The sequence below is a fragment of the Neomonachus schauinslandi genome, chromosome 16 (genome assembly GCF_002201575.2).
Source record: "Neomonachus schauinslandi chromosome 16, ASM220157v2, whole genome shotgun sequence".
Lineage (NCBI taxonomy): Eukaryota > Metazoa > Chordata > Mammalia > Carnivora > Phocidae > Neomonachus > Neomonachus schauinslandi.
In genome coordinates this window covers 27,332,716-27,403,930 of record NC_058418.1, presented here as the reverse complement: position 1 = coordinate 27,403,930, position 71,215 = coordinate 27,332,716, and the positions used below count along the sequence as shown (strand labels likewise).

The following is a 71,215-nucleotide window of genomic DNA, read 5'->3' as shown; positions in this document are numbered from 1 at the left end:
TTTTAAGAAAACTATGGGGATCTCTTTTTCTATTAAAAAGACACATAAGTTGCAGGAGGGCTGCAGTGTAGGGGAGAATGGGGGAATTCAGGGAGGCACCAGCGCAGGTTCTGGTGAGGGCATGGTTCTGCAGGCGCCGCTCTGGTTAAGTGGCGCAGCTGGTCTGATGGGATTTGGCAAACTCAAGCCCTGTCTCACTGCTAGTCATTTCTACCTGCTGCATTTGCATATACATATGATATCCGTTATCCTAATTATATCTATTTTCCCAGGTACGGATAGACATACCCCAGAGTTGGGGTGCCCATTAGCAGATCACACGGGCCTCTGCAGCTGTGTTTTGATTAGCAGAAAAGGTTCCCTGGCATCGGAGAACCGAAATCACCTTTTAGAGTATGACAAGCGCAGTCAAGCGTCTCGCAAGTGAAAATCAGAGTTTTCTCTAAGGAAGGAGTGAGAACAACCACAAAGAATTAAAAGGAGAATAACCTTTAATGGTTTCGACTGTGAAAGCTCAGTCACGCTTAAGGGCTGCCATCCATCAGGCGGCATGGCATGGGAGTGCTCCTGAAGCCTGGAGTCGCCCCCATACAGGTTTCTGGAAGGAGGGGATGGCAGTGGGAGCCCCCAGGGGAAGCCCCACCCACCATTTTTCCAGGCTGGGCTCCAGCAGGGAGGACACGGGAAGGTGGAGAGGCCAGGGATGGCGGCAGGAGGGAGTGCAAGGGTATTCCCGGTCCTGATGCATTCCCATCTGCCTGGAATGACTTGCAAAGGATATGCAAATCCTTATGCAAATCCACAAAGCCTTCTTTTAGACCCCGAGGCTCAGGGACTCCTTTCTGAGGACACATAGTGTTTTCATGTTTGTATGCTCCCAGGTGTGCACGCCCAGGCTCTGGAGACTTCCTTGCAGGGCTTGTGTCTCTATGGGTCAACAGCTTAGGTGTTAAGCTTGCGAGTCCTTCCTAATATGTGGTCTGTTCATAAGATCTATCCTATTTCGCTCTTGGCAACTCTGTAAGCAGGTTTTATGACCCCAATCGCACTGAGCCTAATGGTACTCGCGCCTTGCCCAAGGTCAAATGGCCAGGCCAGGCCGCCTTAAACTCTGTCTTTAACCCTTGTGCCCTAACTTCAAGTCTGGTGTTACACCCTCTACATTTCCCTGATTAAAATATTGCACCTGCAGAGTGGTGGTGGGCTGGAGAGGCCAGGAATCAGGAGAAGGGTTTCTCAATATCATCCCCAAAAGGGCCACACTGGAGAGGGAAGCAGAGTTTTGTGGATTGAAGATGCTCCCCAGGTGATGATGTGTTCCCAGGTACGTCTGGTTGAAAGGTATTCCATTAATTCATTCTGTCCTCCAACAAATATTTACGGAAGACTTGCTATATGCCTGGCACGGTTCTATATGACTTAGATTCAACCGGGGGCAGACAAGTGTCCATTGTGCTAAGGGCTCTGACAAAAAGGAAACAAACCCCCTGAGACCAATTTAGAGAGGGCAGTCTCTTTGAGGAAGAGCATCTGAAGCCCAGGCTCCTTATGGAGCCCGAGCCAGCCCTGCAAGAATTGAGGGGAGAGGCTTCTGGCAAGGGTGCAACATGGTGGAGGTTCAGGAGCTTCTAGAAAGGGCTGTTTGAGAACCGAAAAGGAGATGGGCTGGTTGGAGCTGGCTAGAGCAAGGTGGTCAAGGGCAGATGGTATGAGATGAGTTTGGAAACAGAAGCAGATGGGAGCCCATGCAGAGCCCCAGAGATTTTGGGGGGTTTTTTTTGTTTGTTTTGTTTTGCTTTTTTTAGGTAGCCTTTAAGCTACTGCCAAACTTGTGGCTTAAAAATAAGGGTTTTTTTAATTAATAGATTAGAATAGCATAGTATAAAGCATGCAATGGTTCTCAAACTTTAGAAAGTATCAGAATTACTTGGAAGTCTTGGTAAAACTCCAAGGACTTTTTTTTTTTTTTTTGAGAGAGAGAGAGGAGATGGAGATGGAGAGACAGAGGGAGAGAGAGAATCTTAAGCAGGCTCCATGACCAGTGAGGAGCTCGACAAGGGGCTCGATCCCACAACCCTGAGATCATGACCTGAGCCAAAATCAAGAATCAGATGCTTAACCCACTGAGCGACCCAGTTGCCCCCAAGAACTTCTGATAGAGCATATCTGGGGTGGGGCCTGAGAGTCTGCATCTCCAACTAGTTCCCAAGTGAGGCTGATGTTGCTGGTTCAGGACCACGCTCAGAGAAACACTGTGTTAAGAATGTACCATCTATATTATGGGAAAGTTTTGTTTTTTGAAACTTGTTTCAGGGATATGTATGCTCATGGGTACTAGATCCTGATATTTAAAAAAAAAAAAAGAGTGGGTCATATTTTAAGAAGTTGGAAAACCCTTAACTTAGAAATTTAGGACCTTTCTTTAGAAGAGAAGTCATCATCCTTCAAGGTTCAAATGAACTCTGCTGGAAATCTTGTGACATCCCCCAAAAAGAAATAAACCAGCAAATACCTGAATGAAAAACAAAATAAATGAAGGAAAATCTATCTGGAATCAAGAATAGGGTTTATTCGTAGCCTCACCTTGGCCTTGATTCATCCGACCAAACCTTCGAAAATACTGTGTCGCGCTTGGGCACAGAGCCTGGGATCATGCTGCCCCTTGTCTCCCTGGCTTCCGTGCCCAGGAGCACTCTGGCTGTGGAGACCCCGTTTTCCTGTGCTGGGACCATCTCCGCAGTGCTGCTATCCTGCACAGGGTCAACCAGCATTCGGTCCGTAAGACGTAAACACACTTGCCTGGCCTGTTGAGTGGTTCCTCTGTCATTTGTCCCTTCTCCTATTAGAACTTCCAGATCTCCATGGGAAATCGGGGTAAGTCTCTACTTCTCGCTCCTGGCCAGTTCCGACATCAGTTACAAAAGCATGTCTAATCCCCACTCAGGGACGGACCAGCCTGGTGGGGAACGTGAGGGCTTCTCTGTGGAAGCTCAACAGAAAGGCTGCAGCCTCTGGAAACTGCACGGTCTTGGTCGGTTCAGCCTACTTTGACCAAGTACGGTAGACCGGTAGTCACCGCAAAGATGAGTAAGACTGTCTAGTTGGAAATCCACAGAGCGCCTGGAAGGACAGCAGGCAGTGCTGAATTTTAGGGACAAGTCAGGTTCAATCGCTATGACTTAGATTGTGTTCCAGGGAGTACGCTGGGTTGTCAGAGCCCAGGCCAGGGACAGAAGGCCCGAGAAGCCTGCAAAGCCATTCAGAGGGAGCTGACCTCCCACTCTTCCTCCTCTCATCTAACTTTCTTCCCATCTCCTGGCCCCTTGAGGCACAGCTCGGTGGCGCAGGCCACATGGGCGGTGCCTTCCCCAGCCTGCTGGCTCCGCTCTCTTTGGCACTTCTCCGATTCTGCCTGGAATGCAGGAGGGGTTCTTTCCCTCACTCACCTGCCACCACCATGCAGTGCCAGGTCCGGAGCACGGCAGAGATTCTGCAGACGCCCATGTGTAGGAAACTGCCATGATGTATGGTGAACGTGCCAGGTTTAGTCCTCAGGAGTCCCCGGGAAGGCTTCGAGGCTGTGTGTGCACCTGTCTCCCCGGCCAGTCTGTAGTCCTCTTGAGGGCAGGGACTCTGCTGTATCCATGTGTCCAGCTCTGTTTAACCACCATTTCCTGAAAGATCCAGCAGCTTCCAGAGAGTCCTCAAGAGGAAGAGATGAAATCACAGAGACTTTGAGTCTCCTTGGAAAACTCCCGGCACAGCCAAGTCCCCAGACTCACAAGGGAAATTCTCTTCCCTCTCTCCTGCCACCCTCCCCTCAACAGCACTAGATGCTTATGATGGAATCCATGGGACCATCCTCCCAGGACTTCCCTTCTACGAACTGACCCCCTCCCCATAGGGAGTCCCTCTGTAATTACAACGTGACTCCTGACCCCGGGTGACTGGCTGGGGCTTGGCACCTGAGCCACACCGAACCAATGAGAGGCCTTTCGGGGTTCCTTGGAATGAAAACTGAAAAAGCGCATCTGATATCTTGGAGCGAGGCATGCACTGTTCTAGGGAGCCCCATTTCTCTCCAGAAGTGTCTCAGAAGTGGAAGAAGCCAGTCAGCAAGTAGATATGATGGAGCACATACTCTGAGAAGCAGAACTGAGAAATGGAATGTTCTGAGGTCATGTGAGCCCCTCATTTCATTGGTTCCTGAAGTCCTGTTGCATCTTTTCTGAAATACTCCAGGATCTAGTTGGTACCCCTTCTTCCTTTATACAGGGGCAGCTTGAGTTTCTGTTGCTCACAACCCATAGCATCCTGGCTAATGGTACAAGGCTGCTCTGAGGAGTCTCTCCCCTTGGGAAATGTCATGCTTTTGGTGAATTCTCTTCTCTGCCCTCCCCTCACCCTTACCCCAAACCAAGAGTCACCCATGGATGGTACCAGTAACTCTATTAGGGAGCAAGCTATGTTTTTAAAACAACCTTGAAAGATGAAATGAACCTGTAAAGGTAATGGGAGGTGGGTTAGCAAAGCTCCAGGGCAGAATGTCTGTAAGAGATGTGTTTCTGCCATAGATTGGTCAGATTCTAAAGTCCAGTTTGGTAAGACCAACAAACAAATAATGTATCTTCATTCTTTTTATACAGCTGCTATGTAGTAAAAGCACTTATTAACTGGATAAAGAGATAAACTGGATCATAGGTTATCAGTATGGGAAACATATTCACTAGCCTGGGTCCTTGTTATACATAAAAGGTCAGTTAAACGTATACATATTTCTGGATATTTAAGTGCATTATAATTCCCTTTAGTGGACCATGGTCAACTCCCTAATATCTGTATCCCCACTCTGTCATCTTGGAAAGGCCATCATGGAGTTTGGGGTTTGACTCTCCCTCTAGGGACAGCTCTGAGGTTAATCACACCGAAGCATGTGGTTTAATAATGATCACGTGACCCACTTCTGGTCAATTAGAGTCCAGGAGAGGTTGGCCAGAAGCTTCTAGAGAGTTTTTTTATGTCCTCTAGAGAGTATGCTCACTTTCCCCAATGGGGACCTAACAAATTTCCTTACCATTAGATCAGTCTGAGTAGAGTATCGTGCTAACAGTCAGCACTGAGCTCATCCCAACCGATGAAAGGAAGTCCCTCAGGAAGGGCAGAGCCACGGGGTGGTTAGAAGCTTAGCGTCTGGAGTATGAGAATTCTGAGTGCAAATCCCAGCTCTGCCAACTGATGTCTGTATAAACTGGGCAATTGGCCCACCCCTTGGAGCCTCAGTCTATACATCTGTACCATGGGACCATTAAGGTTTCTGTGGTGGCTCCTTGCCACCTTGGGCTACGCACAATCCAGCCCCCACCCAACATCCAAAACTCCTTCTGGGGATCCCCCAGTGGTGTGTCATATTGGTGGAAGATGGAGCTTACCTAGCCTTACTCTTGCTTAAAAGATAAGATCTTTTGTTCCTGCCCTGACCCAGCCAAATGGAAGGTTTGGGGCTTTTTTTAAGTAAACTCTGTGCCCAATGTGGGGCCAGAACTCATGACCCCAAGATCGAGAGTCGCATACTCTCCTGACTGAGCCAGCTGGGCAGCTCACATGGCAGGTCTTGGTGTAAGCAGGTCAGATTCAGTGACTCTGGGGCACGGAGGGGGCTGGAAGTTATGTTGATTGGTCAGCAGAGTTGGCACCCGGAATAGCCCTCCCCTGCTGCCTGACCCTCTGGGGCTCCCTGGGTCCCGGCCCCTTTCCACAACCCCGCGTTCCAGCCTCCCAACCACTCTGGAAGCCCCAGTCCCCTTCCCATAAACTCCGTCCTTCTGGAATAGCAAGTTGGCCTTGGTTGCTTGCAGCCAAGAGCACGGCCATATAAAAGGGCCTTCTTTGTAAGTCCGCTGTGAAGCCTATAACTGAGATTTGCACTTGTAAAGCATTTCAGTGAATGCCTGGCTCAGCGCATGTAGCTATTGAGATTATTACGAACTCAGATGGCCCCAGGAAGGGATGATCTGAGTTAAACACAAGGTTTTAATTGACCAAAAAGGGTACACAGAGTCCTAGTTGCCGAATTGGCACCTTTCCCTCCACACGGAGTCTCTGGCTGCTTGGGGTCTCCCGCTTGCCATATTCACCATGAATTGGCAACGCTCGATGAACACAACGGAACGAAGGCCCAGACCCTCCAAAGGCCAACACCAAGCAAACAAGAGTGTTGAGTAACGATTTTGGCATCACATTCTCCTTCACCAGGGTTTGCTGGCCGTCATGTGGAAGCCAACAAACAGCGTGAGGAAGTCAGGGCAGTGAAGGGACGGGGCTCGAGGGCAGAGGTCCAGACCGGATCTGGAGTTCAAACAGTCATCCCACGGCCACGTTCCGTGGTTGCCCTGCCTGGCTCTTCACCAGCAAGCACGCTTTGAAGTGGTTGAACCGGCTTCTTACCTGGCGGGGGTTTGAGTCAGATGCAGGCATATGACTTCCTTTGTAATTTGGTACATTCCAGACACCCAGTGAATATGGCCATCAAGATCACCACCACCGAGGGCATCTTCTTCCTCCTGCTAACACTTACGGTGCCATCAGGAAACCCCGGGGACTGGCTATACATTTTACAGGCATTAGTCCATTGGCTCCTTCCAACAGCCTATGAGGCTAGGTGCTATCACTGTGGTTAACAGACTGAGGCTTATGGAGATTGAGTGACTTGGCCTAGCCCTTCACCACTCAGCTGTGCCTCAGCCAGCTCGCCAGGAAAGCCCCTCTCCCCCCACCAACATGCACACTCACAAGTTCTGACTCATTTCAGCCGGCCTTATTCTCAACAGACCTTTCTCTGCAGGCTAAACAGCCACAGATAGAACTTTTGCTAAAGCGCCTTCGTGTTCTTACTCCGAAGATGGCTTTTATGCCCTGGTCGGTGGCATAGTCTGTCTCTTCCACATTATAAACTCTTATGTACATGCCATAAAAATGCCCCCTCCATGCTTATGGCAATATATTGATCACAGATGTTCAGTCCCACATGCAACGTCAGAAGCTTGGGCCCACACTCCTCTCTGTGAGTTTGGCCTGCAGGATTCAGGCGTGCAAATGTCCCCTCACACCCCAGCGCTGGGGGGCCCCGAGAAAGGATGATTTATGAATGGGATTCTCAGGTGCTCTGCCCCAGATTAATTGCTTTCAGGCCCTATGTGTCAATGGTAGAAAAATGAATCACAGCCACACCACTTTGCTGAAGAAAATGAATCCGAAGAGGCGGGCGTCCTTCTGAAAGGTCACTGTGCACGCGGATCCGGCTGGTCTCTGCAGGGGCGCGGAATGGCGATGGGAGGGGAGACGCCGTAAGGACTGTCAGGTATGCTGTCACCACGGGGGCAACTGCAGCCCCCAGTACCACAGCCCCCCCCCCACTTTCTCACTTCTCTTCCCTCGCTCCAGGGAGGTGGGACCCAGCCGATCGATACCCTGTGTGGCCGGAGGTGCCTGCCACGTGGTCATTTCTCAAGCGAGGCCCTGATGGCACCTACCACTAGCAGTCAAAGGCGGCCAGAGACAGAATCAAGGCCTGTCCCATTGTGGGACCTGTCTCTGCCTCTTTGATAAACATCCCCTGCACAAGCTTGCAGCAAAGAAACCATTTCCAGAATGCAACATGCCACGCGCCTAGCACCTGCCCTCCCACTTCCCAACTGACATTTCCTTGTGCTCCACAGCAGCTTTTCCTGGGTTCCCTGGCAAGTTGGCCCGGCCAGCCCCAAGCATCCCCACCCCCATTTTCTTCCTGTGTGTTGTGTCAGGAGAGCGGAGCCCCCCAGGGACGGCTGCTGGAAGGTGGGGGGCAGCTCCTGGCTGGAGGGAGGGTGTTGCGGAGACCCACGCGTGCTGATGAGCAGCATTCCAAATTCAATTACTCCAGGGAAGCCACACCTCATTAGGCGTTCCTGATTTTTCTGGAGAGGAAAAGGCATTATTCTGCCAAACGAGTTGTCTAGCATGCTTTTTTTCATCCTCTTCTTCTTCTGTCTTTGGGGAGGTGGGGGGAAGCCAAGTCTGGATGTTGCAGCCAAGGTGGCTCGAAGCATTCTGCTTCCTCCCCCGACCAGGCTTCTCTTGCTGATCTCGGCCAGAGAGAGGCGGGCAGTGGCCAAAGAGCTCGAGGGTCTAGTTCCGAAGTGGATGGCACCGGGGCCCTTTGCTCTCTTCCTCGCTCCACGTGAATGGGAAAACCACATCACCTGACCCACAACACCCTTCCTGGACAAGGCAGGGGGGCAGGGTGTGGGTTGGCAGGGAAGCTGACTCTGGTAGGCACAGCACTAAGAGGCTATCGGCCTTGAACGTTTGGGAAAAAACAAGAGATTTTTTTTTTCCACTCCACAATCAGCTTAGAAACCTACAGAATAGTCACAGGTGGAGGAGGCACCTTTTGAACTGGGGTTTGCTCAACCTCAGCACTATGACAGCTCGGCCCCTGTAACTATTTATCCCGGGGACTGTCCTGTGCATCCGTCTAGCAGCATCTGTGTCTCTGCCCCCTAGGTGCCAGGAACATACATCATGACAACCAAAAATGTCTCCAGCCATTGCCAAATGTCCCTGAGGGTGAAAACTGCCCCCAGAAGGAGACACTGCTTCTAGCAAAGATGTAGAGGCAGCAATAAGCCCGGACGCTGGATGTCTCCAGGATCTGGAGGTGAACATTCCAGAACCCACACAACCAATACCCATGTCATCGAGCTGCAAGAGAACTTGCAGGGGATGCGAAAGGATTTCATAAAACCATCATCATCATCATCATCATCATCATCATCACCAGCTACCTTTTCTGGAGTGCCTGTGATGGGCCAGGCATGTACCAGCTGCTCAGCCCACACCATGTCTAACAAGAATTAGTGGTTATTAATGCTAGTGCCACGCGCTGGTGACTCAGAGCCACATTTTCCCCAAATACGGCAAGCATGAGATACCATGGCCAGGCCACACCCATCGCTTGCAGGAGCAGAATGGCATGAGTTTCTAGTTCCTTCACAGGCACGGTGCCTGACCGGGGACATTTCGGGACACAGGAGGAGTTGGGGAACTGAGCCATGCTCCTATCGGAAGATGACTGGCCCCCACCTTGCAGGACTTTCATATTTGCTGAGCCCTCCTTGACACCCTCACTACACAGAGCGGTCCATGCCCGCAGCATCTGCATCGCCTGGGAGCTTGGGAGAAATCTGGAATCTCGGGCCCCACCCCTGACCTTCCAATTCAGAATCCGCATGCTCACGAGATCCCCGAGTTATTTCTCAGGGCACTAAAGTTTGAGACCCTACTCTGGCACACCAGTACCAGCCTGCTGGCATCTGTCAGCATTTTATTTTTTTTGAGATTTCATTTATTTATTTGAGAGTGAGAGAGAGAGCACACAAGCAAGGGGGAGGGGCAGAGGGCTGAGCAGGGAGAAGCAGGCTCCCCGCTGAGCAGGGAGCCCGATGCGGGGCTCGATCCCAGGACCCTGAGATCATGACCTGAGCCGAAGGCAGACGCTTAACCATCTGAGCCACCCAGGCGCCCCAGATTTTATTTTTTTATTTGAGAGAGAGAGAAGGGGAAAGAGAGCATGAGCAGGGGAGAGGGGCAAGGAGAGGGAGAAGCAGACTCCGCATTGAGCAGGGATCCTGATGCGGGGCTGGTTTCCCAGGACCCTGAGATCATGACCTGAGCCGAAGGCAGACGCTTAACCGACTGAGCCTCCCAGGCGCCCTGCATCTGTCTGCATTTTAGAGGGTGCACAGATGCATGGCAACAGCCTGGCTCTCCCTAGATCCATTCGTTCAACAAATATTTACTGAACACCTACCATGTGTCCTGCCCTTATGGAGCCAACAGTCAGGGCCTCTCACCAACCCCCCTCCTCACCAGACAGGTGACTATACAGAGGAAGTCACTTGATTTACATAGAAAGATCATGAAGCCCCACCAGCTTAAGAACCTGGGGGAAAATCCTGCTACTAATAATCAAGGCAAGGGTTTTAATTCCAACATCCTTTTCCTCAATCCTGGCTCTTTCTTCTACACCCGTACTTCTTTTCAACTATAATCATCAGGGCAAAAAGAAGAAACAGAAGTTTCTGCCTGTCTTAACTACTGAATCATACTAAAGGCAGGATTGGGTGCTGGGGGCGGTGGTCACTATGCCCGACTGCCGGCTTCCGTCATGAACTCATCTAGAATCAGAGACAGTTTCGTTCACGGGGGTGAATTTTTTGCTCAAAGCTCTCCATCAGCAACATCAGTTCTAAATCAAAGGCCTTTAAAGACCATCCATAAAAAAATACAAAGCAACCACAGCTCTGGAGGTTTTAACGAATCTGCACCCTCAAACTGTCTCTTCCTGTCATCTGAAATCGAAACAGAAGTCCAGATTGCTTCCATGCAGCGGACTCCAAACTCCTGCCCCAAGTACCCTCCTCACCTGGCCTTCCTAAAACTAAAAAACTTGTTTTTGTTATCACTTACTTCCATTTGGTTTAATTTTGTCTTCTCATAAAGCTATCACGAGACCTGGTTATAGGCCCCCAGCAGCCCCAAACCTCCGTGATTCCAGGGAAATTACTCCAGAGCCTCAATTTTCTCATCTGTAAAATGGGAAACGTAGAAACTGTTTTACAGAGTTCTTGGGGGACTTCGTGAGGCTAATGAATGTAGATCCTGTGCTCAGCCCCAAGCCTGAGTCCTGGCAAGTATGCAACACATGGCAGCTCTCTTCTCCCTCCCTTTGCTCTGAGAACATTCCAGGCGGGTGGCTGAGGGCTGATGGTGACTGATGATGAGTCTTCTTAGGGATTCTCCAACACATTGGGTTGAGTTGCTAGGCGAATGAAGGAGGCAGAGCCCCATTCAAATGCAGAGGATGGAGCTCAGCAGAAGGGCAGTTACCGCCCCGGATGCTTGAAGTAAGCTTGCTGCTATCCTTGGCATGTATTCTGTGGGTCTTCTGTGATGCTCAGAGAAATCAAAAGATCGCCATGAACGTCTCAGATCGGCGGGGGGGGGGGGGGGGGGGGGGGGGGGGGGGGGGGGGCTGTACAGGTCACAGAGACACCTGACATCCTTCTGGTTCTCCCAGCTCAAGGAACTCCCCACCACATGAGCCTTAGACTTCTCGAGACAGAAGCTAAAAATGCCAGACATGTATGTGCCCAGCCTCACTTGCCACTATGAAGCAGCCACCAAATGTCCCGCTGAAGACGCTGACTCAGGAGCCAGGGCCTGTGAAGAATCCAGACTGCTGAAGATGTCACAGGAGTGAGATGGTGCCCAGCATCCGCGGGGTCCGCAGTGGGACGGCTTCCAGTGGCGATAGTCATGTCTCCTCAGGAGCTACCCTGGAGACCAAACCTAGACAGGCTGAGCCTGATTCGCCTGCCCTCCGAAGGAATCTATGAGCACCCCAAGTCCTTTAAAAGGTTATTTCTTTGTCGAAATTAAAGTGTCTCTTGCTGACGCTAAGAACCCTGATGGAAGCATCTCTCAGCTTAATTTCTGGTCCTCGATTTAGCTCGTAGAGAGACGTGAGTATGTGCTGAGAGAGAAATCCCCACCACTGACCCACCTCCACTGTGTCTGCAAGAGCACTTCTCAAAATGAGATCTCTGGAACACACCTATCAAAGTCGACTACAGCGTAACTAGGGTATTGATAAAAACGCAGATTCCCAGCCCTCACTGTGCAGATACTGAATCAGAATCTTTGGAGCTGCAGTTCATGAGTGTGGATTTTTTTCATAGACCCTTGCCCCCCGAATTGTTTTGCTCCCTGAAGTGTGAGAACTCCTGGTCTACGGTACTTCCTAGCTTTTTCCACATAGACAACTGTGACATCTGTGTGTCCCCATGTGATAAAACGAAGAAGCTCCATGTGACCAGAAGCAACTGGCCCTGGGGAGCTCTGGCAGCCCTGGGTCCCATCTAGCTTCCCTCAGCACTGAGAGGAACAAATATGTCATATGCCATTATCTGTCTTGAGGCTGCAAGATTCTGAGGTACCCCAAACCTACTCAAACTGTGGTCCGCGGGCCAGGGCTTGGTCTGGTTTGCTGGCAGTCTGCAACACCATAACTAGAGAAATGGAGAGCAAGCACTTAGAAGCTACTTTGATGGGGCGCCTGGGTAGCTCAATCAGTTGAGCATCCGACTCTTGATTTCTGCTCAGGTCATGATCTCAGGGTGCTGGGATCAAGCCCCGTGTTAGGCTCCATGCTCAGCAGGGAGTGTGCTTCTCCCTCTCTCTCTGCCCCTCACCCTGCTTGTGCTCTCTCTCTCTCTCTCAAATCTTTAAAAAACAAAAACAAAAACAAAAAACAAAAAAAGAAACTACTTTGACAGTTTGCCAGAATAATTTATGTTTGCTGAATCTGCAATACAATTTTGGAGCTTATATTTTGTGCAATTCTCTTTTCTATTCCATTTTTTTCTCAGAATTTTTTCTAGTAATATATTTTCATATTTTCTAGTACTATATTTTTAAAGCATTGGTCCATGGCAGATTGGGAAAAAAACCTTGTTCTTCCCTAGATGGTCCTTCAGATGACAACTGGTCGATGGCATTTCAAGCTAATCCTCCAGCCAGTAAACTGTAAGTCAATGTGAACAGTGTTGGTCCAGCTTCAGACCCTGAACTCCATCTGGATGCACTGGCTGCTGGGGGCGAACCTTCTCTCTCAACACCTGTAGGGCCTCTAATTCTAAGACTAGATTAGCACCTGGCATTCAGAGGACTTTTTGCTTCAGGGTAGAATAATAGAAAAAGTCATTACTACTCAAAAACACAGGGAAAACTTGTGTTTTCCAGAAGAATCCAGGGTCAAGGTAGATGGCTCAGTGCCAACCCTAGTCCCATACCCACCCAAGCCAATATTTATTCCCAGATCAAATGCGACCAAGTCCCGAAGAACTTTTAGGGTTCAAGTGTTTAAACAGGACAGTGGCAACTTCCATTTTCTCTTTAAATTCCTTATCTCTAACATCCATTTCCAATGTTTTCCAAAGTGAGGTACCCAATTTTTCAACGTTGTGGAGCAATGATTAAAGTGTATTGAACCACACACATGTGAAGTGTACAACTGGATCCGTGAAACCATCATTACAATCGAGATAACAAACATATCTATTGCCCCCACGAATTTCTCTGGACCCCTCAACAGCCTCTCCTTCCCTCCCCTTCTGTCCCCAGGCAACCATTAAACCACGAATTTGTCACCATAGATTGGTTTGTGTTTTCTAGAATGCGATATAAATGGAATGATGTCATCTGTGTGCTTTTATTTCTGCTTTCTTTCACTTAGCATAATACTTTTGAAATTCATCCATATTACCGCAAGTATCAGCATTTAATTCCTTTTCATGGCTGAGTAGTATTCCATACTGTATGGACATCCCACAATTTGTTTTATCCATTCAACTAAAAAAACAATTTAAAAAAAAAAAGTATATTTAATTTCTCAACTCCTCCTGAAAGTAGAATAACAAGGAGGAGAGGAAAAAGAAGAAAAAGGAGCACATTTTTCTGAGTCCACTCCCTTCACAGGATCTTTGCAATTGCTCTTTCCTTGGCCCAGAATGCTTGTGTCCCCAAATTATGGCATGGCTGACATCCCCCCCTCATTCTCATCTCAGTGCAAAGGTCACTTCCCTGGGGGCCTTCCTGATCCCCCTCCACTCCCTCCCCGTGCCTCCACCCAGTCATTCTCCATCACATCACGCAGTATTATATTCTCTAAAGGACGTACCATTCTCTGCATTTATTGAGTCTTTTCTTTTTTAATGCCTATCCCCTTCATTAGAATGTAGACTCCAGAAAACCAAAGAGACCCTCTCCATCTTTTCACAATTACATCATTCGTGCCTAAAACACCAACTTGCATATGGTAGGTGATCAATAAATGTTGGTTAACTGAATGAATGAATGAATGAATGAATGAATGAGCAGGCAAAGGGTCATACTATAGACTGAGTTGTATTTTTTAAAGTTTTAAGACCTTTCGTTTTGAAAAGTCTCAGATCTCCTTGATATAGTAATGACATTCGGGAGGCCACCCACCAACACCTCGAAGAGAATGGAAGGAGCAGCTGAGACTTGGAAACGTATTTAATGCACTGGTGAGAAAACCAGCCCGGGATATCCCCACTGCTGGCTGGCTCCAACCCTCCTACAAATCATCTGAAATGCTAAATCACGTTTAAATCCCTGATTGTGACCACTGGGAACTATGAAGGACACTCACGCATAATTTACATACTGCCAAGCTCCTGAGAGCCTCTAAATAAAGCCCCTGAGGGCCCCCAGGCACTATTTTTGAGGAGAAGGACATCAAGTGACAGATTAAATCGAGTCTGTTCCCTCCACGCCAGAGAAAAAAGAAACCTCGCCCTCCGCTCTCTGACATCTGTGACTATCCTCAGCTCCATTTGCCGTCAGACGCTTGCTTCCCAAAGCCACGGTCAGGATCCTGAAAAGGTATATACGCGTGACTGTCTCCCATTTTGCAGAACGCCACCGCCGCTCAGGGGAATTTTTTTGCTCAGACTTTCGTTCTTTCTCTAGATCTTAACCATGCAAAGTGTTTTCAGCTCAAAGCAGAGGGGAGGGGTGTTCACAAGAGTACTCCGCATTCTGACGGTAAATGCGACATTACCTTTGATCACAACGTGGTCATAATACCAATCACAAGGTGGGCATAGCATCTTCTAGAGGGTTTGCATCCCGACCCCAACAGACACGCACCTGGGAGGGCAGGACAGGCTGATAGCATTTCCCACCCCAACCATTAGATTTTGGCTACAGAGGGCTCTGTTATTACGACCGCGCTCAATTTTTATAATCTGACAAAAATGGAAAGCAAAAAAGCCAGCAACAGGAGGCCTAAGTAAACACGGCGAGAAAACCAGCCCAGGCTATCCCCACTGCAGAGGACTTTTTGCTTCGGGGTAGAATAATAGAAAAAGTGGTTTATACCTTTCAAGGGGCCCAAAGAAAAACAGCACCTGTTTTATTGTTGTGTTTTGTTTTCTGCTCAATTCAGAGGAGTCCATACAAGCAAAACACACATACATGAGCCAAATAAAACAACGAAGTGAATACAGTCTGGCACCTAAGCAACAGGCTACTTGCACGTCACCAGTGCTCAGGAGCTTTCTAGAAGCAGGCCAATGATCTGTCCCTGGCCCACATGCACAATTAGGCTTGGGCTCAGGCATAACCTGCTCTAGTTTCAATTTTCTGTAGGAGTCGGAAAAAATGTTAGGGAAAAAAATAAAAACTAAAAAAAATGTTAGAAATGCCCCGAAATCAAGCAGTGTTTGTACCCTTGCTCCTATGCTGTTCCACTCACCCCCAACACTGAGCCAGGCAATAACAAATGCCCAGGAAATAAACTCTTTGATCAACTACCCGTCAGCAAGGAAAGGAATCACAGTGTTTCTGTGGTCTTCCCCACGCCTAGCATGTTACTCTGCAGGGTGAATGAGTAAATGAATAAGGGATGGATGAGTGAATGGGGAACGATATTTCAACCATCCTGCAGCATTTGATCCTAACAACTTGTGGGGTGGTAACAATAATAGTTAGCACTTATATTACGCTAATTATATGCCAGTCACTATTCTAAACTCCTCATACATATTAACTCTTTTAACCCTCAAGAGCTCTATGAAATAAGGACTATTATTATCTCCCTGGAACAGACGAAGGAGCTGCTGGAGGTATATGGAGGTCAGGCTGCTCGGAGCAGCCAGAACTGACTCCTTGCTGGATGCTCTGAAGCACTGAGCTTCCTCTCCATGAGCTACCTTTCATGCAGCAGGAAACGGGAGTGTAGTGATATTAATTTGACCAAGGTTACTACCCACTCCATGGGTGTACACCTGGGACCATGTTCCCAGGATGCGCGCGGTTCAGTGACAACGAGAATGTAAATTCCCGTAGCCTGACTCCAATGCCCAGGTAGGGCATGTGAATAAAGCTAGCCAGGGACAGTCATTTGAGATCAGCAGAAGAGAGGGTTTGCATCCTCTCAAGGAGGCTGGGATAAAAGGCCAGCTTTCTCAGCACTATTCTCCCAAACAGGAGGTTCTGCGGGTCCAGGAAAGAAAGAGAAAATAAAAACAAACCTGGAAAATGAGGGCTTCACCCCATCTCTCCCAGAAGGAGACAGATTCGCTACCATCTTCCTATCTTCGGTCCCTGGGCGAAGTCCGCAGCAAGTCCGGGGCCAAGTTCTAAGCAAAAGTTGCATCTGTAAGGGCCTGAGCAAAGGTTCTGAGCAAGGCTTCTCAGGCACTGGGGTTTACTACAAAATAGGTCAGAGAGTCTGGGGTGGGGAGGGAACTCGGGATGAGACAGCGGAGGCCAGGACAGAATGAGAATTATAAATGGGAAGGGGGAGAAAGAGTTGGAGCTAGTTCCTGATCCTAGTGTGCTTTCCAGCGTGATGGTTTCGGGGATTATCATTTGAGAGTTAATTGCTCCTGTTTGGGGAAGGCACAAGAAAGCAGGGAGACACGGGGTTTGGAATTGGGAAACGGGAGTCTCTTAAATTTAAAACCCCACCTTACACCAGGGCTTAATTCGTCGGAGAGAACCACGTTGTTGCTGTGGCCAGAGAGAGGAGGATGAAAACCCAGAGAAAGAAATTATAGTACAGTAATTCAGAAACTTCATCGAGCTGGAAAAGGAGAAAGAAGAAGAGCTGGGTGGGCTCTCCACTTGCCTCCTCCGCCCCACCCCTTTTTACTCATCACACAGATGGCGCCAAAAACACGGCCCTAGATTGAGGATTTGAAGTTGGTTGTGGGGACGAGGTAAAGCTACCACTCTGACTCAAACTGCAAACTCGGAGAAGAAACACCTCTCTCCCTCACAGCGAAACCCAGAGAAATATACCCTGTGCGAGTCAGAGCTCAGCTGACATTTGTGGGGTTTGTAAATTCCCAGTAATTCCTTGCTCACAAGGCCGCTAGGCAGACGAGCAGAGTTGGCTATGGATGTCTACGGAACAGAAACCAAAAGGTGCTTTCCTCCATGAACTCGAGCCATCCTCAGGCCAGGTCTCCAGGCACATAAGCTTTTCATAAAACCAAGATGCACATCTCTTTGGAAACTGTTGCTCCTTTGAGGAGAGACATTGTGCTACAGAATGTGGCAGAGTATATAAATTGTTTTAAGTTGGTTATAAGAGATTTGCTCAATGAGTTGATCTAGGAGTTTCCACTGGGAGGTCATTTGAGAGGATCTCCTATATGAATGAAAATGAGTTTCCTGGCTGACCCTCCCCAGGCACACCCCCAAATGCACACACAGCCCAGGGCTCCACCGATCTCACACCCATTCCCAGCAGACGACGTAAGAACTCATCATTTTTGCACTGGATCCAAAGGTCCTACTCTTGAGCTCAAAGATGAGAATCTGTGAGCCCTGCTGGGCTTTCTGAACATCCTGCTACTAGGTTCCAGGAATTAGCTACACTCTATTGCATGATGGTAATTTTTTTTTCTCACGCTGAGAAAACCGCAGTGGGATTTTAACCAAAAGAAAGCAAAGGTTTTCTTTTTATAAATTCGATTAGTCTTTTCCACTTTCTGTACCTCGAGACATTTCCTTTGGGAGGAATTTTATACCCAGAGACCCCTTAGCGAGGCACTGTTGCATGCGGGGCGCAGTGAATTTAAGTGCAAGACGCTTCATGTGGACGGAAAGCAAAAATCGCAGGCACTTGCAGTCGCCAGCGAAGTCAGTTTCTAAATGCTGCCCTGGGGATGGCCCTGCAGGAGAAGGAAGATGAAGTTGGCCGCGGGCAAGCCGCACGGGACCTCTGGCTGGGAGGCGTGCGGGTGGTTACCAAGCCCGCCCTTCGCTCGCCACGGCCGACTTTCCCGCCCGAGCCGGCGCCGGGGCTCCTGGTCCCCGCGCGGCACCCGGCGCCGGTCTGGAGATAGCCCTTGGCTGTGGGCGGCGGGAGTCCCCCTGAAAGTGCGCCTTTTCGCCGCCGGCACTCAGCTGCTGGGGGAGCGAGCGCGCCGAGTGCGCACCGCTTCGACTCCTCCGCCGGGACCCGGGGTACCCATCCGAGCCAGCTCCCCGAGGCCTCAGGTTCGAAGCCTCTCCCGCGGCCGAGGAGAGGTGAGGATTTGAGCGCCAGCAGTTCGGTTAAGGAAGGAATTTCTGAAATTCCAGGGGAAGCGAAGTCCCGCGGGGCGTGGAAAATAACCAAGCCTACGGTGGGCTTTCCAAACTTGGTCTTTGCTTTGGGTCAGTGTTTCTGCGCCCTCCTCCCACCGCTCTAGCCCCAACGCTAGCAAAGAGTTCTTAGGGCTAGGGTAACTCGCCACGTCAGTCCTTTCTCTGTCTGCTCCCCCCCCCCACCCCAAACTTTCAGATCAGAAAAATAGAAGTAACCCCCGGGTGCGTCCAGGCGTCCCCATCCCAACACACACACCACCATCAGCATCATCATCACCATCACGACCACCACCATCACCACCACCGCCGCCGCCCCCACTCCGTCCCTCCCACCTCCGGGTAGAGGAGGGACTGGGAACCTGATCTCCGGGCTCCTGCCCTAAACGTTTCCCCATCAATAATGTTGATACCATCGAGGTGCCTCCACCCCCGCCCCCGGGGCACCGCTGCCGCCTTTTCGCCGTTTTTTGCTTGACCCAAGAAAACGAAACCTTCTCCACTTCCCTCCTAGCCTTGGCCGGGGGCCCCGCGGGGCCTGGGGCCTGGGGCTGAGGAAGCAGGGGCTCGGCCAGAGCGCGTGGGGGCGTCCTGCAGTTCCGGGGTGCCCAGCAAGCGCGGGCGGAAAGAGAAGGAGGGTCCCGGGCCCAGGCCAGGCCTCATTCCAGGCTCCATCCCAAATCTGGGGTCAAACTGGGCCAGCATGAGATATTTTTGCAGGTGGGAGAGCCAGGCCTCGGAAAGGGGAGGCCCAACGCCCTCTCCCCTTCCCAGGATCTGGGATGAAGCGGAGAGCTCGGAAACCGGTTCGGAAAGCAGTTGTGGCCCGCTGCCTTGGGGCCCAGCCCTTCGGTCCGCCAACCCAACAAGGCGCTCTAGGTCTTGGGAAAACCGAGGAGCCGCATTAGGAGAAACAGCCATCAAGCCCCCAAAATGTGAGTTTGCACAACTCGCCAAGCGCCTCCCCCGGGTGCGGTTCTTGTTGGCCCACGAGGTCACGACCCTGGTGCAGCAGGCAGCCTCGCTTCGGGCCACCCCCATTCCCTCGCCTAGATCCGTCCCTAGGTGCCAGGCCCTCTGGTGGAAACGGCAAGTCGGAGGCGCGTCCGCCCGGCTCCCCCAGCAGCTGCCCCACCCTAGGCCCGGACTGCGCGACCCCCTATAGAGCGCGCAGGTCACTGGGGTGAGCAAGGCGTGGGGACGGGCTTCAGCTGTAGCACCTCGCTCGCACTCGCTGCCTCCTTTCGACCCGCTCAAAAGTAAAAATCACCCCCCCCACTCTGCCTCTGTTTTATTAATTTAATTATTTCTTTGCCTCGCGGCACGCGAAGCCTCACCCGCGCCCTGACATCGCAGCGCCCGCGTCAGCGAACCACGGAACTTGGGCCCCAGACAATGGCCCGTAATTGATGTATTGCCATCAACAATAAAGACCAATTCTCCTCTCCCCGCCATTCCGACCATCCCCCTCCGACCATCCCCCTCCTCCACCTCCCCTCTCCTCTCTCCCCGCCACAGAGGGAAAGAAAACAAACAAGAAATTAGCGGGGGACGCCGCGCACGGAGCGAGACGCCCGCCTCTACGCCGTCGAGGACGCAAAAGAACGAAAAAAGTTATTAAAGTTTGGATCCCCCAATTAATTCGTCTCTGTTCGCCCATTTTTAATTAAACATCGCGAAGCTGCTTTTGCGTCTGCATTTCGTTTGGTTGTTTGTTTTGGTGTTTTGGGGAGAGGGAAGGCTTTCCCCCCCCCCAATCTTAATAACACATAGAGCAAGGAACGAACACGTGTGAAGCTATTCCGGGAGCTTCCCGCGGCACACGGAGCGCGCACCGGGAAGCAGGCTTTGCGGGATCGCCAGCTCGGCTCGGTTCCTGGCAGCACTCGGTGACCCGGAGGCCCGGACTTTGAAGAAGCCAAGAGTGTTAGAGACGGATGCGGGCGGCTCCAAATGCAGGCACATTCAGAGAAAGGAGTGTGCGAGTGCATATGCACGGGCACGTTAGTGTACCTGGGATAGTGCGGGCTAGTGTGTGCGAGGACCACAGTTTGCAACGGTGGGGGGGGGAGGTGCGGGATTGGCACGTGCTACTGTACACTTTCCCGGGGGTCTGGGGGAAGCGAGCGGCTCGCACCCCAGGAGCACGCAGATCCATCTTTGCCGAGGGATCTCTTTAAATATTCAGTGAGAAATAATGGCATTTGAAGCACCACCTATGGAAACATTATTATCTTCATTCTTCAACATCAGCCCCACTGATAGCTTCGTTTGTCTTTTTATCAAAATCTACTGTAACCAACAGGACCTGGGGAGAAAGGGAGAGTGAGGTGGAGAGGGAGTGTGTGTGTGTGTGCATGTCAGGGACCGAGCGAGGGCAGAAGAGAAGAAAAATAAGAGGAAGAAGAGAAAAGGTGAATGAAGAAAGGGCGGACGAGAATAAAGAAGGGAGAAGTTAGACCAAGAAAAAAAAAGTCGCCAAGAGGAAAACAGAAACATTCACCCGCACCCGCACACAAAAGATTTAGAATTAAAAAAAAAGACCAAAGACCAACGAAGCTAAAAAAGAAGAGTCCTTTGGGGGAGAGCGGTAAGGGTCCGGTGCACCCGAAAAGCGACTCGAAATATTGGTGCCCACTTCGCGCGAACCGACGGTGGTGCTCTCCAGACTCCAGGGCGCTCCCGAATTGGGGCGTCCTTATGAGCCCTCTCCTCTCCCGATAGCGAGATAGGGCAGGGATTGTGTATCTGCACCCCCCCTCCTCCCCCATTACTCAAGCGAAGTTTAGTTTGTCCATCGGGCGCAGGACTTCGGGAACCTTGGAGCGCGGAGACCCCGAGGCGCGAGGGGAAAGAGCTAGGCTGAGCCGAGGACTGAGCGTCAGGTTCGCGGGCGCCGGAGCCCAGCGGAGGGAGTGCGGGGCCCACACTCCCGATTCCCGACCCCGGGGCGCGGGTAGGGCGGCTGCATCCCGGCCTGGGGAGATGGAGCTAGTGCGAAAAGTTTGGGTGCTGCGCTCGGCAAGTGCCGGAGAGTTGGAGGCGAGCTTCTGTCGGGCCAGACAGCTGCGGACAGGGAGGCCCCCCCACCCCCCACCCCCACTGCTCCCGGCTCAGCACAGCCACCTGGTTGCCAGGAGCCTGGGGCGCGGTCCCCTCCCCCCAGGGCGGAGAGCCCAGGGGTCCTGAGGACTGGCTTTGCCCACGGCCCGGACGCCTGGGCCGCGCCTCCCGAGGCCAGGGGCGGGTTGCAGCGTTCGGGGTAAGCGGCGGCCCCTCCCCTCCCCCCGGCTGGAGCTGAACTCGGATCCCAGGCCGGTCCCTGCTCTCCGCCCGCCCCGGGCTCGGCGGCGCCACCGCCGCCGCCGCCTCCCCGCGGAGTGACGCGCCCTGCAGCCAACCGGGGCAGCCGGGGGGGAGGTCCGGGAGGGGTCCTGGGCGGAGCCGGGCCGCCCCTTATCCCACGGGCTCGGGGCTGCTTCTCCCGAAAACTTCAGCCCTAATTGTCCTGGGAATGTCCGAGGTAGAGAAAGGGAGCGAGGGAGCAACGAGAGGCTGGAGGATCGGGGCCCTTTGAGAAGGATCCGGGTGGCGGGAGAGTTGCCCCTCCCCCCTCCAAAAGCCCCAAACCCATCACGTTCCCAAACCTTTCCTCGGTCCTCTTCTCCGCGCCCCCGCGAGCCCGCGATCCAGGGGATGGAGAACTCGGGGCGAAGGAGCGCCGAGCCAGGCGGCGAGCGGGAGGGAGGCCGGGCCGCGGGCAGTAGGCGGACCGGCGTGGGGCTGGCTCTTCCCCACTCGCTTATTTTTTTTTTTTAATGGGGTGGGGGTGGGCTGCTTTCTGGTAGCTCTTAAAGAAACGAAGAAACACTCACGAAACGGGACTTCCTCCCCCCAAATCCCGCCACGGGACTCCCTCCCCCCGCGGGCCGGCGCGCCTAGCGCCGGAGTTGGGAAGTTCGCCGCGCGCCCGCAGCCTGGGTCTCCAGCCCCCGCCGCCCGGCCCCACCCCCCACCCGGGAGGCTTAATTCCGGGGAGGGCATGCTAATTCGGGTCGGCCCAGCCCGGGATCGGGGGGGGGGACCGGGGGGGGCAGGCCAGGGCGCCGGGCGCGCAGAGGCGAAGAGGAAGGCCCGCGGCGGCCGGGCCGCGGAGTCCCGGGCGGTCGCGAAGAGGGTTAACCCAGTGTCGGGCGGCGCGGCGCGCAGAGCCAGCCCCGCGGCCGGCTTATTGGGCCAGCGCGCGGAGAGACAGGGGTCTGCAGCAAATCACGAACTAATTGATTAAGGCGAGCGGGTTTGAATAGCGCTGGCCCGGTGCCAATCGCCTTTCAAAGAGCCCCTCTATGATTAATCGCAATGCATTATTGATAATCATAATTATAGCAGGACACATGCGCGCTGCGCCCGGGGCCGGGGAGCCGGGGAGGGGGCGGGCGGGCCGGCGGGCGGGGGGAGCCGCCGCCGCCGCCGCCGCTCGATTTCCGTAATTTTGAGAAGATTTTTTTTTAGTAATTTTTTATTCTGCCCCAGCTGATGTTTGAGCCAGCATGTCGCGGAGGAAGCAAGCGAAGCCTCAACATTTCCAATCCGACCCCGAAGTGGCCTCGCTCCCCCGGCGAGATGGTGAGTGCTCCGGCCCGCGCCGCGGACACACACACGCACACACACGCACTCACACTCACGCACACCCGGACCCACGCACACGCGGCTGGCCCCCGCGCCCACCGCCCCGGCCGCCGCCACCGCCGGGTCCCCACTCGCCTTTCCCACTCGGCGTATTTCTTCCTTCCTTTCTTTCTTTCTTTCTTTCTTTTTCTTTCTTTCTTTCTTTCTTTCTTTTCTTTCTTTCTTTTTTTTTTTCCTTTTTAATTTTCAATTTGCCTGCGCTGGGCTTTCCCCCCCTGGCCTGGGGAGAGCAAACACTTCTCCCGGCAGAATCTTTCCGGAGTTGTTGGGTCCTCCCGGGCGTGGGGGGAGGAGGAGAGCGGGCACGCGGGCCCGGCTCCTCCGGCCCGGTTTTTCCGGGGAGCGGCGGCCGGGGCCCGGGTGGCCGGCGGGACGCGGGCCGGGCGGAGGTCGGCCGCCCGGGGCCTCTCGCGCTTCCCGCGCCGTGCCGGGGGCCCCCGGGCCGGCCTCCGCCGCGCCGGCCCTGCTGCCTGCGGGAAGGAAGTTTACTTGGTGCTCCGGGCTGAACTCCCAGCTCGGGGGAGCCCCCTGTGCCGCGCCCCTCCCCAAGCGCTCACACTCCACCTGGGCCCGCGCGGGGGAATAGGGTGCCTTTAGGGGTTCAGAGCTGCCAGAAGACGGGGACCTGTGTCGCGGTGCCGGTGCCCGACACGCCGGGGTCGCAGCAGGGGCGGAGAGTGCTCTTTGCTGCTGGTTGCTTCCGAGACACAGTGCAGGCGGACCGGGAACAGTGTTGGGGTCCGGCTACCCAAGTTTATCCCCGCATCTTTTCTCCAAATACATGCACCCCACCCCTCGCCCCCGAGAAATCTTTAGATTGGGTGTGCGTCCGCTGAGGATCGTGGTACTCCGTGCTTCCAGGAATCGTGAGGGTCTTTTTCCAGGGCTGGGGGAGGGGGGGGGAGGCTCTCTAGCCAGAGGAGAACCTCCCCCCCGAAACAGAGACACTCGCTTTCTCGGATGGAGGCGACAACTGCGGGGTCCCGATGGGAATGAACAAGTCTAGAACAAAGTTTGTGTGAGGGCGCCGAGGCCGAGAGTAGGAGAGGTCCCGGCAGGGGATTTGGGGTACGCAGGGAGGACACCTCGAATCCCTCCTTGTCCCTGAAGGTGGTTCACTTTAGGGGCCTCCGAGCTGCCAGGCCCAGCGCCCGAGGCGAAGGAGCGGCGCCCGGGTCGGTCCCCGGCACGATGCTTGCCTCTCGGCTGCGGGAAGGACGAGGGCAACCCCGGCGGGGTCTCCGCGGCTCCGGATGCCCTTCGGAATGCTCAAGCCCTGGGCAGCATTTGGGGGTATGGAGGAGGGAACTGGACCCCGACAGGGATCAGAAGCGTGCCCTTAGATCGGCACCTCTGTCCACTAAACTGCGGCCATCCGGGCCCCACGGTCCCCGGGCTCCTTCCCTAGAGGCCTGCTTCTCTGTAGAGCTGGGGCGCGGGGAGCCGCGCAGAGCCCAGGCAGAGAAGCCAAGGGACTTCCACTCCCGTCACCCCGGCTGTCGGGAAACGGGACTCCTGGCGTGGGGGGTCCCTGTAAGAAATTGGGGAGAACTGAGACCGATTAAGAAAATAGTTTACAATATTTGCCCCCCCTCCACCCCAGTACTTTTTCGAGCTTCCAGCCTTACCCAGAGTCTCTGCGATTTCTCAGTCTGCTGAGAAGAGCCCCCGAACCCCGCTTTCCACCCCAGGCCAAACCGGGCACGCGAGATAAATCGGGGTGAAATTACCCCAGGCCGCAGGAACAGCTCCGAATATTTTTCCGGATTTTCTCAGCTGGTTTCTTCTGCTTCTCGCCCCTACACCCATCTTCCCTAAAGTTTCTGGTGAGACCTTCCACCCCGAACACTGTTAAAGTTCCCAATTTGTGTAGGAAAAACCAAACGGGAGGAGAAGAAAAGAGTTTTTCGGGGTTTGTTTTGTCTTTTTGTTTTGTTTTGTTGGGGTTTTTAAAATTTTTTTGTCCATTTGTACTGATTTCATACATTTTCAAAAAGGAGAAAAAAGACGCTGGCTTCGCGGAGAAATGATGCCTGCTAGATCTTTGCCTTTCTCCTGTCGCCTTCTGAATCCGGAATTTTTAATAGTTAAGGCTTCTCATAAAGCGATAGCATAAAAGGAGTTCACTACCTCTTACCATTATTATTTATTAGGACTTTTTTTTTTTTTTTAGTTTATTTGCGCTTTGAGGTAAGTTAATTAAGTCACTGAATCAAGTTTCCTTTCTTTCTTTCTTCCTCCCTTTCTTTTTTCTTCCCTTTTTTTTTTCTCCCCTAAAGCTGGTTCATTGTCCTAAGAAGCAGTAAAGTGTTAGGGGCACCATGGCCAGCACTTTTCCTACCAGTTCTTTCTCACCTCTCCCCACCCCCCCTTTTTCTTCCGTGGTAATGGTTTTAGGTTATGACTGTTTTTACATGGTTGAACAATAAGTTTGGGGGAAGCTGCCTAGAGGGTAGATTTTGTAATAGGGTTACAGGATTTAGTATGTTGTAATAATATTAGTACACAACTAATCCTCCTCAGCGTTTGCCTTACAGGAGGGCCTTCCACACGCCCCATCTTTTTATTTGAGAGTAGTGGGGAGACGGGCTGGAGAATACGTGACCTATCTCAAAGTAACCTTTAAAAAGTCGCCACCTTTTCTGCAAGGAATTCAGCGATCTCCATGCATCCCCCGACACAGAACACACACACTTCACCGAGTTGTTGGGGCTTGGGGCTTTTTTTCTTTTTTGGGTTTTGTTTTGGGTTTTTTCCCCCCACATATGTAAAGGTTACTACATTTTTAGAAGACAGTGCCTCACTCAAACAATGTGTTACTTTTTCTTATGTCTCAAAATGGTCGGAAAATATGGTCCGTGAAACCTCGAACAAACCGAATTAAATCTAGTTGGTGCCTTTGACATAGGCTTGCACCTCACACGTGCTGATTTCTACCTAGAGCCGGACCTAGAAAACTTTGTGGGCCCCCAGTCACAGGAGCCCAGAAGCAGAGACTCAGGCTGAGAGCAGCCAGGGCTGTTGTGCTGTGTGTCCTGCATGTGTGTTTGTATGTGTGTGTGTGTGTGTGTGCACGTGCATACAAAGAAAACCAGAGCCATGCTAAACAGCCACATGGATAACTCCCTCAGAACAAGTTCAAGAAAACAAGATTATTTGGTCAGTCTTCCAATGTTCATATTTTAATTCAGCTGTAATACCAGGAACCCCCTACATTAAACTGGGAAATTTTTCTATTTCTTATGAAACCAAGATTATGGCACATATTACTTGTCTCTTAAATGGTATTCAACAAGTCTGAGATTATTTGTAGAAAGATGACTGCCATTGGAAAAATTATTTACCGGGATGAATAATTCTGAGGAAGGGGAATATTAGAATCTGATGATTTTCTGTGTGGGTTCGTTACTAAGCTCTGGGTTTCAGAGTTGTGTGTGTGTGTGTGTGTGAAGATTGAGGGATGGACCATTCAGACTCCATTCATTTATTAAAGTATTTTGGTGCTCAGCTTTTTCAAGGAAAAGATAATATTGGAAGAGCGATAAAAACATCACGAACTCGAGATAAAACATTGACTCATATAAAGTATCATAAACATTCCTCTTATTTATATTAATAATGAAATTCTCTTATTTACCAAAGTAATTTACTCATTGTGAGCAGCTTAATGGCAACACATTGATTTCTGGGCCCAAAAGGTTAGAGAGAACTATAATTAATTGCTTTTTTTTGAAAAACCGACACCTGCACGATAAGGCAGTTGGAAAGAATTCATGTTTAATCAGGCCTATTCTAAGTTTGTGGCATAATGGAAGATTCTGGATGAGAGAACGCAAACAGTTTTGGGGGGATTTGCTTCGGGCTGCAAATACTTTCTAAAACGTTAAAAACAAACATACCAACAAGCAAAGTAGAGTTGGGCATGAGAGAGTAGATGCAAAAGTGAATTTGTGATGGTGAGGGTCTCATGGTTTCTGGTGCATCAAGTTTGTCCTATGGTTTATAGAGACAAGTGCCAATTTATAGGTTATTCTTTGGGGACTTTCATTTCTTTCTACGTCTGCAGGTAGCAAGTCATCTTTACCAGGAGCCTTTTAGAAGGCAGAAACCCACATTTCTCACATGGAGAACTTAGTGGGAACCCGAGCGAGCAAGCGGCAGAGTCCCAGTCTGCTAAGTTTTTTGAAATGGTTCAAAGCCCAGCTCTCTGTAGTAACCAGAACAAAGTCCTCCTGCCGTCTTAATTCGGTGTTTCTAAGACACCGCGTGGTTTACTGCTCGCCCCATCTTCCAGAATTTTCGTAGCTTACCAAAACTGAAGGAATTTAGCAGTTTAGCAGAGATGGTAAATTACCTAAAGCCCCAACACCCCTCCCCCCCACACACACACAAAAAGTATGTGTGCCAGGCTTTAGAAAAGCTAAATGTGTCGAGCTGTTTTAACCTTTGCTAGTCTCCTCCCATGAAAAGGTGACAAGGTCCAGATCATAGTATGTCCTTCAGTATCTTCCCAGTGACCCCCAAATTGAGTCTTGCTAGTCACTTAGCAGGAAGTTGGTAGTTTATTTTAGTTTCACCTTATCAGCTTGGCTTCTTTTCCTAACCTTATTCCCCTGTCACCCTCAGATGCCAGACCCCCAAAGGGGAAGATTGACAGGTAGTCCCCATAGCTCAGTTTTACCCTCAAACAACAGGGATTTAGTTTCTTGTGCCTTTGCCAATGTTTATGTAGTCAAAGTTTAGATCTCGCCTTAAGGAGTCTCTCTTTTTACGCGTCACTGGAATAGGAAAAGCCACAAAGAAGTTTTTGACCAAACCCTTGCAACTGGAACCCCATCTAGTGTTCAGTTTGATTCATCCAAGGGGAAGACATTTTCCCCCTTTCATTTATTGTGTGCATTAGGTGGGTTTGTATCCCTGCTTTAAAAGGAGTGTCTTGCCCGTGTTGTTATTTTTTTCCAGAGATTTTGCTTGTATTCTTTCACTCGAGAATACACTAATCCTGGCCAGAACACGGAGGGAATTGAAGCAGGCCACTGATGTGTCATTTGGTTGCATATCACATAGAGGGAAACTTAAGACATTATTACAGAGAGTATGCAGGGCACACGTTGGAGTGTTTAAAATTTCTTTGGAATCTTAAGCTGGACATTCAGATTTAGGTTTTTCCCAGGTCTGGGCAAAAAGAAAACACACAACATATATATGTATATTAATAATAAAAAGATAAAGACCAATCAATCAAAAATGTTGGTGATGGCCTTTCTAAATTAGTCTACGGGAAGGAATAGCCTGTAAAAATTATAGGCTCCAAAATCACAATCGTGTGCGATGTTCTATTAAAAATGTTAATGTGATCGTAAGGTAATGGAAAGTAAAGTGAAGGATCTTTCTGAAGAGCTCCAAAAAAGAAAACTAAATGTGGTAGAGTAGGGTTGTTTGGTTTGGTTTGGTTTGGTTTGGTTTTTTTCCTGGCTGGCCAAACCTTGCTGTGTGGGGCATAGTTTTATTTTTGTTTTCACAGTAGACAGATCTACTGGAACACTTCAATTTTCTGCCTCCTATTCTGCAATGTTAGGTTGAGATGATGAAAAACTGACAAATTTGAATTGGGTGTCAAGCACCTAAATAGTACAAGACCTAAAACATCTGGGATTTTTGTATAAATTGGATGGAACTGTAAGTTCACCACCTTATCCTCTAAAAAAAAAAACACACACACACAAAAAATCCTGGAAAAATTCCAGCTATCTTTTTGTGTGTACAAACTTAGCAAACCACTACTTCTCAAACGTTCCTGCCTGACTTGGATTATAAAATCAATTTGTATGCAAACGCCATAGAAGAGGAACTGGAATGTTACTTTCACCCTAGTACAGGGAGCAAGGCAACTGTATTTACTATAATGGGGTCACCAGTTGCAATCCTGTGTTAACAGATTATTGAGAAACAAGATAGCAGACGGTCAAAAAATGAATTAGAGCATGTTTGTGTGTGTGTGTATCTTATTACAACTTAAAATATTCCTTCTGGTAGTTAAAGATTCAAACTAGTCCTCATGCTTTGTCTTTGTTGTTGTTGAGCTTCTTCATTGCAGTTCAGTTCAGAATGCAGACAGATATAAAGTTAAGAGCTATTTACAGTAGAGCGACACCTGCTTTTGAAATAAATCAAAATAGATACTGGAATTTTTTTTTTTTTGGTGTTCATAAACATCAGGAGATTAAATTAATCGACTCTCCAGTGAGATCAAATGTCAGCTTATTAAAATGCTGTGAAAATCCAAGCTAAAACACGGGCAGCTTTTGAACACAGTCTCTTTCTTAGAAGCAAGCAGGTATTTATTTTTAAGCATCTACATTTTCCGTCCAGTTAGCACAATCCTAAATCTAAAAATGTTCAGGTTGAAAAACTTGAAAATTCTCAAGTGAGTCTTGAAGCAGTGCAAATGCCAGAATTCGAGCCCAGGAAAGTAATAATCAGCTAAATCCTGTAAAGTGACCTTCTTTTTATTTTGTCGATATATTATGAGAATATCAGATGTTTGCAAGTTATAAAGAATTAAAATGCCCTTTAATCGTGAACACAGATGTGCTAAATATTTGAAGCAACTACATTGTAATGTGTACAATTGATGAAGTCAGTTTTCTGATTTCCCTTGCTAGTTATTTAGTTCTGAATCTGTCATTATTTGTCTAAGCCCAGCTGACCAAGCAAAACTGTGTTTTAAAGTGGCTTTATGTTTTGATAAATGTGAGCTGGTTGAAAAGTATTTTCCACTGAATGCAGAGCTTAATAGAACATGCTGACATAATAGTTTTAATGCATTTTGTTGAAAATGTGTGAACAAACAGAATAGCTTTTGTTCCTTCATAATTGGCTGTAAAAGTAGATGGAAACATAACCATTACATATGGAAATGTGCAAAGAGAAAGAAATAACATTTCTGTTGAATATATTAGGAATTGCATTTCCTAGTTTAAAATAAGCATCTGAAATGGATGCATCATTTAAAATTGGTTGTCAAAATAAGAAGCTTTAAACAGAATTTTTGTCACATTATTTTTGTCCCAAGTTAAGCAACATAACTTTAGCGAATTTCGTTTAATATTTTGTTTACATCATTTAAAGGCAGGGAGAGAGACAGAAAGTGCTTAAAACAGCACCTTGAATGTGCACAGGAATCCGGTGCCAATTAGGATGATTAAACATTAAATTAAAACTGAATCATTATTGGTATTTTCTGCTACAGCTAAGATTTGTTTGGTATTGTTAATGCATTTTGCTCTATACCCTTGTGAAGATTAAAAGATGGGTATTAGAAAAGCTAGCTTGTTAAGTATAACTTAGCTACTCAAATAACACTCCCACTGAATAAAGTGTGCATACATTTGGCATACTTCACCGGGGGTTCTCATCAACTTGGGCATCACTCAAGGCAAAAAGAGTTAAAGTAATTTCCAGAAGTTAGTATTTAGGCATTAATTATATTTTCTGGAATGCAAAAGTACTCAAGCTTTTTTGGATGTTTACTACGAAAAGGCAAATGGCTGGCTCTTTGGAGTTGACTCTTAAGTTTACCGAAAAAGCAACATTTTGAATTTGTATTTATTCATATTTGCAATTAGTTTTCTTTTCTTTTTTTTTTCCCCCTGCAAGTTTTCTGGGAGATTCAATTTGGAAGTCATGGAAACTAACTATTATCTGATTCAGTTCTGCAGAAAAGCATGCAGGGAGGTAATCCTTGAATTAAACAGTTTTTTTTTTTTTTTCCACAGCCTTCGGAGATGACCACACACCATTTGTACAACAGAAGTTGGTGTTCCCCATGCTGGGCAAACAATGGGGCTCCATCCTGTCTTTGAATAGGATGTTAGCTTGGAGTTGGAGATTTTTATGTTTAATTTACAAATGGATCTTAGCGAGAAGAAATCTGAGCAACCAGTGGAAACAAACATGAAATAAAGGGATTTTTATAATGAAAGGTTCAGGACAATCTGTTAAACAATTGATAAGAGTTAAGAGCAAACTGTTTTTAAAGGCATTCAGACAAGGAGAATTGCACAGCCTTTCCAAACTCTAAAGCAAGAATTATTTCTTCCCTTCCCCTTAACTGCACATCCTTCTAGAAGTTGATGTTGAATCAGAAATGTAAATCTTGTGCCAGTTTTTATAGATATAAAGAGCTCTTTTGATGAAATATTTAGAGGCATAACGTTGCCATTTGGAGCATAGTGGCATATATTCCTTGAATAGTGGAATGGTAGCCAAGGTTGCATTTTTTAATTTTAAAAATAAACATGCCATGGGGTGATATACAGGTGCCAGGCAGGCCTTGTAACGGATTATGATCATTGCCTTTCTCTTTGGTGTGTGTGTGTGTGTGTGTGTGTGTGTGTGTGTGTGTGGCTTTCTTGTTTGTATTCAGCGGAGTCTTGAGCAGTCTGGAGGATTTGTTACTGATGTGGCAAAAGTGTGTTTGTCACCAATCAGCCTTAGCTCAGGTTCTACGTAGGGGCTGGAGGTGATTTTTAAGTTGTCAGTCTTCTGCTCGGCGATATGCATCCCCCACTCCCCCACCCCCCCACCCGTCAACAACTGATTGGAACCTGAATGACTACAAATTAGTTTAGTGACAGAACAAACTGTCACAGATATCTTTGAATCAGTTGAAAATGAATAAGGTTGACAGAAACTCAAGAGACTAATAAGTCCTCAGAATGGTTGCTGGACCCTCTCTGGATGAGTAGACAATAAGGTGTATAAAATATTGGAAATCAATATTTCGCTATGGAATTTCATTATGCACCAATGTCTTCAGTTCATAGTATTTTATATTTTGATGGATTATCTGAAGACCATGGCTCTCTGAGATACCAGATTGATAGGAATTCCTCCACACCCTCAACATGTAATTATGAACGTTCTTAGGTGATATCGACTGGTTTTCGGGGGCAAGAGTTTTGAGTTTGGAAGACAGAAAACGATTGGTCACCCTCTTTCTTGTTTTGAAGTCGTGGGTGACCCTGTGTGTCCCGGCCCCCTTTCTAACCCTGCACCTTTTGATGTTTGCAGGAGACGCAGAGAAAGGTCAACCCAATCGCACCACAAAGAGCAAGGATGCCCACGTCTGTGGCCGGTGCTGCGCTGAGTTCTTTGAATTATCAGATCTTCTGCTCCACAAGAAGAACTGTACTAAAAATCAATTAGTTTTAATCGTCAATGAAAGCCCAGCCAGCCCACCCGAAACCTTCTCTCCCACCCCGCCTCCCGAGCATCCCGATGAACAAATGAATGACCCCGTTCACAAAACAGATCAGGCCGACTGCAGCGACCTTTCGGAACACCGCGGCCGCCACAGGGAGGAGTCCATGGAGGTGGAGGCCCCGAGGGCTAACAAAGGTGGCGGTGGCGCTCCGGGGGGCGGCGGGGGCGGCGGGGGCGGTCCCCCGCCGCCAGGCTGCAGCGGCGGCCCCTCCACAGGTACCTCAGCGATCACAACCTCTCTACCTCAACTCGGGGACCTGACGACACTGGGCAACTTCTCGGTGATCAACAGCAACGTCATCATCGAGAACCTGCAGAGCACCAAGGTGGCCGTGGCCCAGTTCTCCCAGGAAGCGAGGTGCAGCGGGGCCTCTGGGGGCAAGCTGGCCGTCCCCGCCCTCATGGAGCAGCTCCTGGCCCTGCAGCAGCAGCAGATCCACCAGCTGCAGCTCATCGAACAGATCCGTCACCAAATCCTGCTGTTGGCTTCTCAGAGCGCAGACTTGCCAACATCTTCGAGTCCTTCTCAAGGTACTTTACGGACATCTGCCAACCCCTTGTCCACACTCAGCTCCCATTTATCTCAGCAGCTGGCTGCAGCAGCTGGATTAGCACAGAGCCTCGCCAGCCAATCTGCCAGCATCAGCGGTGTGAAACAGCTCCCCCCCATCCAGCTACCTCAGAGCAGCTCTGGCCACACCATCGTTCCCCCCAACAGCGGCTCTTCCCCCAACATTAACATTCTGGCGGCAGCGGTTACCACCCCGGCCTCGGAAAAAGTGGCTTCGAGCGCTGGCGCTGCGCACGCCAGCCACCCGGCAGCCTCGGCAGCATCCTCACCAGCTTTTGCAATAAGCAGTTTATTGAGTCCTGCATCTAATCCACTTCTACCTCAGCCGGCCCCCGCTAACTCGGTTTTCCCCAGCCCTTTGCCCAACATCGGAACAACTGCGGAGGATTTAAACTCCTTGTCTGCCTTGGCCCAGCAAAGAAAAAGCAAGCCACCAAATGTCACCGCCTTCGAAGCGAAAAGCACGTCAGACGAGGCGTTCTTCAAACACAAGTGCAGGTTCTGCGCGAAGGTCTTCGGGAGCGACAGTGCCTTGCAGATCCACCTGCGCTCCCACACCGGAGAGAGGCCCTTCAAGTGCAACATCTGCGGGAACAGGTTCTCCACCAAGGGGAACCTCAAAGTCCACTTTCAGCGCCACAAAGAGAAATACCCTCATATCCAGATGAACCCCTATCCCGTGCCTGAGCATCTGGACAATATCCCCACGAGTACTGGCATCCCGTACGGCATGTCCATTCCTCCGGAAAAGCCGGTCACCAACTGGCTAGACACCAAACCAGTCCTGCCCACTCTGACCACTTCAGTCGGCCTGCCGTTGCCCCCGACCCTCCCGAGCCTCACGCCCTTCATCAAGACCGAAGAGCCAGCCCCGATCCCCATCAGCCATTCCGCCACCAGCCCCCCAGGCTCCGTCACAAGCGACTCCGGGGCCCCTGAGCCAGCCACGAGAAACCTGGGTGGGCTCGCGGACGAAGCCGAAGGGTCCGCCGGGCCGCCCTCTGGTGGCAAAAGCGAAGAGAGCGGCGTGGCCCCCGGCTCGGCCCCGGCGGCCAGTGGCGGCACTCTGAGCTCCCCGGCGCCCGACGGCGGCTCGGGCAGTGCCGCGGCTTTCACCAACCCCTTGCTGCCACTCATGTCCGAGCAGTTCAAGGCGAAGTTTCCTTTTGGGGGACTCTTGGACTCGGCCCAAGCATCGGAGACCTCCAAGCTTCAGCAGCTGGTAGAGAACATTGACAAGAAAGCCGCCGACCCCAATGAGTGTATCATCTGCCACCGGGTCCTCAGTTGCCAGAGCGCCTTGAAGATGCACTACCGGACGCACACTGGGGAGAGGCCCTTCAAGTGTAAGATCTGCGGCCGGGCCTTCACCACGAAAGGGAACCTTAAGACCCATTACAGTGTCCATCGGGCTATGCCCCCGCTCCGCGTCCAGCATTCCTGCCCCATCTGCCAGAAGAAGTTCACCAACGCTGTGGTCCTGCAGCAGCACATTCGAATGCATATGGGCGGTCAGATCCCCAACACCCCGGTCCCTGACAGCTACCCCGAGTCCATGGAGTCGGACACGGGCTCCTTTGACGAGAAGAATTTCGACGAGCTGGACACCTTCTCCGATGAAAACATGGAGGACTGTCCCGAGGGCAGCATCCCCGACACGCCCAAGTCCGCGGATGCGTCCCAAGACAGCTTATCTTCTTCGCCTTTGCCCCTGGAGATGTCAAGCATCGCTGCTTTGGAAAATCAGATGAAGATGATCAATGCGGGCCTCGCAGAACAGCTGCAGGCCAGCCTGAAGTCTGTGGAGAATGGGTCCGTCGAGGGGGACGTCCTGACCAACGACTCGTCCTCGGTGGGTGGTGATATGGAGAGCCAAAGTGCTGGCAGCCCAGCCATCTCAGAGTCTACCTCTTCTATGCAGGCTCTGTCCCCACCCAGCAGCACCCAGGAGCTCCACAAGTCCCCCAGCGTGGAGGAGAAGCCCCAGAGAGCAGCACCCAGCGAGTTCGCCAACGGTCTGTCTCCCACCCCCGTCAACGGTGGGGCTTTGGATCTGACGTCCAGCCACGCAGAGAAGATCATCAAGGAAGATTCTTTGGGGATCCTCTTCCCTTTCAGAGACCGGGGTAAATTTAAAAATACTGCTTGCGACATTTGTGGCAAAACCTTTGCTTGTCAGAGTGCCTTGGACATTCACTACAGAAGTCATACCAAAGAGAGACCATTTATTTGCACAGTTTGCAATCGCGGCTTTTCCACAAAGGGTAATCTGAAGCAGCACATGTTGACACATCAGATGCGGGACCTTCCATCACAGCTCTTTGAGCCCAGTTCCAACCTCGGCCCCAATCAGACCTCGGCGGTGATCCCCGCCAACTCATTGTCATCTCTCATCAAAACAGAGGTCAACGGCTTCGTACATGTCACTCCTCAGGACAGCAAGGACACCTCCACCAGTCACGTCCCCTCTGGGCCTCTGTCCTCCTCTGCCACGTCCCCAGTCCTGCTCCCAGCGCTGCCCAGGAGGACCCCCAAGCAGCACTACTGCAACACGTGTGGTAAAACCTTCTCCTCGTCGAGCGCCCTGCAGATCCATGAGCGAACTCACACTGGAGAGAAACCCTTTGCTTGCACTATTTGTGGGAGAGCTTTCACAACAAAAGGCAATCTGAAGGTACCTCGCTCTGTCTGTCCCTCACCCACCCACCCAGCAGCCCTCTTGCTGGTTTGCCATTGATTATCTGTGATGCATGCTCCCAGGGCCAGCAGCTCCCCAGAGGCAGGATGTGCAGGGAGCGAGTTCTCGCGAGGGCACCTGCCACGTGGGGCTGACAGCGGAGAAACGCGGGTGCCCCGTGTGTGGGTCAGGATCAGTGGCGGGGACCCAGGGACCGGCGGGGGGTGGGCAGGCTGCAGCCCGCCGAGCGTGAGCGCCTGGAATCATTTGGTCCACCTCAGCGAAGCAGCAGCCCCCAGCCCCGCTGTCTCGCTAAGTGCACCAAATGAATTGTCTTACCTACCCAGGAAGACAGCCCGGCGTTGCCATGGGGTATTGATTAAAGACCTCCACGTGGCCTGTGTGCAGCCCGTATCACTTAATAATTACCGTCCTCCTCGGCGGATGCATCTATTTTTCATAACCATGCAGTCCAGCACGTTGCTTGCGTCCCCAGAAACAATAACGTCACACTGCCCTGCTAATGGGTATGATGATAATTGATTATACAACACTTCCCGCTGATATGTGTTGGAAATAAAGCAAATATGCTTAGGTTCTAGAGCAACAGTTGAGTGTTCTTACTGTGTACATTTTTCTGTTGACAGAGTATTTCTCTAGAGATTGCTGCCAGTAATGCGAAGTGAATAATTACTTTCTGGCTCTCCTCTCTGTGCACGGGCCCTCCACCGGGCAATCTGTGAGGGGTACTTTCTTCCCATCTGAAAAAGACATTTATAGGGTAAAGGGTGTCATACACTACTCACCATTGCAATGAGAGTGGACATAACAATTCTAACCCTGAAAGGAGCTATCTGCGACTGACTAGCTTGCTTGAGGCCATTATAAGCTAAATAGGGGTAATAAAAAAAGAGTAAGTAAGGCAGGCATCTTGGCCCCGGAAGAGGGATGGCAGCCCAGGGCTGGGGAGAGTGCGCACGTTATTAGGAGGCGGCCACAGTGGACGGTTCCCTATTCCTTCTCCACCGTCTGGCACTTAGTAAGAGTAGACATGTAGGCCACTTGCTCTGTCGAGTGTTGGGGTATGAGCAGAGACAGATTCAACTATTAAGCTTCTCCCTTCCTCTCTCTCCCTTTCCCTTTCTTTCTTTCTTTCTTTCCCCCTTTTCCCCTCCCCACCCCCTTTGCCTCATCTCAGGTACACATGGGCACTCACATGTGGAATAGCACCCCTGCGCGGCGGGGCCGGCGGCTCTCCGTGGACGGCCCCATGACATTTCTAGGAGGCAATCCTGTCAAGTTCCCAGAAATGTTCCAGAAGGATTTGGCGGCAAGGTCAGGAAGCGGGGATCCTTCGGGGTTCTGGAATCAGTATGCAGCGGCGCTCTCCAACGGGCTGGCCATGAAGGCCAATGAGATCTCCGTCATTCAGAACGGGGGCATCCCTCCAATTGCTGGAAGCCTGGGCAGCGGGAGCAGCTCACCTATTAGCGGGCTGACGGGAAATCTGGAGAAGCTCCAGAACTCCGAGCCCAGCGCCCCCCTGGCCGGGCTGCAGAAAATGGCCAGCAGCGAGAACGGAACCAACTTCCGGTTCACCCGCTTCGTGGAGGACAGCAAAGAGATTGTCACAAGTTAAAGCGACTCTGGCTCAGAACGAGAGACCCACGATTGCCTCCCCCTCCCCTCCTGGTTCCCCCAGATCGATGAACTACATTATGGAGACATTCTTTTTGTACCTTGTTCAACTTCTAGAGTTATAAGAAAGCTTATTTATTAGTGATATAACCTGGCTTTGCAAACAATGCAAGCGTTAACTTTGGTCTTCTGTATTTTGGACTAAATACTAATTGACTAGAGTGCTGTAAATTTGCTGTAACATTTATGGCAATCGCAAGTTGCCCTGCTAGGCGGTCTTAATCTGGCATTAACTTATTTTCTATATCCGGTTTAATATGAATTCTGGTGTTGATGCAATGCCTCAGTGATGCATTAGATCTCTAATAAAGTCTGTATATAAATGTACACTTTGATCCTGCTGGAAAAATTTTATCAGCAAACACGTTGTCTAATCTTTCAAAACAAATTTAAGCGAAGGACTGAAAGTACAGACTGATCAATGTGGTTCTTTGAAAGGTTTGGGTTTTTTTGTTTTGTTTTTTTTATTTTTATTGGAAAATTCAACCTGCTTTTTTTTTTTTTTGTAGATTTAACCATTTCCGTTTTGAACTGCTATTTGTATTGTGCTTTTTACTTGAGTCGTCCTCGATGTTGATAAGTTTCTGTACAGTAATAAGCACGCAGAATTCTTTAGAGAAAATACAAGTGTTGTTTTGGTAGTTGAAACTGAGACGTAACATTTTGCCTTGTAGGTATATTCACAATAGAAAATGTGTGCTGGAATTACACAATGCTGCTAAGTATGGCATCTTGAACAACCATCAGTGGAGAAAATGTAGATGCTCTTGTATATACGATAAGAAATATCACTTTCATTAAAATGTACATATGTTCCTTACAAGAGCAAATGCTTCTTCTTGATCAAGAGAGCAGGTATAGTGTTTGTTTATTTTGTATTAGGTATGGAACAAAAAAAAAATTGGACTGTTACATGCACTTTCTTGGAAAGTTGAAAGGAAAGGGGGGGGTCCAATTTCTTTAACATTTAATACTTACTAACAACAGAGATACTGTAATTTTACCCAAGTAATCAAATACATTTTTTTTGCAACAGATAAAACAAAATACCGTGTCTGTGTTTTTAGAGTGCATTTCTATTTAGCCAGGCCCCGAAATGTATTTTAACATTTCCCCAGGCACCAGTAAAGCCTATATGAGTGTGTATCTCTCTCTCTCTCTCAATAAGGAATTGCAAAAGGCGTAACAGAAACAGGTTTGCATGGGACTATGGGTTTGTTTTTCTTTTTTCCTTCTTTTTCTTCCTCTTTTTCTTTCATTTTTGTCTTTTCTCTTTTTAATTTAGAGGATCTAGATATTTGGCCAGATAACTATGACTGGTCTGGGCACTCTGCTCACATCCCCACCCCCAAGAAGGAGGAAAAATGAAAGGAAATAAAAAGCTGTTATTGGAGGTTTCATCTGGGCGGGTCATTCCTGAAGCAGGACATTGGCCCATTTAGATTTCAGGTTTATTTCAACTGTGCTCATTTTCTCTTCTCTTGATTCAGTGGCTTTTCTCAGAGAAAGCAGCATGGCTAGAGAATGCCCCATGCAGGGGGGGGGGGGGAATATATAATCTGACTCTGAAACTAGGCCTCAACCCAGAGAGGTCAACGTGTTCTTTAATTAGGCTTTCAGGCATTGAAACACACATGCATATCTGAGAAGAAAAACTCCATTACAACTTGAATATTTTGTCATCAAAATTCAATCTGATTCTTCCTCTCTCCCTTTTGTTCTAGGGGAAACATGTTTTCCTCCTGAGCACTATTTTGGGGTGAGCAAACGGACAGGGTGGAAGTTGTTGTCTTCAGGGGTCCGGCGATTTGTTTCTTTCAGGGAGGTAGGTGGTGAGCCCGTGGCCCGTGACCCTGCACCCAGGTAAGGGACAAGCATCGGCCGCCTCCCAGTAGAAGTTTGCACCGGGGCGCAGGCCACCCTATGGCCACCCCGGGACGCGCCTCCCCAAGCTGGGTGGCTCAGCCTGGGGGGCCAGGCCAGGACAAGGCGGGGGCAAGCACGCCCAAACCAGGAGAAGTGTGGGGAGGGGGGCTGTGCGCGTAGCGTCGGGGTGCAGAGGAGCTCCGCGACACTTCAGCGCGCAAGCATTGGGGGATTGAGCCTCTGCAGTCCCGGCCACGCGCCCCAAGAGAGCCGCCTTTGCTCAAGAGTGGGGACACGGAGGCAAGGCCGCAGTTCTGGCCAGAAGCTCTTATTCTACGCGGGCCAGAAAGAGGACGTTTCCGTGGCGTTCGGGGCGTCTCTCCCCTTCCCACGGCTGGGCGCGGCGAGGAGGGGGCGCCCCGGGCCGCGTGGCCTCGGGGTCAGGGCGCTCCTTCCGGAAGCGGCCCCTGCGCCCCGGGACAGGCTGGGGGGGGGGGGGTCCGCGCCGCGGGCCACCGGGAGGGGCGGGCTCGCAGTGCCCCCTCCGCGCCCCGCCCGCCCCTCCCTCCCCTCCAGAGGGGCCCAGCGGGCCGAGCCCCGACGCCCACCCCTGGCGCACGCCGGGCCGGGGCCCCAGCTCGCCGCCCCCAGCCCCCGGGGCTCCCACTCGCCGGCCGCCCGCGGGGTCACGGCCCTGCGCCACCCCGGGCTGCGCGTCCGCTTCCGCGAGGCGGGCGGTCCGGGCCTGGAGCCGGACAATTGTTTCTCTCCCGGCTCACCACCGACCTCTTCCCTTCTAGCGTTTTCTGGAAGGGAGTTAAGGGGAGCCCCGGCAACTTTTCGCTTAGACAGACTTCCCGAGGCAGCCGAAGCCCCGGGGTCCCGGTCTCTCCCCCTCCTGTGCCTTTGTCCCTGCCGAGCCATCCATCGATCCGCTCTCTCTCTAACCTATTGATCATTACCTGCCCACTCGCCTTGCTGTTCATTTCCAAATCAAGGCTCGCCCTCAGCCCCGCTGCCCTTCCCTGTGCGATCCCTACGCTCGGCCTTTAGGCTCAGCCCCGCGGGAGAGACACGGATTCCTATCTGTGATACAACGTGGTTTATTTCCAGGCGGAGCCCGTTAACGCACCAGCCCCCCCCTCCCCCCCCCCCCGGCTAAGCCTCAGCCCCTCGCTTGGCCGTCTGGCTTAGCCCCTTCTGAAACTTGGGGTGCGTGAAGGTAGTTTGAAAACCAAGAAGAACCGAATTTCCTGGGTTGTTGCTGCCGGGAATGACGACCGCGAAGTTGACATTTTTGAACTAAAAATATGGATTTGGGTGACATGCGCCCCAGTTCCTATTTTTACAATGTGCACTGTGAAAGTATAGAAGAGTACAGCGAATCATGTAACGAACCCCCTTGTCTAAAAAATATATTTGGAAGGGCAGTGTAGTGATTGACAGGGACCTGGGGAGGAAAAAAGAAGAGAGACCAATGAGGGAACCAAGCTGCCCAAGACACCCCTCCCAGGAATGACTGTGGGGGAAGGGGTGGGGGAGGGGGGAAACAGGTTCCTGCCGACCCTTGAGAGACACCTGAAAATGACTCTTGAGTTTTGAGTTTTCACATCTCAGTCCTCACAGACCAGGTTGATTCGACTGACATATAGGTGTGGGATGGACAGTTTTTTTTTTTTTTTAATTAGAAAAAGTGTTCATACAGAAAATCCTAAATGATTTGCAGTTGACATAAACTTCTAGCAGTAGATTATTTGCTTATTGTTTTTGGCGTGTTGTGAATGTCAAGAATGAGAGAACCTAAAGGGAAAAAAGGAGAAAGAAAATGCTCCCACTCTGTTAAAACTTAGCAGCCCCGTTAGAAAAATAAAGCGTCGGAACCTTTACTGGAGTCACACACTCTACCCCAAGTGAAACAAATGTCAGAGGGGGTAACAAAGTGGGAAAACATGCAAAGTGAATTTCAAAGCGTTCTACAGCAACGCGCAATCTGAGATTCACAGAAAGTGGAGACGGATAAGACAGGAATTAGGTCATCGCGTCCAGACCCCAGGAAATATGTTTAGATCAAAGCCTGCTCCGTTAGAATAAACAAAACAGGGCCCATTGGGCCCTACCAATATTTTCATCTCCATGCTAAGAGCTGCTAATCTAACCGGCTCTAGTTGATGAAAGAGGGTAAAAATTACAACTGTAAAAATGACTAAGTAAAAAAAATGTCCTCTCGACTATAATAGGAAGATAAAGATTTAGATTTGAGCTAAAAAGTAACACGATCCAGGCCCAGATCAACACAAACTTCCTGGAATTTTAGCACTAACTAAATTATCTAATCCCAGGCCATTGTTCCCTCCTTGTCCTCCACCCCACTCCCACCAACCCATGCAATTGAATATGCCAGATGATTTACATAAAAAAAATTGTTAAATTTTAACTGCGGTCTAAAAGCCTTGCAGGAGGCCAGCCTTTGGGGTAGCTTACTTTACATTCCTTAAGGACATACCCCCCACTAACCCCACTGTTGCCTGTGCCCCCCGCCCAGGCAGTTGTTGAGGGGGGGAAGCGTGCTGGCCTTTATTGTTATGAGTGGTTCTTTAAGGCCAGTCTTTGAGTTTGGCTTCTTTCCATGGAGGGCAGATAGACAGAGACTAGAGCGTGTGTCCTGGAAGCCAGGCTTTGGGTCCACACCATTGGGCAGCCCTTGATGTGTTAGCAGCTAAGCCCAAGTACTGTGTAAAGCTTACGTTCACAGCAGAGCTGATGTACTGAAACCAACAGCCAGGGAACATTTGATAGATAGAAACATCCAGAAACGGGACAGGAAATCCCAGCGAAGGAAAATTCACCCAGGCTAAATCCAGGGTTGTAGTTCCTTGCTGAGCTGGGTTTCCTCTTAACTGTTTAAACATATGATTTGGCTCCTCTTTGTGTTTCTGCGTCCATCTGAGCTCAAGTTTAACAAAGACTCGGGTCCCCTCCAAAGCCAGGATGACGGGGGTGGGGCATGGGCCTTTATAAACACCGCCAGGAACAGGCCACCTTATGTGCGGGGGCCCATGGCGACTCACCTCACAGAGGGTAAACTGGGGATCAGCTTGGGACTTACGATCCACCAAGGGCTCTGAGGAAAAGTGGCCCTGTGTCGGAGGCCACTCAAACCGATCCTGCCTCGTTAGGCCCACGGTGGGACCCCATCCAGCTGACCAAGTGCAGGCTGGATCCCCATGCGGCACAGTCGGTGGGTTAGGACCTGGGTGTGGAGAGGCCGGGGGTCACGTCAGATGGTCACCTAGAAACATGGGTGCAGGCCCCACTCCTGATGGAAGGGACAGGGAGGGACATAAAATCCTACAGAGTTCCTTCTACATTCAGAATCTGGGGTGCTTCCACATGTCTCATCTTGTTACAGTTCTGTGAGGCGGGCAGGGCCACTGTCATTTACCAAATGACAAAACTGAGTCCCAGAGAGCAGAGAAGGAACACCAGGAGTCGGGGAGCCGTCACTTGCTTGACAGCCAACCCCAAGGCGCAGTCCTAACTTGCCTGACCCATGGGCCGCTTTCCCCATCTGTACCACGCAAGGCTTGCTTTCCGTCAGTATTTCCAGTAGCTTCCATCAGACTCTACCGTGGTCTCCATGTCACACTATCCCAGTCCCACCCAGACTCTTACCTATTTGATAATTTCATGTAAGTTACTCCCTCTTTAAAAGTGAGTGTATTTATTTTAGAAGGAATAGGAAACACTGAATTTGATTCTCTGCAATAGTCTTTCCAGCCTTGTGCAGGAGAAATCTTACCACTCACGGCCATTCAGTGCCGTGCCCCAAATCCAAATAACACCAATACCAACACCACCAAATGACACCAATGCGTCCGCTGCTGTGTCCTCTCCTGATTTTCCAACTGCCTCTTGCTTTAGACAAGTGTGAGGCCCGTGAGTCTTGGAGAGTTTTCTTTCCTGGTCGCCATCCCAACCCTCTACTTGTCAGCACACCTTGGCCCTGGCCCAGAGTTTTTCAAACTGTGGGTTGGGACCCATTGGTGCATTATGCAATCAGCCTAGTGGGTCATCATCAGCATTATTTTTTAAATGGAATAGAGTAGAAAGTATCAGTATATATCACACTCGATAGTAAGGGTGAGTAGTGTCTTACTCATTTCAGTTGTGTGTGTATGTGAGTGAGTGTGTGTGCACGCTCACGGGTGCAAAAGGACACAGCGATAAATGCACTTAGCGTGGTCGCCATCAAAAAAGTTGGAAAGCCACTTACAAAGGCCCTGGAAAAGACGGTTTCTCTCCTCTCTCTTTCTCAGCTGAAATCACAGTACCAGGGGCTTTCAAGAGGAGCCTGGTGGTCAGATTTGGGGATGGGTAGAGCAGAGATGAAGGCACAGGCAGATAACCTAAGCTCCCCAGCTCTCTGCAATGACTCATCCATTATGCAGTTTTCTACCTGCTGCTTCTGCAGGAAAGGAGAGGCGAGCAGCGGGACTCCTGGTGTCGGCCTGTGTGTCGGGCTGCTTCCATGTGGAGGATTTTAAAAGCATTTTGCTGTAAAGGGGATTTCTCCTTAAACGCACACTTGAGTGCCAAAGAGAAAAGCCAAACTGAGAGCTAAAGCTTACTCATTGCACTAAACTGCACTGTCCCATGAAGATCCTTCCCCCCCATTGGAAATTGGGCCCCAGCTCTTGGGTACCTAAGATACCTTCCCTCCGGAACCCTGCCATTTTTGAGCATCCCTAGTCATGGTGCTCACTATGGGGCTTACTGGGGCCCAGTAGTATGTGGTCCTGAGCAATCATTCCTAGCTGAGTCCTTTTCAGAAACACTGCTGGGGGGGGGGGGGGGGCACGGCCCTGGATGGCGCTGTCGATTAAGTGTCTGCCTTCAGCTCAGGTCATGATCCCGGGTCCTGGGATGGAGCTCCTCATCAGGCTCCCTGCTCAGTGGGGAGCTTGCTCCTCCCTCTGCCTTCTGTTCTCTCTCTGACAAAGAAATAAATAAAATCTTTTTTAAAAAGATGTATTTATAGTGATTATGAAATGTCAGACATCGTGTTAGATGCTTTACTTGAATTAACTCATTTAATCCCTGTAACGACCACATGAGGTGGGGACTATTGAGACACCCATTTTATGGGTAGGGAAACTAAGGTACAGAGAGATTAGCTGAAATGTCTAAAGGCACACATCTGGTAAACAGAATTTAAGCCCAGACAACCCAGCTCCAGAATGTGCATGCTTAGCTTTTAACCACGATGCTATGCTTTTGCCCTGTCACAGATCTTTCCAAGAAACCACCTGCCAGTCCCTCCCCAAGGAAACCCCAGGCCCAGAGTTACAAAATAAGTAAATCAAAGCACCTTTTGCTTTTTCTACTCTATTTAGAGGTCTCCTGAGTGGTAGCATCTTGCAGGATTCACAGACAAGTGCTCTGCTTCCCAAACACCTGCTCTTCTTGCCAGGAGAACCCGCCTGACCAGGGTCCTTCATTCTCGGCATGCAGTGTAGACAGAAATAGGAGGTATCCACACTAAGTGTAAACCCACACACTAATTCCAGTACCTTCCTTCAGTGAGCCCTGGATGCTTTACGAATGTGATAAGCATTATCTACCCTGTAAAGACCTTGCTAATACTTACAGGTCAAAATATTTTTGTATCTTTTCCATGGAGGAAATGATCCAGCCACCTAGCGGTGTGGGGGGCTTTGCTTGCCTCCCTCTTTCCCTCTCTCATGGGAAAATGCATCAGTTGGTTTTCCTTTTCTTGTTCAAACACGACAAGTCATGCAATCTTTCACCGGGGTGGGGGTGGGGGGGGGGGAGTTTCATCTGATTTATCACAGCAGAGAGACAGTCAGCAGGCATGAGTAGCTGTTTGTCTCCCTGTGAGGAGAATTGACGACATTCACATTTTCTTACTGCACAAAGCCAGATGGGCAAATTCCTGGAAAATCAAGGAAAGGTTAAGGACAAGAGCTAAAATTTAGGAGGACGGTCAGGTTTTCACGGTCTGCACGTGCCATGGAGGGAGGGGGAAGGATGAGAAGGTTGGGGTGGCTGAGCTTCCTTCCCCTCTGGGGGTCAGCCCCTGATTGGCCAGCGTATCCACTTCCCAGGGCTGTTGGGACAAATAAGACAACAGAAACACTCTATCACAGTTGTAGAGGTTGCAAGTCAGTCAGGACATTGGCAGAGCCATGTTCCCTGTGAAAGCTCTTGGGGAGAATCTGGTCCATGCCTTTCTCTTAGCTTCTGGTGTTGCTGGTGGTCTTTGGCGTCCCTCGGCTTGTAGACTCATCCCTCCCATCTCTGCTTCCAGTGGCACGTGATAGTTCTCATCTGTTCTCCTCATCTTCCCTCCGAGTGTCTTCTCTTCTTATAGGGACACTGGTCGCATGGACTCAGGGTCTGCCCTAAGGACTTCATCTGAACCTGATGACATCAGCAAAGACGATTTCCAAATAAGGTGGCCCGGGCAGACACCCAGGGCTAGAGGGAGGCCATCACAAAATCCCAGGTGAGACACAAAGAGAAGCTGAGAAGAAAAAGAAGGTGGAAGGAGCTCTGGGTATTTTTGAGCAGATTTCACAGCCCAGAAAAACCACAGCTCTGAGAACTAGAAAGGCACCCAGAGGCCCTGGGTCACAAAGTAGAGACTCACAGGCTGACTTCGGCCCGCATATGTGTTTTATTTGGCTCGTGAGGCATATTTAACAAATTTGAAAGCATTGCCAGCATTTGAAAGTCAGGAGATCTCATATAAAAGTTCAAATTTCCAGATTTTTTTTCCTTTTTTTTTTTTTTTGGAATGTCAAATGATCTAGTGTTCTCGCCTTCCCACATTTCAACAATTGGCTGGCAGAAAGGTGTGACTGTCCCGTTTGGAGGGAGCAAACCTGTTCTCCACTTTTCTCCAGTTCCCACCTAACCCATCTCCCGCGGCTACCAGCCTGCCGGCCTTGGCACATACTTCACTCTTCTGCCTCGCCGTGGTCCAGCCAGCTCGTTTTGTAAGTGAAGAAAGGAAGGCCGAGAGACAGAAGGACCTTGATTAGTGGTAATGCCGCACAGATGAATTCAGCAGGAAAAGGTGGAAAGGCAGAAGGAAGATACCTTCAACAGAAAGAGTCGAGGATGTCAGGAAGGTAAACCATAGCAAGAGGGCATTTCAGGAGGAGGGCTCCATCAGGAAGCAAATCTTGGGGTTCAGACAGGATCCTGGATTTCCTGCAGACGTTCTGGCTGGGAATGCTAGGTAGAGAAGGGGAAAGGAGGAACACGATGACTTTAAGCTGGCCTCGGTAGGCCAGAGTTTAGGTTTCCCTGGTCATCCTTTGCACGCCAGAGCTTTGTGCTTTACAAACCACTTCCACACTCACTGTCTCCTTCAGCCCCGCAGGGTGGAGTGGATGGTAGCTGCGTTCCCTTTAAATAGATGGGGAAACTGAGGGCTAGAGAACTTAACGAGACCTTTCCAGGGTTGACTCCTCAGTGGCAGAAAACTATTGAAATCCAGCTTTTCTCCCTGCTAGCCCAGTGCTCTTTCTAATGAAACACGATTTCAGGAGGTTATAATTGCCCCCCGGCAAAAAGGCTCTCCCACCTTTGAGTCTGGAAGGTTCAGTTCAGACCCAGCCACAACAAAGCCTAAAAAGGGTTAGCTTCCCCCAGATCGACATGGAGTTATGTAGAGAGAGCAATCTCTAATTAACCACTTTACCCAGAGTCTCCCTTCCTCTCCTCCCTCCCACCTTCCCTCGTTCCTTCTTTCATCAGATGGTTATTAAAGCTTATTAAACTATGAAGCACCTCTAAGTGCCAGGCAGTTTGGTAAGCCCCAGGATTGCCCTCTGGTGTCCACAGAGCAGTGCAGACCACCGCCGTGGAAGATCATGAGTGCAGTGAGGGGCTCTCGAAGTTGGTACACAGGACAGCAAAGTCTAGCTACAACGGGAGAGGTACTTGGGGAAGCCTTCCCAGGCCCCGGGAACGTACCTGCTGCTGGGTTCCTCCCTTCCTTCATTCATTCAGCAAACGTTCAGTGAGCAACTGCTGTGTGTGGGGCACTGTGCTGGGTTCTGGGACACAACAGTGACCAAAAGCAGGATGAATCTCTCCCCTCAGGTTGCTTACGCTCAGCTCCTTTTCTAAAAGCTGTTGTTCTACCCATGCGGAATATTAACAGGTCCTAACAACACCCACTGCCACAGAGATATTTACATCCTGCATTATTAGGATGAGAAGGAGACCGAACTGGCATTGGCCACGTGCTAAGTGAGTGACTGCATTTGCGGGGGCATCTGCTTCTAGAAGTCTAGAGACAGGAGAACTCTGTCTCTAGAAGAAGTCCTACACGTGGGAAGAATTTTCTTCTTAAGAGATTTCTGCACACAGAAACCTGAATCAAACAGCCCCTGTCCGTGTTCCAGGTGGGGACACTCTCCCCAGGTGACATGTCCTTGTCTCCTTCCAGGTCAGATTACCTCCAGCCAGGGTAGGGGCAAAGAGCAAATCTTTTCTACAAGAAACATCTTTATGACTGATTCGGGTAGAAGAAGAACAGTGGCCGCTGATGCCCAGCAAATAAAGAAAGAAAAAATTAAAAAAAAAATTAGTGCTCCTTCCCTAGGAACCCTCATTCATAGTTTGGGGTAAATCCGAGAACACTCTGTGGGCCCGTGGGCTTGACATTCATCACTGCGGGACAATCACCAGAGGGTTCATACAGACGTGGTCTTTTCCTGGCCACTGAAGGAGAAGAAGCGGACCTGTCTTAGAATCAGTGAAAGCCGTTACATTAAAGGAAACAAAAACCGAACCGAAACAGCAACTATATTAATGAGAAAACAGACAGAGATGGAGGGACTTTACAGAGTAAAGGAAGAACACGGAGATGTTCACATAAAGGGCAATGAGAAAGGGCAAGTATTACAAAGCATCCTGGGTAAGAGGAAGAGGGAACACGAGAGGAGATTCATGACTGTCAAAAATTAATGATGGAAGTCCCTATTGATATGACAGTGTTTGTATTTCATTGTCTTACATATTTTTAAAAATATATATGTAATACTAGTATAACCTAGTAAATACTAATATTTAGTTACTTTAATAAAGAACCTCTCCTCCCTTTAAAAAAAATCTAGGGGCGCCTGGGTGGCTCAGTCCGTTAAGAGTCTGCCTTCGGCTCAAGTCATGATCCCGGGGTCCTGGGATCGAGCCCCGTGTTGGGCTCCCTGCTCCTCGGGGAGCCTGCTTCTCTCTCTCCCTCTGTCTCTGCCCCGCTCCTTGCTTGTGCTCTCTCTCGCTGTCAAATAAATAAATAAAATCTTTAAAAATAAATAAATAAGTAAAAATTAAAATTTAAAAAACTAATTAATTAAAGAATTAAAAAAAAAAAATCTCAGTGGTAGGGGCACCCGCCTGGCTCAGCTGGCAGAGCATGCGACTTGATCCCGGGGTTGTGAGTTCAAGCCCCACGTTGGGTGTAGAGATTACTCAAAATATAAGATCTCTTAAATAATTCAAAACATCTTTAAAAAGAAATAAATCTAAACAATAAAATAATTTTCAGTGTCTACTGCTCAGTTAAGTTTTATAAAGCCAGTAAGTTCAGATTTCAAGGTTTCCGTTCAGACACTACAGTTCGCTCCAAGGAAGCTTAACACAAGCATAACCTAAAACAAAGTTTCACTCTGCTTTTTTCCAGGGGCTTCCTAATACCAGAGAAAAATGATGGTGCGATCAGGTACTTTGTTGCTTATCTCTTATTACTAAAAATCATACAGTTTCCACTTTTTGTTCTCTGTAGAAGCTTAATTATGATATATCAGGTACTGGTTTAAATGAGTGCTTCTCGAACCGTCCTGTGTATTCAGATCCCTTGGAATGATGTTGAAATGCAGATTCGGATTCAGTAGAGATGGGGAGGGGCCTGAGAATCTGCATTTCTAGAAAAGCGCGGGCGGTGGGGTGGTGTGACGCTGGTGTTGTTGCTTCATGGACCACCTTCTTGAATAGCAAGGCTCCGAATGAGTTCATCACCACCTCTGTCAGAATCAGTCCCACAGTCGTTGGATAACGTGAATACTCAAGAACCATGGTTCTCAAAATTTCCAATGTATCAACATCACCTCGAAAACTAGCTCTAAATTGCAGATTCCAAGGCTCTGGCCTTGGGATTCTGATTCATTGCCTGGCTGCATAATCCAGTACCAGGGCTGTATAATCAGGGCCCTGCCAACTTTCCAACCTGGGCTCCAGATACTGTCCCCCTTGCTTGCAAAGCTCCAACCTCAGTGGGCTGTCTTCTTTTCCTTGAATGTTCCATGTTTGCTCCGTATGTTCGGACATAAAATTCGTATTTGCGGGCGCCTGGGTGGCTCAGTTGGTTAAGCGACTGCCTTCGGCTCAGGTCATGATCCTGAAGTCCCTGGATCGAGTCCCGCATCGGGCTCCCTGCTCGGCAGGGAGCCTGCTTCTGCCTCTGACCCTCCCCCTCTCATGTGCTCTCTCTCTCTCATTCTCTCTGTCTCAAATAAATAAATAAAAAAAATCTTTAAAAAAAAAAAAATTCATATTTGCAAAACTGCCCCTAGATCTTCCCAACTTCCCCATGATTCTCTCCTCTTGTTCTTTAGTTCTCAGTGTCAATGTCACCTCCTCCAAGAGGCCCTCCCTGACTACCCTAACATAGGGTGGCCTAAAGTAGTCTAAAGTAGTGCTTTCTCCCATAGTTTTTTTCTTTACCACATCACCAGACTGCATCGCCATCACAGCTCCTATTACTGTCTGGAATGATCTTGTCCATGTATATGTATATTGGTTTAGTGTCCCTCTGCCATGAAGGCAGGGACTCTACCTGCCTCGTTTCCCACTGAATTCCCGGTACCTAGCACAGTACCAGGGTAATGAATGAATGAATGAATGAATGAGTGAGTGAATCAATGAACAAGCATACCCAGGTTGAAAAGCAAGGTATAAAAGAAAATAAACAATGCCATGAATTCTGGTCTTAGAGGCTGACGCCTGCAGAGGAAAGCAGATGTGAGGGTTTAATGAGCAGAGGATCAGATAAGTAGAAAAGGAGTCGCTATGCTTCCTTCAGGGTGTGGAAGAAAATTAAATTAGGAATACAGGATGGCAGTGAGTTTGCAGCTTTGTGCTCATGTGCTGTATAATACCAGATCCTTTGTCCTTTTTCTGTGTCTGCTTGTAAAAATAGATGTTCATGGCAGACAACTGGGGAAAACAGGAAAAGCTAAATGAGAAAATACATACTGTGGGCGCCTGGGTGGCTCAGATGGTTAAGCGTCTGCCTTCGGCTCAGGTCATGATCTCAGGGTCCTGGGATCGAGTCCCACATCGGGCTTCCTGCTCCTTGGGAGCCTGCTTCTCCCTCTGCCTCTCTCTCTCTCTGTTTCTCATGAATAAATAAATAAAATCTTAAAAAAAAAAAAAAGAAAATACATACTGCATTATCTTACCACCCACACATAACAATGGTTGTCATTTTTGTGTTTTTCCTTTTAGCATATTTTCAGTCGTTTCAGATACCTGTGTCTTGCAGGAGTGTATATGGCAAGAGCCTCTCATGGTGTGCTCTTTTATGGTTTAACATTACAGGATGAGCATATTCTCATGCCTATGAAGTGTCTTAAAAAACATATTTTTATTGGTTGCTTAATGTTCCATTAAATGGATCGAAATATCTAATTCAGGTTGTTTCTTTCGCTCTGTTGTCCAGAAAAGTGCGATATAACTTTGTGCTATCTCTCTTTTAAGTGGAATGGAAATGTCTAATAAATGAATTTTTCCCTGATGAGAGGAGTGGTTCTCAACTGAGGACGGTTTTGCCCCCCCGGGGTGGGGGGCAGGGTGTTCAGCTCTGTCTGGAGACATTTTTTGTTGGTCGCCACCGGGGGGAGGAGGGTAGCTGATGGCATCGAGCGGGTAGAAGCCCGGGTTACTGCCAAACACACTGCAGCACCCAGGACGGTCTCCTGCACCAAAGAATTGTCCAGCCAGAATGTCAATAGTGCTGAGGTTGAGAAACTTGCTATCCAGGGCAGTGTCAGGGTTAATATTCAACAACCACTTAAAATTGCAATTAGTACTCTACCATTAAAGTGCAGGACTTTTCCCTGGAACTCTGCTGTAGAATAATGAGAACTGCAGTTACCAGAATCTGGGATAGCTGATAGTTTACTTCCACAACTTCTATTTTATTAGAAATGCTTAAATGGCAATAAGAGAACGTGACGCTAGAGCTTCCGAGTAAGTTCCGAGGATGAACTTCATGGTCCTGGTGTTGGTCCTCATTTGGGTCCATACTCTCTTGTAGACACCGAGGACCTGAGAGTGGACAGTCCCAGGCTGTTAGACGGGCTCAGTAGAAAACATTTTCTAAGGCAGACAAGGGATTTGGCTAATCTAGAAAGAGTTTCCAAATTCCAAAGGGGGTTCTGATGAGCACTTAGTTACATGAGGATCTTTGGAATCCTCTTCTCTGCGCCTTTCCCTGAATGAAGGTTTTATTCCTTTGCAGCTTTTGTAATATGTGAACTTGTTGAGGAATTCCACATTTAGTAAGCAAAATCACCGAAACCGCCCCCACTTCCCTTCTGTTGAGAAATGTGTGCGTCCCTTTCATCCCGATTGCGATCTTTGGGACTTTACCCGACCTTCACGGGGACAATTGGTGTAGAGACAATTTGTTATGATATATCCCCACAGATGATCCAAATACCATTGTTTCAATGCAGAACAAAGGGAATGTTTGCTGCTCCTTTTCTTCGGCCCACATTCTTTCTGGGGTTTATTGTGAATGGGAGAGACGTCTAACTTGGAAATGTTTGGAATCGTGGCTCGGATATTCAAAAGATTAAACAGAAAGCCTCCCCAGGCAGGTGCTCTCGGTAAGAGATACACCACAGCCAAGCCAGGAATCACTTTCTGGGCCATTAACAATGGAAATGCGATCTTTAGTTAACAGGGACTCAGAATTTAGAGTGGGCGAGCGGAGACCAAGGTCAGTGGTTCGCGCCTTGAGATCGATGCGTGACTCGGACCAAGATCATTTCTGCATGCTGCACTTGTTGGTAACTTTGCCTTCTGCAGTAATTTATGTGACTCATCTGCGGAGCCTCAGAACTTCGGAGAGAGGGTCAGGGGAGCTTCACTTGCAGGCAAATCATCTTCCAGGAGGAAGACATTTCCCCTTCTCTTGTCCTCCGTGCAGGGTTGGCTGCAAGACAAGCGGCAGCTCCGGGCTCTAAATCGGCTACATCAGCCAGAGGCACAGAGTGTATCATTTGGGAGGCCTGGGAGAAGGGGCGAGGGGGACAGGGAAGACAGAGCCTCGAAACTGGAAGACAATTTAAAATGAGCAATCATGGGCTGGAGGAGACATTGTTGGCTATAAAAGAAGTACAGGAATAAAAGAGATGGATGGGAAGTCAATTCTTGGGTCTCTCTGCTCTAGGTGATGTACAGTCTTTCATTTTTCTGCTCTTGGTGGGCAACCTTTGGTTTCCGACTACTCATTTTCTTTGTAATTTGCCATTAAAATACTGCTTCAACTGCTGAAAATGATACAGCCGATGCTCTTAAGATTCACAGGCTGTAGAAAGGCACTCTTCTCTGGCAAGAGACATACGTCTGCAAACACAAATGCACCCAAACATGCAGGTGGCGACGCAGAACACACATCCACACACATGCGCAGTGGAGACTGCTGTAAACATAGGCGATGTGGCAAAGGGGGATTTGTTCATCGTCTTCAGACTGGAATGGGTCTAGGGGCAGGGGGTGGAGGGAGGGGTGGTCAGATGGGAAGTGGAAAGGAATGAACTTCACTTCCAATTGCACAATCCCTCCCAATATTCTCCAACTCAAGTAAAAGCCCCCAGGTCAGGTCTTGATTGAGATTTCCATCAGTTTCATCTTTGAGTGAACAAACACCTAGGTGGCATCTATCTGCCTGCCAGAAACCACGGCGATGTCCATGAGTAGGATAACCAAAGTTGCCCTCGAGAATTAGAATCCTAGTGGGTATAAGATGATCTTACACAGAGTTATCACGTAAGTTATCGTGCCCAGGTTCAAACTGACCTTTCCTTTTTTTCTTTTTTTAATTAACTAATTTAATTTTTAGTAGGCTCTATGCCCAACGTGGGGCTTGAACTCACAACCCCTAGATCAAGAGTCACATGCTCTACTGACTCAGCCAACAGGCACCCCTGACTTTTCAATTCTAAGTAAGAGTATTGGAATTGGCACCTCAGATTTCTTTCAACTAATGCCAGTCAGTGCAACGGGGCCTCCCAATGGACCAGGTGGTCAGACTGTGGGTGACACTCTTTTATTCACCTGTGGACCATGAGACCCTGTGAGTTAGATTCTTCGGTAAAACCAAGGGAGCTTCCTTATTAGTGGAGTTTGATTATACTACAATTCTAGCATTTTTAGCCCTAGAATAATTTTGCTTGATACTACAAGTAAACCAAGGCCTACAAAGAGCAAGTGATGTAACCAAGGGCCCACACAGCTCTTTATTTGAAAGAGCTGGGAGTGGAATACAGGGTTGCGCATTTTCCCCCCATTTTCTAGGTTCTTCCTGTGACAGCACATTTTATTCACACCCAGGAATCAAGTAAAATGAGGATCTCCACTGTATTAGGTGTATGTGCCTAAAGATGTGTTCGGATCCAGGCAGGAGAGCTGGAAGACCATTCCATTAAGATAAACAGTGGAAAGCACCTGGCAAAACGCCCGCTATGTGACAGGTCTAGGGACACGGATGGCCATCCTCATCGCCATCATCCTCCGTGTCTCTATCATTATATTCTAATGCCAGCCTCTATTTGGAAAACTGGTAAATTCACTTCTCAAAAAGATGCCACACCTTACAAAGTCATCTTCAGTAGTATTCATTTAAATGTTTACTTGCCCTCCAAAAAATTTACACGCATGGGGTACATTATTATGTAGAGGAAGATCTATTTACTCTCAACTGGAATACATATTTGCATCACTTAAGAAATGTTAAGTAGCTTTTCATTTGTACTATCTACAAGACAGTGATGATAAAAGATGTCCATGAAGTCTGGAAATATAGTTATTATTAGTTCTTGACCACATTATTTATATTCACCTATGTTTCCAGACTTTATGGACATCCTGTAGATCATAAACATAGTAAACAAGAATAAATTGCTTGCCATTTTGGAGAAATTCCTGATGTTTTGTGTGCTTGGCTTTAAAAAAAAATACATTTTATGATGGAATCTCTGTGTTTATAAACAGAGCCCCAAAAAATTTACAGAGAAAGAAATCATTTTGACTTTCTTACTCAATATTGCTTTCATAAACCATGACCGAATTATGGCAAATCCTAGCTTGAAAGATGATTGAGTTATTTTGTTTAAGTGAGTTTAATATGTTCAGGACTGGGCAATTTTTTTGTTGCTGTTGTTTTCCCTAAATTTCATCCTTCTCTGAAGTTTTACAATTCAATCATCTGGGTTAATTTCTCTTAGGCATTTCTGAGCCCGACAATATGGAAAATTTTGTTATGCAGGATTTTTCTTTTAGTCTCGTTCCCCAGGCACATCCTGGAAGTGAAAACAATTTAATTTTCAAGAACATTTTTTTTTACCCTAAAAACTACAGAACAGATTACTTTTTAGTGTGGTTCTTCAAATGATCAGATTCTCTGTGGCTATCAGGCTCACTAGAAAATATGAGACCATGTCTTAGTCGGCTGTGCCCCCATGAAACTGGTTTTCAGTTTCTGCGATGACAAAAATCATAGCCCGGGTGACCATCTGCCTGGTCAATAAGTGGCCAGGAGTGGCCTGAGTCAGCTAATTGTGCATAATTGGGATTATGTAGTAGAGATGACACTCCCCTCTCCAAACAAAGAAAATCACATTTGTGCTGTTTCATGTGACCACTGATCTCTTCTGGCCAGCAAAAGCAGAAATTTGGGGTGTTGTAAAGTCTGTGTCTACAAATGGCCAAGATGGTAGGAATGATCAATTCTGGGACAAGCACCAGACAATAGGCAGTGGGGGAGGGGACAAAGGGAGCCGGGGACAGGGGAATCAGAACGAGATGGGGGGAGGTGAGATTTTGTGCCAGGAAAATTGTTGTCACCCGTCTTTTAGATTCTGAAATGTAGGCACATGCAGTGTTGAAGACCTGTCTTCAGACCGCCGGGTCTAAAATGGCTATCCAAGTAGCTTCCGAGGACAGGTGTGTTGTGGGGGTCCCTGGTGGGGGCAAGGGGAGGGGGTTTGTGTGTGCGGAGGTGTCAGAGGTGCTGGGGGGGTGTGAGGAGGGTGAGGAGGGTGTTGGGTGTGCATGAGGCGGGGGTAGAGAGCAGAAATGATGCCACCGATTTCAAGATTGATGATGTGTTTGTTCAAGCCCTTCTGATGAGTCAGGTACCTTGGAAGCCAGGCTGGAGCTGAGACAGCCAGCCCTCCGCAAGAAGGTGACCGGTGGGTGTGCTGGAAGAAGTCAGAAGGAGGGCTTGTCCTCGAGTGGCCCTGGAGCCGGGGCCCAGAGCTGCAAGCAGCACACTGCGGACAGTGGCTGCCAGTGGCGATGGAGTGGAGGGCTGGAATGAGGCCCTGTTTCCCAGCCACGATATCGAGAGAGGGGCATGGGTTCTCATGCTCTCCATCCCCCTTCTCCTAGAGAGAGTGTCAAAGGCACTGTGGTTGAAACAGTGCCAGCAACACGGTCAATTCTGGCCAGAAAGCCTTGGTGCAGCCTTAGTCCAGGATTGCTCAACCTTGGCCCCATGGTCATTTGGGGTTGGACAATCCTGTGTCATGGGGCTGTCCTGTGCATCATCAGATATTTACCAGCACCCCGATCTCTACCTACTAGAAGCCACAGCACCACTTCTTCCCTGCCACCGCCCCACCGCCCCATCGTCTCCTCTCCCCAGATCGTGACAACCAAACATGCTTCCAAGATGGTGCCAAGTGTCCCCTGGCTGAGGGGTGGGAGCCAAATCACCCCAGGTGGAGAATCACTGTTCTGAGCCCTTATGCTCCGCTCTACTACTATCAATTGAGGCAGAGTCTTTCCCAAAACTCAGATCCTCTGAGGAGTTGTGCCTCCTTAATCCGGCCGAGTGTGTACATTTGTTCAGGTGTGAGGCTTTGCGTCTGTGTCTGTGTATACGTTCACACGTGGCTGTCCATGTTTTACTGACCACTTGAGAATGCTCTGGGAGTCAACCAGCCCTTGTTTTAAGGGTCAGTCCAAATTCCAAATGTGCAAGGCCACAGGGCAACCTCTGGGATTGAGACAGGCAGACCCCGCAGAGCAGACCACTCCCAGATCCCCTTATTCACTGGACACCTGTTATGTGCCAGGCTCTGTGTTCTGAAGACACAGAAGGAAGAAAGTAGGGCAAGGCCATTGTCCTCAGGGGGCTTACATTCCAGAAGGCGGAGGCAGCGTGGAATGTGAGGATCAGATGATTTCAGGGAGCCTGGCTTTCCTCTGGGTCAGACTTTTCCAGAAGCTGCGAGGCTTCAGTTAGGGGCTTCCACCTCTCAAGCCCCTCCAAGTCCAGGAGGGACCTTTGGCAACGAGTTCACCTGTTTTTATAAATTTGGCAAAAAGTTAAGAGAGCTTTTCTTCACAAGGGCCCTCAGGTTGCATAAAACTCGGACTCCGCCCAAAACTCGGATCTGTCCCTGATTTTCAGCTTCCTGTACATTACAGAATCAGGTCCCCTTTTCAAAATGTATCCGGAAGGAGGAGAAAAATGCATCCACTTTGAATTCACTGACAGCAGGGGAAGAAAGAAAACAACATCCATCCGAAAAAACAAAGTGATGAGAAAAGAATCCGGTAGATCACCCATCTGGGTGGTTACTCGGGTGCTCCCCTCAGAGACCGGGGTCCTCAGATTCGCACACACCAGGGTGGAGGAAGCAGGGGAGCCAGGATCACCCCCCCCCCCCGCCCCACCCCTCACCCCCGGCTGTGGAGGGAAGCTGCCATTTCTGGTCGGGCAAGGCTGAGCTGCTGGCCAAACCCCCGCTAGCTAGAAGCCGGCCACGGGGCTCTCCCGGCCATTGTGAGCCCGTATTGATCAGGCAGGTCCACAGGGCTGCAGCAGCTGAAGCTCTGGGGTGGGCAGCATTGATCCCCTCCCCAGGTTATTTATAGGATGCGCCGGCCTGGCAAGTAACCGGGGGAGAGCTTGTTTAACGAGGGTTCAGGGCGCTCTTCGCTAGCTGGTTAACTTTAAGTATTGGAAATGGGATTGATGCGCACATAATAATATTATGATTCATACAAACCACTTCTCAGGCAACTCAATATATTTCATTACCTCCTTTCTAGCAAATGTATTGATTTCTGTTTTGCGGTTTTATAACACAATTTCAAGGCTGTTGTGGGCTTAATGAGCCATGTTCTTATGATGTTTAAAAAGATTTGAAGCTATTGTTGAAATAAATATTATGGATCACCCCCTCCCGAGGCCCCCCTCCCTTTCTCCCTGCCCCCCGCCCTCCTCCTCGCCCCCACCCCCACCCCGCCCAGCCCGCCCCTCCCCTGCCTGGGCGGTGCCGCCCGCAGAAAGCAGGGGGCTGCAGCTCTGCGGCCCTTTGTGGCCCAGATCAAAGGACCCGAGCGTCACAAAGGCCGCCCCACTCGGGCCGCGCGGCCACACACAGCCGCACCTGCAGCACGGCCAAATGTCATTGTCGCTTCTGCGGGGCGAGCGCGGGGGACGCACCTCCGAGGCGGCAGATGACTCTAATAACGCTTGATGAGAATTGATGGGGAAGGAGGCAGCGCAGTGTCCGGGGCTTTTTATTAGCTGCCCCGACTGCCTGAGCCCGAGCCCGAACGCCTGCACCTGTGGACCCCCTTCCTCTCAGCCTTTATGGAAGTTGACAGATTTTATTAACTTTAAGGAAGAACTTTCCAGCGTGCGGAGGGCCGCAGTTTATTTTGTATTCATGCGAAACGGAAACCGAAAAAGCCATGTTTACATATTTACCGGCCCCAGTGACTTCCCTCTGGGGCTCCATAAGTCACGTTCCAGATTAATTTTGTCATAAAATTGACTAGCGTGCTAAGGGATCTCGGGAGTTTGGGGGCTGTCGTTGGATGTGTGAATTTTTTTTTTCAATGGGAGAAAGCTATATTCAATTATCTAATATCTTAGAGGAACCTCCAAAGACTTCCCAAATCGTGCAGAAATTGGAATTCTTTTTAAAGGCGTTTGCTCCTGGGGAGAGAGCATTTGCAGGAACCCGAGTAGCTTTTGCTCACAGCAAGGCTTTCCAAATCTTTTTGATAAACTAGAAACAAAGGCAAGGACCAGAAGCATCTTCAAACTTTGTGAGAGTGACTCTCTCTGGGGGTCTTGGGGTGAGGGGCTCATGCATGTGTTTGTCCTCGGACATTGGAGGCTAAGCCCCAACACACTTTGAAGGAACACATTTTAGTTTTTAGTAAAATGATATGCTTGGTGGGCAAACTATCGTTCCATAATCCAACATGATTTTACGTAACTTCTACACTCTATTAGAAAGATCCTAACTGGGGGAACAAAGTAGTAGGGTTTTGCTTATATTCCTGGTTGTCCACTGCTCTCGAGATATTTTTAGGGTTTATGTCTCATGACAAATGGAAGTCTCCAACTATGAAAATTCATGTTATATTAATGGCCCAGTGTTGAAAATTCAGCCACAGAGTCAGCTGGGTATATTGCTTATTAGCTTAAAAGCATAAAGCTTTCTAGAGCTTCCTTTTGTGTGCCAAATAAACTTCAAATGAACCGAGGATCATTTTGCAGGAAACTCTTAAGTTGAGCGATAATAGAAAGTAGTTAGTAGAATATTCCACTTTTCATTTGGGCAAACAGATGGGATGCCTGCTTTTAGATTTAATCAGGGGCTGACAGACAGGTAGGACGCCGGCATATTTTAGTTGGAGTCTCTTTCTTTTCAGGAAAGAATGAAACTACTTAATATTCAGTATATCCGCCCCCCTCCCCAATCTATTCCACTATGCCCTGTGATCTCGAATGCCTAACTTTTTCTCATTTCTGATGACATTTACAAAGTACAAAGGGCATCTAAGTGCAAGTGAATCCATTTATTAACACATCTTTTACTCTATTCTTCCCCTGCAAAAAAAGTTATGTGTGTGTGTGCACACGCACGCATGTGTGTGTGTGTATGGTTAAAAAATAAAACAAAGGCTGTTTAAATCACCAAGAGCACACTCAAATCTCCATTTACACAGACACAGACGTAAATAAATGATTTAACAATTTGGGAGCCATGAGTCTCTGACCTCATGCTTTCTCAACCAACCTTTTTAAAAGATTTTGATATCAATTGTTTCTCTTTTTTCCCCAGAAGCATAATACGTGGTAACCTTAGCATGCACAATCTGTTTCAACAGGAGCATACAGACAAGTCAGCCAATGGTGGATTTTAATATCGTGGCAAAGCTTATATTACCTTGCTGGAAACCAAATCTCCCCCCACCTCCTTCAAATGCAAGTCCCTTGACACCCCCCCCCCATCGGAGATCATTTGTTATGCAGAGTTTTGTGAGGCAATCAAAATTAATTCACGGCGATCTTTTCACCCAGAACCTCCAGCCTCTAATAATGGGCTTTCTCAACAGGTGTTCATTGTGGCAATCTGACTTCAAATTGCCAGACTAAAGGTTTTATTCTTTCGTCATTTCTTTTTTAATCTCAAACTTGTAATTTACTAATCTGTAGCAGCTCTCAAGGAGGGCCCAGCTGCCTACCAAGAGGGGACGTGTACCTCCTAGGAGGCCAGGGCAGGAGAACTTCACCTCTGGACAACCGGGAGGGAAAACTGGAGATTCACAGCCTGGGCAGGGCCCAGATGGACTTGATCCCAGGGCCCCCTTCCTCCGAGGCTGACCTAAAATTGGTGATATCTGATTGGTGATAGCAGACCCCTCCAGAAAGGCCTCAGGAACGTCCTGGGTTTTGCATGAGTAGAGATGGGATTTTAGTGGTGGTGACACCGATCGCCAGAAAAATACCATGCAAAAGGAAAGGGTTTTTAAAACTTCCCTCTTTCAGCTCGGCCAGTGGAACTGGCCCAGGCTAACGTACTGTCTCTGTGAGCTCTCAGATCTGCCTCCTTTTACGGTAACTCTAGAGTGGGAAGGGAGTAATTCGAATTAAGTTTTACTGCAGGGATTCTTGGACTTCATGGCCCATCAGAATCAAGTTGGCTGAGTGTGTGTGAGAAAGCATGAGACCAGACTCCGCCATTTCCAGATGGCTAGAACTCTAAGTGCCAGGGTTCCGGTCCTAGAGATTCTGATGTATAATCCCAGGCCTGGGATTATAACAAGTATCACGGGGGCCTGATGCTAGGGGCCTTGAATCCTTTTCATCATGGCTCAGTAATCCCATCTCTGTAATGGGTTCCCCCCTCTTCAGTCTCCACAATCATGCGGTTCCCAACATAGACTCACACAGCGACCCCTCTGAGCAGGTATCCCTGGGAGGCCACCTGTCTGGCTAACAGGTGGTTTCTTCCTAAGGAGATGACATCATGGAAGAACATAGGTGAGGTTGTCAAGAAGTAACCAACTTTGCCAGGTAGTAATCCTTGTCCTCCTGGTTTTGTGGGTAAATGATGCCTGCAGCTTGTTTATTACCTCTGGGCTGATGTCAGAGAGGATGCAGCCTAGGCTGAGGAGGGGGCTTTGTGCAAAGACTGGAACTAGAGGCAAATCCTCCCTGACATGGGGGCCCAGAGGCTGCCCGAGGGTTAGGAGGACATCGGGAGGTGTCCATTGCAGGTCTCGGCTTTGTCATAGGCTAGGAGCCAGCGTTCTGCAAGGGGTCAGAAGGGAGGCAGGGTGACGATCCTTGTCCTGTCCTTCCCGACTTAACGGAAAGAGGATTTGGATTCCTTTGGTATGTGCTGTTCGGAGGAGACATAGACCCAGGCAGCTTCAGAGAGGCAAACCAGAATCTTATGTGAATCCAAAACAATGATAGAGAGTCCAGAGATGCTAGAACATCCGGGATGTATTGAGAATCCCATTGTCTTGTTGGCCACCTCTCCCCTGAGGCCACTCCTCCATGGACTAATCCCCCCTTGGGAGGCAGGAGGAGCCTTCCGACCCCCTTTCCGGAGACCATCGCTCCTTAGCACTTTAGCTTGGTTGTTTCCTTGTGAAGGCTCCCCTGGATCCATTCAAAACTTAATTATGGCTGTAAAAACCCGTGCAAGGGCAGAGTGGTGTTGGTGTGTGTGTGCACAGTGTCTCTTCCAGCACACTCATCGGCGTGTGGGGCCCGGCAGCAGCTCTGAGCGCTGATGGGCATTGATTTTGTAATACATGAGCGACTCTGTTCTGCTCGCCCGGGCCTCTTCCGTTTCATGGGGGAGTGGGAAGGTTTCTTGGGCCCCAGACGCCAGGGAGCCCCCTCCCTCACCACCAGTCTATCTATGGACGAAAAATCCTACCTACCCCCCTCATTTCTGGATTGCACAAAGCACCCCCCAAGGGAGGGGAGACACTCAATAGCCTCTTTCAGAAAATGTGCATTTTTTTCCCCTTGGCCTCGCTGTAGGCCGAGCGGATGTGGCTGAAAGGCACCCCAAGGAGGTTTCTAAGCAGGAACTGCCACCTCGGGTGCATTGGGCCGCTTTGGCGACAGACTCGTCGGCAGCTGGGAGCTACTGTCAGCCTGGAGAAGTGATACCTGCAGATGGTATTATGCTCTAAGAGCCTGTTCAGCATAAGTCACTGATGTACTTTATAAATACATAAATGCATATGTCAATGGAACCACAGTCCACGTATGGAGGGTCCCAGGAAAGAGTACCTTCATTTGACAGATGAGAAAGTCAAGGCCCAGAATGGGGAACACTCTTGATTGAGGTCACACAGCTGGTTTGGTAGGAACCATCTTTTGACTAGCCGTTCAGAGATTTCAAGCTGTGGAACTATCACACTCTTGGTAGCAAGAGGATCATACTTTCCATTTTTTTTTTTTTTTTGGTTTAATGTTTCCCAAGTGCTTGTATTTATGTTACTATATGTTCATTCGAATCATCCCTTCTTTCATTCATTCAATAAATATTGAGCATCTATCATGAGCCAGGCACATCAGAGCTGGGGATACGATGGTGAGCCAGGCAGACGTGATTGATGCCCTCAAGGAACTCTTGGTCTCGTGGGGGAAACAGACATGAAACAGATAATTAGACGTAACTAAGTGACCAGAAGGGGAAAGTTCCGTGGTGTCCTGCAGAGACCTGACCACGTGTGGGCGTGAGGCTGGGTACATCAGCCCAGTCTGGTTCTGTCTTGCTGCAGAACAAATAGCCCCCAGACCTCGGGGGTTAACGAGACGTATGTGTTTCTCTCTCCCGCTCCTTGTGCTCACTCAGGAACTGACTCACAGAGGCACCCTCTCAGCCCAGCTTCCACACTCGCAGGAGAAAGGAATGCATTTCAGTGTTTCTTCCTAGAGGCAACCGTGTCACTTCTGCTCACATTTCATTGACCAGTTCAGTTCACATGGCCACGCGGGCCTTGAAAGAGGGTGGGAGGGATCCAGATCCAGAATGCCTACCCGGTAGGGTTAGAGGTGGCTTCTCTGAATCGTGTGCGAGTGTCCACCAGGGACAGGTGAACACAATAGAAGTGCCAGCAGCCTGAGCGCAGGCCCTGAGGTAGGAAGAATCACAGCCTGTGTGAGCGACGGAAAGAAGTAGCTGGAACCCAGTGAGCCAGGGGAACGTGGTTCCCGTGCATACAGGACATGTGGGGACTTAGACACCAATTGACAGTCTATACCGCAGAGAGAGGAGAGTGGCCAAGCGGTGTTCCTTTTGGCTTCAATATGAGGGACAAGTGGGTAGGGAGGAGAAGGGCTTCAGGGCGTGGGTGCTCACACACCACCACACACCTGCGGGGTGGCAGAATGCCCATTGTATTGGAAGGAAATCGTGGACCAGAGAGCTTGAGGTGCTTGGCCCAAGGGTTGCAGCTCCTAAGCACTAAAACCAGGATTCAAAGCTTCTCCCTTGGACTCGGACGCTACCTGGTCTCCCCACAGCCCATAGGGGCTTCCGCCTGACATCGGAAGAGCCTGCAACATATTCTGTCCTCCCTCGGCACCTTGTGGGGCAGCATTTATGTTTGCTAAGTCTCAGTTTATTGAACAGAATTTCTGGTCAAAGCAGAACTCTGATGTTTCCAATTGCTAAGGGGCTCCTTCATGTCACGCTTCTGAGAAAACTTCCAAAAGGTGATCTTTGTGTATCAACAAAGGATGAAACGTTGGGGGCATCAAAGAGAAGTTTAGAAATGGCTGCTGGGAGAAGCAGGGAAGTCTTTTCCATGCTGAGCCCCCATCTCCCAATTAGGATACAAAAACATTTTTAAAGGAATAACCTTTACTAATAAAATGCTATAATCTCAATAAGACATTTCAGCAGGGGAATTATTAGATATTAATTCATGCCTAGTTGCACTGACAGCTCTCGGCCATCAATTCAGGCCTAATAGCACACTAGGTGAGAATTAATATACCATAATTCACGCTCTGTCATGCATTATTGCTTAAATAAGATACATGAAGAATAACCTATTCTGGCAAAATAACTGGGATTCTCAGAGTTCTCCCGGCCAAGTTATAAATAGTTACGTTAGGATCCAGAATTTTTTTGTATTACTAAATTTGAAATAAATTGCATATATGTATCCTCATCTGTAATTACTGTGAACATTTTTCTTAAGTACTAACATTAAGTTCAGTCATATTCCATGTTTTAAAATTGAACTTAAGCAAAATCACATAATTTTCTTGAGACCAAAATAGAAATTTCTTTCTTCCATATATAATTGTATCTGGTGCGACGGCATGATAGAGCGTATCAGGACAAAGGCTCAGGAAAGATGAGACGGGTCTGACCCAGAGGGGTACAAAATCGAAACAGTGGGGGGTCAGAGGGCCTAGAAGATAGTCTATTTATGTTTATGAAGAGTTTGAGTCTCGCTGGACAGTTACTGTGACTCATGATGCCCGTTTCCCTAGCAAGGGAGTGCAGTCGGAGGCAATCCCTGTCCTCCAGAAGCTTCCAGCCTCCTGAGAGAGACAGTATTGGTGTAGGCGATAAACTAACCTTGTCCTCAGTGGGTAACATCGAAGAAAATACCAAGGCGTGAAGAGGAAGACCATGGAGTCCTTTGGGAGAGTTTTGTCGGCAGAGCGGTTGGCTCCCAGAGTTATAAGATGAATTGCTGATAAACTATCCATGTGTTTATCATATTGTTATTGGGCACCTTACTCCGTGCCAGTCCCTGGGACGGACACTGAGCTGAGGAAGAGGCTGGCTGTCCGATGAGGGAGTGGGCACTTACAGAGAAGAGATAAGCACAACGCCACATGGCAACAGCCAAAACCAGGGTAACACAAGGGCTCAGAAGGGAGCAGAGCCTGTCTCAGCCTAGCAGTGGGGAATCTGATCAAGGAGAGCTTCGTGGAAGAGGTGACACCTGAGATGGGTCTTCCAAGAGAGGAATTAGCCAGAGAACATATTGAGAGCGAGGGCCAGGGTGGGCAGAAAGCGCAGGTAGAGGAGAGGCTGAGGAGGCTGGAGGGCAGAAGGGCGGCAGAGCGCGGTGAGGGGCTCGTGGGTTGCCCTCATGTTTTTTTACTTTGAGATTCATGAGATTTTACTTTGAGATCCCGCCATCAGAGTGATCAGTGAGGTCTGCACCCAGGAAGACAAGCGGGGAAGCAAGGACAGCAGGTAGGAAGCTGTTGTTTCAGTCCAGGGGAGGGGATGGACGCCAGGACTAGAGCAGACAGAGGGGTGATGGAGGTGGGACAGGAAGGAGGCAGAACAGGCACATGTAGACACTAACGGGAAGGAGAATGAGTTTAACGGAGGACGTGGTATGTTCTAGGCCTTGAGCTCCTTAGGAGAGAAGTCTGGGCTGCATGTCAGGTTTTGAAGGCTTCCCACATTCGTAAACCTAGAACATTGGAGGGGAAAGAGCTCCTGGAGATCATCTACCCATCCCACCGCCCATTTCAAAGATGGGGAAACTGAGTTCCAGAAAGTAGGGAGGAACCTTGACAAATCACAACAGATCTCTGAATCCTTTCCCAGACTGATGATTTCCTTTCAATGGAAAGTTTTCCACTTTAACTGTCAAATTAGAAAACTGACTGAGAGTGTGGGACAGAAATCCTAAGTAGAGTGATGGCCTACAACGGCGTTCCCTAAACTTAGGTCGCTCTCAAACGGCACTTGTAAATTTCACCATGCTCAGTTACCTCGTATTTTAATTAACTCCATTTTTTTTTTGCTTTAATGAATTTATTCAAAAGAGAAAGCTTATATCACTTCCATACATGGACGCTGACCTTCCTTTTCCTATTAAAAAGAAGTAAACCTGAAAATTAACTCCATGAAGATAAAGCAATCATAAAATGTTAGCCAGATACTGTTTCTTTTCTTTTTTATTTATTTATTTATTTATTTGACAGGGAGAGAGCACAAGCAGGGGGAGCAGCAGAGGGAGAGGGAAAAGCAAGCTCTCGGCTGAGCAGGGAGCCCAATGCAGGGCTTGATCCCCGGACGCTGGGATCATGACCCGAGCCGAAGGCAGATGCTTGACCACTGAGCCATCCAGGTGCCCCCAGATACTGTTTCCTGCCTGAAGCCTACTCTCTCTTTGTTAGAGAGCGAAAGAGATTGTCAAATTTTGGAGAGGTGTGAAAGACATATTGGCACCAAACTGAGCCCTTCGGCTTGTCTCTATGGAATTAGAAGAGAATTGAAAAGGGAAATTTTGTCTTGCTGCATGATTCAAGGTCCTGAAGAGGTATGGCCCTGTATTTCCTAAAACATGCCACACCTTGAGAAATACTGGGCTAGTGTAAAAAAAAAAAAAAGAAAAAAAGTATCACTTGCACATGTTCCAAAGATGGGCTGTTTTATTGATCTATCAAAACAAAAGAATGAGAAAACGCCAAGTTGGCATGAATGACTTTATCAAAGACGCAATCAAACCTATCTCAAAGAACTCTTCTTGAGAATGCTTTTGGTTTTGCCATTTCGGGTCAAACAAGGATGATTCCCTGTCCTGCCCCTGCCTCCTGGTATAGTCATAGCTCAAATGAGAATTTACACCCAAGAGTTGTGCTTGTGCCAATCAATTATCTGCTAAGACGTCTAGCTCCTCCCACTGCGTGAAGGAAGCAAGAGCACAGTGTTGGAATAACACCTCCCTGGGAGTTAAGTCTATGCCCACTGTGGGGGGTGTGCTGAGGGCACAGCACACATCCTGGCTTAGTTTGGGGGCAAACTAGGCATCCGTTGCTTCTCAAACGTATGTCCTGGGCTCCGCTCCCGATCTTTTGTTTCTAGTGCTTTATAAGTTTGGATTCCCCCAAAAGCAGAGCCTGAGAAAAGGACTTGGGTGCAGATAGCCTATTTGAAAAATGTCCCAGAAGGCAAGAGTTGAAGGAGCAGGGACAGTAAGAGAAGAAAGGAATAAAAGCCAGAAAAAGTGATGGAGCTGGTTACTGCTACGGGACCGTCTGGGGACCAGGCAGCAGGGACATACTCAGTATCTTCCGGCTCACAGAGTGAAGCTGGAGTTATCTCAGGCTCCCCATCCCCCCCATGGGAGGAGGGTCAGCCACCGGTGTGTGAGGACCCCTCCCTGGACTCTGAGGCTGTCCCTGCACCAGAGCTGAGCAGCTGTTCATACTTCCCCGCACACCTGAGGTAGAAAAGTGGAGAGGTGGCCCAGCACGTGGACATTGGATGGAGAATTGTCTACCACGCTGGCGCTGAGATCAGCTGGGCACCAGGCTGTGGCTCAGGCCCCAGAACGGCTATGCTTCGCCATGTCCTCCCCACCTCTGAGATACGTGGGTAGTGTGGAAGCCACTGGTAAGATGCACCCCAAAGAGTGCCATTCTGCTCTGTATCTTTCCCCCAGGTGGTGGGAGGGAAGGTGGAGGGTGGAGTCCCCCTTGAATCCCTCCCACCTCTCCCCACCCACCCCACCTTTCTCAAGGAAGCTGCCTCACCTTGTGTTCTGGGAAACCTTCCAGGTGGAGAAACCCTGCTTTGGCCTCCCTCCCAGAGCGCCACTGTCTGTTTCCAGTTGACCTTGATTTTCCATTTCCTTTGCTGTACTGCTGGCTGGAGGCGCCTTTTCAGGGCCACTGGCTCTCAGGACCCAGCGACCCCTTCACAGGTGTAATGTGTGGTTTGAGCAAGCTGGTCTGGCTAGGAGGAGGAAGAGGAGCAGGAGGGGGTACGGCCTCCTCAAGGAGGAGCTACCCCTACATCAGCTTCACCGCCCGTGCCTCTGACCCTCCCCCAGCCCGTGGCTGGTGACCTGTCCCCCTTGCCGGAATGGAGACACAGGTGGAAACTGCGGGGCAGGGGCTGTGGAGGGTGAGCTCCCCTCGCCAGCCTCCCTGCCCGCCCCCCCTGCCCAGCTTGTCTGCAAGGGATGCAGAAATGTCAATTGTCTCCTAGCTCTTACTTGGCTAACCCAATCAATCCATATGAAAAGAACAGATTAAATTGACTGATCCTCATATATTTAATGATTGCTGCTATTTGACCGGGATGCGTTTCTCAGGAAGCGCTTGTCAGAGGCTATTGATAGAGTCTTTCAATCCGGCCTTGCTGCATGTTGGGCTTTCTGGCTCCCCAAGATGGCCGGTCTCGGGTGACCCCAGGGCTCGCGCTACAAGAAAAGGAGATACTCTTCTTCACTGGTGGGCCACTGGGTTTAACTCTTGGCTTCTGGATCTTTCGGCAGACACAGCCTCCAGCGTAGACGGTAACGTGACTTCCCACCCCATCTTTGCAATTTCTGGGGAGGTCTCTGCTGATCACAAGGAGTGCCATGAAATGCTTAGACAAAATAGCTCTCTAGGCAAACGTGTCGCGATTTGCAATACATTATGTGTGATGATAAGATTAGGGACCAATCCTCGAGTGTTTGTCTTACATATTTTATTGGATTTCATAGTCACAGAAACCCAGAAAGGTTGATATTTTTCCTTCCCTATTTGGTGGTGAGGACACTGAGGTACAGAGAGGTTAAGGAACGTGTCTGAAGTCGCACAGCAAACCCATGGCAGGGCTGGGCTGCAAGCCCAGCCCGTTAGACTGCACATACTGAGCCATTCACCACCACACCATGGTCATAAAACTCCTGTGTGCCATCGAATATTGTGTGTGCGATGGGTCTACGCATTGTGATGACATTTGACTAAGATGCCAGGCCTAAAAATATGGCAGCACGGTCTCCCTCATCCCTGAGGTTACACTGTCTCTGCAGACTCGAGGATGGAAAGTCTCCAAGACAACCTGATTCCAGGTGCCTGCCTTACCTAGCAATATTGTCAGAATACTTCCTCTACTCTCTCTGTCTTTGTCTCTCTCTGTGTCTGTGTCTCCTTATGTCTCTGCCTCTATCTCTGTCTCTCTATCTCTCTGCAGCTGAGAGGCTGGAACTTTCAACTTAACATGCATCCTAACTACCCATGCTTTAAAGACCTGTTTCATATATTCACCAAACAACCATTTACCAAGAACCTACCAGATGCCGGCCGCTATGCTATAGGAAAAAGAAAATGACACAGTTCCTGCTCTCAGGAAATGCAGACTCCTTTCTGCAAATGCATAAAGACAATTGCAATATAGCATAAGTCCTGTGACAGGTACTTGGGGCACGGTGGTGGCCCAGAGGCAGCATGCCCCCTTAACCAGGGCCACATGCGGAGGGCTTCCTGGAGAAGATGGCATTTGCACTAAGCCTTGAAGAGTATGTGGTCATAGCCAGTTGGAAGAGAGCTTGCTTTCAAGGAAGACTTGTTTTTTTTTTGAAAGTATGGTTTTTACTTTGGGTAGTTAGGACTGGTTGGCGCATGGTAGCCAGACCAGGGGAGGATGGGTGAAGATGTGGTGTGTGTGTGTGTGTGTGTGTGTGTGTGTGTGTGTGTGAAGAGCACTAGGAAATGAGACCAGAAGGGTTAAGCAAGTTTGACTTCCACCCCGGGGGGGAACGGGGCTGCATGGAAGGACTTTAACTGGGGTTAGGAAGCTAACAGCTTGCAGTTGAGAGTCTGACCGACCTCAGGCACCAGGGATGTGGTTCAAGTTCAACCCTCTCACTTAAGAGCTGCATGGCCTTGGGCTACTGTGTGTTTCGCCTCCCAGTCCTGGCCAAGTAATAATACCCATCTCCAAAAAAAAAAAAAAAAAAAAATACCCATCTCAGACCATAGCTGTAAGGCCTGAAGGAGGAGTGGGGGGGGCGGGTGATGAAGTGCTTATTGCCAGAGCCAGGCACATAGTAAGTGGTAAATTAACTCCAGCTGCCTTTGTGATCTGATTTGCATTTTAGAAAGTTCCTTCGGGGTGGGGTAGGTCTGAAGAATTCAGGCTGCCATGTATGTAGATCACAGATAGGGTCCTGGGGCCAGAAATGCCAGGAGCCTGAGCCAACACGGCCGGGGGAGGGGGTGGAGACACTGAGGAGCAGGTATTAAGGAGCAGGGATGTTAAGGGGGTCCCATTGGCAGTCAGCAATTCCAAGGGGATGAGGGAGATGGAGGACTTCCCGGTCTCCGGCTTGGTGATGGGGTAGACAGTGGTGTCAGTTGTCATAGGAAATGCCACAGGCTTGTGGGGGGAATGGAGAGCCCAGACATCTTGGGTTTGAGGGGCTGATGGCCCATCACTGACACAGCCTGGACGGTTCTTGGACAGGTGGGTCTGACTCCTGGCAACTTCCTCCTCTCCAGAGGATTGAAAGCTCCTCGCAGCCTGGGGCATAATTTGTTCTTTTGTATCTTCCAGAGATCGGCCCTCAGGGCAGGGTCTACAGAATCCTGACCCTCTCTTAAGGAGACCCTAGATCAGATAAGCACCACCTCCCAGAAGCTTCTGGGACCACTCCCAGCCTAGAACTCTCTCTCCTCTTCATTCTTACAGCGTGACATCTTCTTTGGGGATCATTTTATAATTGCAGCTACGTCATGGATACAAAGGCATCTTGCCTCGCTAAATGACAAACTCCTAGATGGTGGGGCAACTCCTTTTCTGCCACCCACCCCTGCCTGGCTCGGGGCTGGGGTCTGTTGCCTCACTGATGGATGAGAGAATGCTGCCTGTGGAGAAAGCTCTGGGACGTACTGCTTGGTCCTCTGGTGTCTACAAAAATGGGGATCTTGCTCAGCCCACTTGGAAGGGGACATCTGATCAGGGAGGTGAGCCACCAAGGGGACCCCGAGATGTCTGCTCAGAGCTCACGGGGCTGGCCCATGACCTCGGGGAAGCTGGCTGTTGGGGAGTCCCTGCCTCACCCCAAGGGGCTCTGGGAGGCAGATGCATTTTTAGCTCAGCCCCAACTCCTGGTGTGTAAACACAGCATCGGAGTCCCAGGCTCTGAGAAGGCGGAGCCCACAGAGGCCTGACTCCTTTTATGGCTTTCTCCGTCCCTCTCCCCCAACCATCCTGACCTTCCATACCTCATTCTTGACTCTCTCCCACCCCACCACATTCCTGAGCATTTGATCTAGGGTCTATAAGTAGATGTAATAAAATGCCAAGTTTCTTTAAAAAGAAAATCACACACCCCCGAAGATTGAACCTGGGGGTGGTCCAATAATAGACAACAATGCTCAGCTCACTGATGTTGGGCTGGGGCATGTCGCCTGCCTGAAGTCTCAAAGTCCCAGGGTCCCTGCCTATGGCTCGGTTTTTGCCAATCATTTCTCTCTTAACCTGTATTTATTTTTGTTTTGCTAAAGGAAGCCACACATAATTTAAGAGCAACATGAAAAGCTGGAGCTAGAAGGCTCTCTTCTCTCCCCTCTTTGAGCAGAGGTGGAGTCAGAGGGGATGTTGGAATTGGTCCTTTCTGGCTTGTGAGTGTCACCCGTCCAAGAAGCGTGGGAAAACTCTGGTCCTTTACTTTGGGGGAAAGTGAGAGGGGAGATGCCCCAGACGCCCCATCAGCCTAGACGGTCTGCCCCTCTCTAACCAGGGACTGTAACCTTCTTCATTACCAGATGGTTACTAGGTAATCTTGCAGTCTCTTCCCTTGTCAGACCTCAACCTCTCCTTCTATAAAATGATGGATTCGATTGAGAGTCCGATTAGAAG

General features: G+C 49.3%; 1 protein-coding gene across 1 annotated transcript; it reads left to right on the top strand.

Moving 5' to 3' along the window:
• Positions 1-22,753: 22,753 nt before the first annotated feature.
• SALL1 (spalt like transcription factor 1) lies at positions 22,754-37,065 on the top strand. Its single transcript, XM_021704736.1, has 3 exons — positions 22,754-22,848; positions 31,987-35,423; positions 36,625-37,065. The coding sequence occupies exons 1-3, from the start codon at positions 22,773-22,775 to the stop codon at positions 37,063-37,065; spliced, it is 3,954 nt and encodes a 1,317-aa protein (XP_021560411.1). The 5' UTR covers positions 22,754-22,772.
• The last annotated feature ends 34,150 nt before the right edge of the window (positions 37,066-71,215 follow it).

Bases quoted from the DNA above. Each gene is read 5' to 3' on its own strand.
- SALL1 (XM_021704736.1), top strand. From the start codon at position 22,773: ATGTCGCGGAGGAAGCAAGCGAAGCCTCAACATTTCCAATCCGACCCC. The intron at 22,849-31,986 runs GTGAGTGCTCCG...TGATGTTTGCAG, and splicing joins CTCGCTCCCCCGGCGAGATG to GAGACGCAGAGAAAGGTCAA. The intron at 35,424-36,624 runs GTACCTCGCTCT...GCCTCATCTCAG, and splicing joins CAACAAAAGGCAATCTGAAG to GTACACATGGGCACTCACAT.